General features: G+C 51.2%; 4 protein-coding genes across 5 annotated transcripts; 2 read left to right on the forward strand and 2 right to left on the reverse strand.

Moving 5' to 3' along the window:
* Positions 1-22988: 22988 nt before the first annotated feature.
* Positions 22989-31283, forward strand: PRSS36 (serine protease 36; the record flags this gene model as incomplete). The annotated part of the gene is made up of 15 exons (XM_084250188.1): positions 22989-23025; positions 23313-23348; positions 23567-23602; positions 23819-23981; positions 24394-24674; positions 26482-26648; positions 27774-28023; positions 28127-28256; positions 28608-28864; positions 28945-29105; positions 29527-29764; positions 29875-30016; positions 30282-30547; positions 30625-30746; positions 31002-31283. The coding sequence occupies 15 exons, from the start codon at positions 22989-22991 to the stop codon at positions 31281-31283; spliced, it is 2568 nt and encodes an 855-aa protein (XP_084106314.1).
* A 2976-nt stretch (positions 31284-34259) lies between these two features.
* On the forward strand, positions 34260-37998 carry PRSS8 (serine protease 8; the record flags this gene model as incomplete). The annotated part of the gene is made up of 6 exons (XM_084250189.1): positions 34260-34344; positions 34653-34670; positions 36576-36738; positions 37022-37293; positions 37377-37543; positions 37675-37998. The coding sequence occupies 6 exons, from the start codon at positions 34260-34262 to the stop codon at positions 37996-37998; spliced, it is 1029 nt and encodes a 342-aa protein (XP_084106315.1).
* Positions 37999-38662: 664 nt separating this feature from the next.
* Positions 38663-48322, reverse strand: KAT8 (lysine acetyltransferase 8; the record flags this gene model as incomplete). The annotated part of the gene is made up of 11 exons (XM_084251544.1): positions 38663-38824; positions 39088-39242; positions 39428-39578; positions 39675-39768; positions 39865-40005; positions 41620-41709; positions 42740-42904; positions 43005-43058; positions 46477-46652; positions 46733-46807; positions 48112-48322. 11 exons carry the CDS (start codon positions 48320-48322, stop codon positions 38760-38762), a joined length of 1377 nt encoding a protein of 458 aa, XP_084107670.1. The 3' UTR covers positions 38663-38759.
* A 3305-nt stretch (positions 48323-51627) lies between these two features.
* On the reverse strand, positions 51628-54935 carry BCKDK (branched chain keto acid dehydrogenase kinase; the record flags this gene model as incomplete). Of its 2 annotated transcripts, XM_084249141.1 has the most annotated exons (11): positions 51628-52026; positions 52118-52276; positions 52722-52811; positions 52902-53030; positions 53365-53438; positions 53629-53727; positions 53810-53929; positions 54008-54055; positions 54326-54436; positions 54533-54601; positions 54726-54935. In XM_084249141.1, 11 exons carry the CDS (start codon positions 54918-54920, stop codon positions 51882-51884), a joined length of 1239 nt encoding a protein of 412 aa, XP_084105267.1. The 2 variants fall into 2 exon arrangements, with proteins under 2 accessions (XP_084105267.1, XP_084105266.1); XM_084249140.1 differs by lacking the exons at positions 51628-52026; positions 52722-52811 and having other exon boundaries at positions 52114-52276; positions 54726-54920.
* Positions 54936-55636: the final 701 nt, after the last annotated feature.

Consider the following 55636-nt stretch of genomic DNA (forward strand, 5'->3'; position numbering starts at 1 on the left):
TCCTTTCGGTTCCCACCCCAGAAACAGTAACTTTAGGCGGGAAACACCTCGGGCTCGGTCTCCAAGTCCGTTGGATGACCCCCCCAAAACCCACTCGTAACCGTTGCAAGGGCGCGCGACCCCGACGCCGAGCCCCCGCCCCCGGCCGCGTGGCAACCGAGGCGGGAAGCCGGCGGTCCCGCCCCTTCCCGAGGGACCCAGGAGGCCAGGCCCACACCCGCCGCGCGCCGCGGAGCCTCCCGCGGAGGGTCTCGCGACAAAAAGCAGAGCCAACACGAGGCGGGAGGGGGGTACGAGCCGCGAGAAAGGGGGGAGGGGCCAGGAGAGCGCGTGCGCGTCCCGAGTGCCCGGATGCAGCACTGCGACAAAGCGGGCCCGAGAACGGACTGGAAACGCCAGCGGGGAGGCTCCGAGGACCGAGCATTTCCATCTGTGTCTCACGTTTCAAATCACCAAGAGGCGCCTCTCCCCAACCGCACCTCAAGGAGAGGGACTGTGAGGAGAAGACGTCCTGCCCCGCGCGAGGCGCCAGAGAAGCGAAACAAAATGGCGACATCGGCCTCCCCCTTCCACCCCTTTCGGTTGCTTCCCTCCACAGCGAGTAGGTCCTACACGCGATCGCTGCCCGAGTCCCACCGAAAAACAAAGGCCTAGCTGGGAGGGAACGAGGCCCCTAGCCGGCGCGCCACCACCGCCACGCGCCCTTACATACCGTTTGAGGCCATGTCCGCGCACGCGCGCACAGGCCAACAAGCAACAGGATTCCACCAACACAGAGCACCGACGCCGCGAGGACTGAGCGGCCCCGCCTCCTGCGTCGAGGTTTATGTACGCCTCCCGCCTACGTACCGCGGGGGGCTGCACCAAGTGCGGAAAGGAAAGGGGGGAGACGGCCCGACGCCTGTCACTCGCCCGGGAATATAGAAGTTTTGAGAAGACACGGGGATAAGATTAACGAAAAACCGTGGAGGTAATATATGGAATCAAATTTTTATGGCAAATAGCTCCGGTTCTCGCTGCAAGACTACCCCGCGATCTGCTCCCACCCCCATAGAGGTATAATGGTACGATCTGAATAGCCTCTGGGGGCGGGGCGAGGGGCCCAGGGCGTCTGCGGACGGAACTGTAGTCAAAACCGGGAGCCGCGGGGCGGGAACCGAAATTCCTAAGGCTGACCCCTTTCACTGGGCCCGCTTTCACTCGGGAGGGCGAGCGGCTGCCCTCCGGCGCCTTTCCACTGCACCAGATGATGAGTGGTCCCTTGGGCTGCCAACCCCCCTGGTCTGGCTCTAACATTCCTCTCCCGACAGTGCTCACCGGCCCTTCTCTGGCCTGCGGCTGGGTTTTCGCTCGCCTTAGTCCTTAACGGGATTTATAGCTTGTGACGTTTGACCTGAAAGCATGGAGCTCCTCCCGGCCCCTGTGCCCTGCTCTGGTCCAGTACTGATCCCTCACCCAAGCCCTCCGGGTTTTGCCCCCCGCTAGCCATAGGCCCGGAGAGCACAGGCCTTCTGAGGCTTGAGAGAGCCCCCAAACCTTTTACTGACGAGGGGCTAACTGTTCTTTTCCTGAAGTCCTACCAAGGAACTAATGCGGAGGTCCAATAATAAGTGATGTTTGTATAAGGACTTAAGTGGTTGGAGAAATGCGCAACTAATTGCTTTCCCCGTTTTGTGACGAAAGTTAAGATTCTCCATTTTACAGGTGAGACTCAGGCCAAGTGCAACGCAGGATTATAGAGCAACTAAGGGCCAGACCTCATTGGAAGCCAGGTCCGTGGCGGTAACACACTGAACACCGCAGTTTTCTGAAGTTGTTCACTCCATGTCGAGTGCGAGAATGAAAGGTGAAATCCAAATTAACTGTACCGGCATGCTAATCAGCCTCTCCAGGAGAAGGCGATTGGAAAGTATTGAATAAAACAAAGCAAAGGAGGTTGTTCCTGGTACTCATGCCTTGCAGTTTTTCTTCCCCATTTACCTTTCACCTGTGTTGCAGAAGTTCCTTCAGACATGCTTCCCTAGGGAAACAAATGAGGATTGCGTCCTAGCCCTACCCATGAACTGCTACTAAACCCCTGATTTAGGCCGATTTGGGGCAGTTGTGACTCTGGAGAGGGAGCAAAGGGAAGTCCATCACTCATTCGTTCATTCTGCAAATTTTTATTTTTTATTTATTTTTAATTTTTTTTTTTTTTGGTGGGACCCTCGCGGGTGGCTGGGGAGATTGAACTGGCGCTGCAGAGGCTGCGGGCAACCTCGCAACCCAGCGCTCAACCGCTGCGCCACCAGGGGAGGCCCCATTCTGCAAATGTTAAGTGCCCACAGACACGGTCCTGGGCACTGAGGATGCATTAGTGTACAAAACAGATGAAGGAGGGACTCCCTGGTGGCGCAGGGGTTAAAGTCTCAGCACTGTCAAGCTGATCAGCCACTGTGGCATGAGTTTTATCCCAATCCCAAATTCAATCCCCTGCTAGGGAGCTGACCCGAGTTTCTCGGCAGACCTCTCCTATTTTGCCCACTGCTCCCCTCAGCAGTGTATTTCAGTAGATCTGCCTGTTCTGCTCCCCACTCTGTCTCTGGTGAATCCTCTCACATACACCCCCACCCGCACCTCTGACCAATTTATGTAAGCCATAAAGAAATAAAATAATGCATAAATAAAATTTGTATGCACAAATACTTATATACATAGATAAATAAAATAAACCTTTTAAAAAAGATTTCTGTGTCAGCACTGCTAGCATTTGGGGCTAGATAATTCTTTCTTGTATCAACAAAGAAATAATCAGGGTGTGATAAAATCAGGAAAGCATTTCTTCGAGAATAGGAATCACAATTTGGGTCCACAACAAAGGGGTAATCTCAAAGTGTGTTCCATCAGAGTCAGGGTCTAGGAAAGTTTTAAAGGATCAGGTACAGAGACAGTCTGAGGTCAGGTCCTTTGTGATGAAATTTTCGGATTAGTTCTCAAATCCATTTCCCTGTCTTTGATGGGTAGGCAAAGACAGAAGACTGCAGTGTGGGGACCTGCAGTCACAAGGAACAGACGATCTCTTATTGTTTCACAGTTATTAAATGAATCAGTCAGGCTGTTAAATTTTCACCTAGAAATCTCAACATGGCAGTTTAGAGATGAGATGGAGTCTGCTTGATTCCAGTTTACCGTGGGGTACTATTCCTGGACATTGTGAGATATTAGCAGCATTCCTGGCCTCCATTCATTAGATATTAGAAACAACCTTCAGCTGTGATAACCAAAATTCTCTCCAGGCATTGCCAAATATCTTGGGAGGAGGGGCAAAATCTCCCTAAATTGAGAACCGCTGTGAATACAGCTATACCATGAGATTTCAAAAAAGAGGTGGAGCCATTTATCCTTAGATAAAGATTATCCAAGTTCTATTACTAATGGGAGGGAGAAGCAATGTGTGTAGTAAGCATTTTATTTGGATTTAAGAGGGGAGGAGAGGCTCTTAAGCATGAAAGATCTCTGGAAAAAAGAAAACTAGTAACTGATTATTTCAGAGGGAGACATCTGAGAACTTGGAATCAAGTGTATGAAGGAAACTCACTTTTTCCTGGGTCCTATTTTGTATATGTGTGTGTACATATATGCATGTGTGTGTGTGTGTGTATATATATATATATATATATATATATATATAGTAAAACCTGAATGTCTATCAACCAACTCAGAAAATAAACTGACTCTTCAAGAGCAGCTCAACAGTGGGTGGCAAGAGAATATTACTAGGTGGGACTAGACCTTGCAAGGGTAATTAGCTTTGCAGCCAGGGGGTGGGATGGGTCAGTCTTCCCTGAAGCGATGGGGTTTCAGCTGGCAGTTTACCAGGTGAGCAAGGTTTTGGTCTGGAAAGGGGAAGGAAGAAGGAGCCAGCTTGACAGAGGGCCTGTCCTTGGGCCTGGTTTCCCTGTCTACGGGGTGAGGGAGGAAGAACAGCATCCCTCCTCTGAGCAACAGTGTGGAAGGATGGAGAGGGTACAGGCTTTGGGCCAGACCCAGACCACCTCTAGCCTGAACGGCATCTTTGTGCAAATTAGAGAAAGGCTGCCCTTCTTCCAGGCTGACTTGGCTCATGCAGGACCCAAGAAGAAAAGAAAACAGGAGCTGGATCTCACCAGGCCCTTATTCTCCCCTCAGCAGCAGACTTTTCCACAGTACAAAACCTCCACTGCCCTAAGCAGAGGCCCTGAGGCCTAAGACAACTCTGCTACTTGGAGTCACTCAAAACTGGAATTAAAGCAAGTGGCCTCATAGGCCGATGGTGAAGAACAAGTGATATTTCCATCTATATGTCACCAGTAATGCCTGGAACTCAGCAGGCAAGAATAAATGTGCTTTTCTCTTGCACCCATCCTTCAAGATGTACCGCGTCAAGCAAGAAATAAGTTTTATTATTCCCTTGGGCAGCACCCAGGACAGGAAGTGCCACTGTGTAAGGCCCACTCAGGTTTTGTGTCTCTATGGAGACGATGTCGTGGTAAACAGTACTGGGTAAGTAAATACTGAGCAGGTAATTGGGCTGCATGAAGAAAAAACCTGCTTGAATCAGCTGGAAAAGGGTCACACAGGTCACTTGGGTCTGAGAGAGAGAGAGAATCCCAGGGGAGCAAGTTGGACAAAATACTGGTTCATAAAAACTACATAAAGACTCTAGTGGGGGCCTCCTTGATGGCTCAGGGGTTAAAGTGTCAGCACTATGAAGTTATTGCCAGCTGCTGCAGCACAAGTTCAATCCCCAACCCTGGCTGGCCGGGGAGCTACACACATGGCCCAGCAGACCTCTCCTGTCTCGCCCGCTGCTCCCCTCAGCAGTGTGTTTCAGTGGCTCTGCCTGTTCTGCTCCCCACTTTGTCTCTGGTGAATCCTCTCACCCCCAGCATCTCTAGCCAACACCCCAATTCTTCTATGCATAAATAAATAAAAATAAATTTTAAAAAAAGACTAATGGTATTTCTGCATCATTGCCTTTCTTAGGGGTCCACCCAGAGACAACAGTGAAGGGAGCAGGGCCCAGAAAGCCTAGCAGTACTGGGGGGAGGGAGACTCCTGACAAATATGCAAAAGAATCCGAAGGAACTTGATGCTTGACTGGTTTATGCAAAGAAAGATTTGAACACTAAGATGCCAAATACATGTATTTTTTTTCCAGATTCACTTTTGCATATTTGGACAGGAAGACTCAAGTAAAACCACTAAGAAGCATTCTGACTTTCTCTCTGAGGCAACTAAAATGAAAACCGCACATAGAAGAAGGAGCTTTAGTGGACGTCTAAGGGAACTCTCTTGAGCAATAAGAGTTACTTACGTTCTCTTAAATTTTCTTTTTTTTTAAAAAGGTTTATTTATGCATACTAGAATTGGGGTACAGGCCAGAGGTGTGGGGGGGTGAGAGGATTCACCAGAGACAAAGTGGGGAACGGAACAAGCAGATTGATCAAAATACACTGCTGAGGGGAGCAGCAGGCGAGCCAGGGCAGGTCTGCTGCACCATGTGGGCAGCTCCCTGGCTGGGGATCGAACTCCTGCTGCAGAGGCTGCAGATTGCTTCATAGGTTGTGTCTTAACCCCTTGGGCCACAGGGAGGCCCTGTTCTCTTAAATTTTCTAGGAGCAAAATCTTAAGAAGGATAAGGAATCAGTGAGATTTTTCACACTTTTTTTTTCCATTCTAAGTCTTCAAAATCTGGTGGGTCACCAAGATGAGCATGGCCAGGTTGTAACCCCAAGAGTGCACAGACACGTGCACACACACCCCTAGGTACCCGGAAGGGCGTATTTTGTTATTTCTATTAAAGGACTTTTCTGTTTCCAGCTAAACAGGGTTTTGGGTTGTTTGTTTCCTAAGAATTCTTTTAAAGATTTATTTATTTATACACACAAGAACTGGGGTACAGGCTAGATGTGCAGGGGATGAGAGGATTCACCAGAGACAGAGTGGGGAGCAGAACAGGCAGACTGACTGTGGCTGTGGATAGCTTACCTATTACTTTTTCTATAAAAATAGGTTACACCCTCTGGATAGCTTCATGGTGCTGAGACTTAACCCCTTGCTCCACCAGGGAGGCTCAGCCTCTGCAGCACAAGTTCGATCTCGGGCCGGCCAGGGAGCTACCCACATGGCACAGCAGACCTCTCCTGTCTCACCCGCTGCTGCCCTCAGCAGTGTATTTCAGTAGATTTGCTTGTTCTGCCCCCCACTCTGTCTCTGGTGAATCATCTTACCTCTCCCACCTCTGGCCTACACCTTAGCTCTTGTATGCATAAATAAATGAATCTTCAAAAAAAAAGAATTTTGTCCTGATTAACAAAATTTTGATTAGAAACCAGCGAGTTTAGCCACTCCTTTCTTTTTTTTTAAAGATTTATTTATTTGTGCATTGAAGAACTGTGAGGGGGTTGGTGAGAGGATTCACCAGAGACAGAGTGGGGAGCAGAACAGGCAGATCTACTGAAATACACTGCTGAGGGGAGCAACAGGTGAGACAGGAGAGGTCTGCTGTGCTATGTGTGACTGATAGCTTCATAGTGCTGAGACTTAACCTCCTGTGCCACCAGAGAGGCCCCAACTTTAATAATTTTTAGATTAAGATGTATTTCTTCTCTGTAGTAGAACCAAAAACCTCACCACCATCAAGTGCAGCACTGAAGGTGGCTCACTTTAGTCCATGGGGGGAAAACAGCGTGGTTCTGTGCAAAATAATTATTACCTGCTACTATGAAAATAGGGTACACCCTCTGGATCAGCACCGAAATTGCATGGAAATTTGCTGATAATCATATAATCTAAATTGGATTGTAACCCACCAGGGCTTGCCTGTTTTAGCACTCGTTTTCACTGGTCTTGGATAATGCATATTTACATTGAAACAGTTCAAATTAATCCCCTTCTGACAGTTTTCCTGTGTAATCATGAATTCATTTCTAGAACTATTTTTCGGTGGCATCATCTAAGAAACGTATTAAGCACTTGAATACACTCAAGTACCGTGAGTAATTGAAACTTATCAGGATCACCTGATAAGTTTGGTACCTTTGTCCCAGCTTTGGGCTAACCTATTCAGTTACTACCAAAAGCAAATAGATGTGCAGGACATGATTATCTAATAACTCAGACTTTTACCTTAGCCTTTAAAATTTCTGAGGAATTGGATCTTTACTGTTCAGTCTCTGTTTTCTGGAAACCCTAGAGGAGAGGGCAAAATGGGCACACACCTAAAGACAGAATGTGTTCTGATGTTGAAAATGGATGAAATCTGGAGAATTTCACAGAAGAAACAGAGATGGTAAAATGTACATTTTCCCTGTAAGATAGAGAAAGGAACAACAAAGAAGCTTCCTGTAACAGGGTGAATCTATGGTTTTATACGGGGGTGATATAAAAATAGATTCCAACAGCGGGGATTCCGGTTGCCTGCTGGGGACCTTCTGGCAGCAAGTGTCTGAAGTGCTGGCTGGGAATGCCACGCGGACAGCACAAGGCAGAGGCAGTTTCAGGATGCTAGGGCTGGGGGGTGGGTGAAGGGCCCAGCAAGAAGAGAACAGGGTAGAAACCCCTCCCCCACCCACTTCACCAGATTTGCAGGCTAATCCACTCTGTAAATTATCTTAGAACTCCCACAGCCCAAAATGAGATGAGCATGTTTCCTATGTATAAAATACAAAGTTCTGCAGTGGACTAAGATGTAGTATAGACCCACAATGGAATACTACTCAGCTGTAAAAAAAGATGAACTCTTGCCATTTCTAACAACATGGATGGAGCTGTATGGGGATTATGCCAAGTGAAATAAGTCAGAAGAAAGTCAAATACCAGATGATTTCACTTATATGTGGAAGATAGAGAAAAAACAACAACAAAGGAACTGATGAAATGAAACCAAAACAAATTCTAGAAATATGACTGCTGCTCTGAGGCTGCTAGAAGGGGGAGGGAGAGCTGGTGGGAACAAAGCAGTAGGAGGGGGCACAATGGCCTCTGGCAAAGGATCTGGGTGCTTTGATGGTGGGGGTTGTGTGCTAACACATCTGAGGAACATGTACCTACTCCCCTAAATCATGTACAGTGTTGTAAACCAATGTCACCTCAATGAAGAAGAGAAAATATAAAGCTCTACATAGCACTATAATTTAAGTTATAGTTTCATGTGACAATACATGTCAAAAAACAAATATTTGGGAAAAATGTATAAATATATGAAAAGAAAGAAAGGAAGGAGAAAGGCACTCAAAAAAATTTCTTTAGGTAGGTTACATCTATCTACAGTTACCATATTAGAAATTAAAACTGATCATTTTTTAAAGCACAAGAATACACAAGCACTCGTTTCATTGGTCATCAGAGCAATAATGTCATCACATATTATGTTGTCTCGGGAAAACACCAGACAATGAAAAAGGTAAATAGCCTTTTAATATTATTATGAAAATAGTTTTGATCTTGCAGACAACCCACTCTGAGAAATGCTAATCTAGATGATTATGCGTGGTAATAAACAACCCCAGAAGCTCGGAGGCTTAACACACGTAAGTTTCCATTTTGCCTATGCTCTGCTCTGCCTCACCCCCATTCCTGGACCAGGCTGGTATGTGCGAGTTGTTGGAGACCAAGGCAAGGGGCGGGGAGTTGAGGGTGTCTGACAGAATGAAGTGGAGAGAGGAGCAGTTGCCCTTCTTGCCACAAGGGGGCGCGCCAGGAAGGCACATCGGGGTCATAGCAACGTGAACAACTTGACTTCTGCTATTTTCTTCCTGGTTTCTCAACTATTCTGACTCAGAGGGTCGCTTCCTTGAGTAACATGGAGCGTACGTTTTAGACCCAAATTCAGGTTATTTTGGAACACGCTCTGAAAAGTCTCGTTCTTGCCAGCAGAGAAATAACAACACACTCATTTAGCAAGACTGTGTTTTGGCTAAGGGAATAGGGCTGCCAGATTGAACAAATAAAAACACAAGACATCCAATTAAATCTGAATCTCAGATTAACAAATAGTTTTTTTAAATAAGTATATCCCAAATGTTACACGGGCCATAGTTATACCAAAAAAAAATTCACCGTGGGCCTCCCTAGTTGTGCAGGGATTAACATCTCAGCGCCATCAAGCTATGGCCAGCCACTGTAGCATGAGTTTGATCCCCAGCCAGGGAGCTGACCCACATGGTGCAGAGACCTCTCCTGACTCCACTGCTGTTCCCCTCTGCAGTGTATTTCAGTAGATCTGCCTGTTCTGCTCCCCACTCTGTATCTGGTGAAGCCTCTCACCCCGGTACTTCTGACCTAAACCCCAGTCCTTGTATGCATAAATAAATCTTTTTAAAAATTAAATAAAAAATTATTCAACAGATTTCACCAGGCATCCTTTATTTAATCTGGCAAACTCACCAGGAGTTATATCTGCTTTAATTGTTGTTCCAAACCAAAATGTTTGCAGCCTTCCCTGTGATGCTCCCATGCTGGCATTTGTTAAAGCAGACACCCTGGATTCTTTTCTGAAGACACCTGTGGACACAAGAGCTTCACAAAACATCCCTGATCTGAGTGGAGTGACCTCCAATTTCTGTGCATATTCTGTTCACCAGAAGATGCAGCACGGTCTGGCTTAGCCAACCTCTAGCGATTCTGCCCTCAACCTACAAAACAGTCTCCTGTTTCCTCTGTACAGTACCTTTCAAAAGCTTGTCTGAAAGAAACAAATTTTTTTAAGGGTTATCTAAAGAATGTCTTTTTTTTTTTCTACAGCTCAGTAATAATCAACCTTTTGAGTGAGAAGGCCAATTCAGAAAAAAGTAATCTGTTACCAAAAATTTTAAAAGAAATTATCTTTTTTATCAGGAATGTACAAGCAACAACTTCTCTTAAACATGCTTTTATTGCTTCTCCATTCCCTAAAGGGTTTCAATATTTTGGCTAAACTTACAGAAACTACATACCATGCCTACCATGCTGTATCTGATGGAATGTGCCACTTTTTACCAAGGTCTGTGGTCTAGGAGAGCATTTTTGGAGCTGGTTCAGTTCACTTTCCCTTAAGTGACCCTGGGATTCAGTCAACTGAAGATTCATTTTTCTTTTCACTGCTGCAGACTATTCCCTTGCATGAATATCCCACAATTTACTTATCCATTTTCCTGTTGCTGGACATTTATTTTGTTTCTGGGTTTGGTGAATGAAGTAGCCATGGACACTATGCTAGGCCCATGTCTTTCCCTGCCCTTGTTTCTCTTGCATTTAATCATAGGAGTATGAGGGCCTCCCCGGTGGCGCAGCGGTTGGGCTCTGGGTTGTGAAGCTGCCCGCGGCCTCTGCAGCGCCGGTTCGATCCCCGGCTGCTCCCCGGCCACCAGAGGAGGGTCCCACATGGCGCGCAGACCTCTCCTGCCGCCCGCTGCTCCCCTCAGCAGTGTACTTCGGTCCTTCTGCCTGCTCTGCTCCCCGCTCTGGCTCTGGTGAATTCTCTCCCCCTCCCGCGCTTCTGACTGTACCCAGTGCTTGTATAAATAAATAAATAAATCTTTTAAAAAAAAAATCATCGGAGTATGATTCTTGGTTCTTTGTACAAGTGAATATTTATCTTTAGTCAGCACTGACAAATAGGAGAGAGGAAGGGAGCAGCAGGGAGACAGGAGAGGTCTCCTACATGCTGCACCATGTAGGTCACCTCCTTTGCTGGGGATCAAACTTATGCTGCAGTGGCTACAGATAGCTTGATAGTGCTGAGACTTTAACCCCTGCACCACCAGGAGGCCCTCAATGCACTCACTTTTAAATACAACATTTTCAGCAGCAACTTTTCCTTTTCTGACACTGGCATTGCTAATGTCAACTTCTCATAAAAGAAAATACTCATTCATGAGTATTTCCCTAAACCACCCTCCTGACCCCCACATGCTCACATCACGTCACTTTGCATTCACAGCCAGCAGGGCCAAGGAACCCCAGCGCAGAGTTAGGCCAATGCTGTTGACACTTTGAGCTTCCTCTTCCCCAACCTGAATGAGATGGTGGGGTCAGGGGAAGACTTCCTAAAATTCAATCTCAGGGCATCTTGGGGAAGACAGAAAACACAGTAGCCACTTCTCTGACTGTGGGAGTAGAGTAACAGCCCATTAAGTGGAGGGACCTTGAGACAAGGAGATTATCATGATTAGCCAGCTATCAAAGAAAACAGTGTCACAGAAACCGTGAAGATGCAGAAAGGCAGCAAGGAGCCAAGGACTGCACAGCCCCAGGGGGCCGGGCAAGGCAAGGACAGGGAAGCCGCCTCAGAGCCTCCAGGGAGAACTCAATCCCCCTGACACTGTCATTTCAGCCCAGTGAGAACCAGGTCAGACTTACAGCTCTCAGAATTGTAAAATAATAAATTTATGTTGTTTTAAGGCACTCAGTGGCTATAATTTGTTGTGTCTACCATGAAAGAAATACACCAGCTGATCTATAATTTCCCCTTCCACTAATCAGACCAGTCAAGAACGGTGTGTCTATGTCCTATCTCTCTCATCCAGCAGCACCTCCAATAAAATTATTTTATTGACTGTGGTTTGATTATAATGTTATTGGCTGACATTAAGCAGCTCTATAAAAACTAACCATATGAGGGGCCTCCCTGGTGGCAGAAGGGATGAAGCTAACCCCAGCCACTGCAGCATGAGTTCTAGCCTTGGCCAGGGAGCTGACCCACGTGGCGCAGCAGATCTCTCCTGCCTCACCCACTGTTCCCCTCAGCAGTGTATTTCAGTACATCTGCCTATTCTGCTCCCCACTCTGTCTCTGGTGAATCCTCTCACCCATTGCATCTCTGGCCTGTACCTCTGCTCTTGTATGTGTAAATAAATAAATCTTTAAAAAATAAATAGGGACTCCTGGGTGGCGCAGCAGTTGAGCACTGGTCTGCAAAACTGCCAGTAGCCTCTGCAGCACTAGTTTGATTCCCAACTGCCGGCAAGGGTCCCACATGGCGCGCAGACTTCTCCTGCCGCGCCCACTGCTCCTCTCAGCAGTGTACTTCATCAGTCTGCCTGTTCTACTCCCCGCTCTGGCTCTGGTGAATTCTCTCACCCTCCTGCACTTCTGACTGTACCCAGTGCTTGTATAAATAAATAAATAAATATTTAAATAAATATTTAAATAAATAAATAAATCCAGTCCATTACTGGGGCCCTGTATTTGCATTTCCTCCATCCCTGATCACTTCCCATGTTTTCCCCTTCCTGTGCTGCCCTGAGACTGTATGTATCAGTAAACCACCAAGCCTTCAGCTCTGCCTGGACCTCTATTTTCTAGGAAGACTGGAAAAATAGAGTAATATTACTATTAATTTTTAGCTTATGTTATTGGGAAGAAAACATACAAATGTGAGGCCTCCCCGGTGGCGCAGCGGTTGAGCGCTGGGTTGCGAAGCTTCCCGCGGCCTCTGCGGCGCCGGTTCGATCCCCGGCTGCTCCCCGGCCACCAGAGGAGGGTCCCACATGGTGCGCAGACCTCTCCTGCCGCCCGCTGCTCCCCTCAGCAGTGTACTTTGGTCCTTCTGCCTGCTCTGCTCCCCCCTCTGGCTCTGATGAATTCTCTCCCCCTCCCGCGCTTCTGACTGTACCCAGTGCTTGTATAAACAAAACAAACAAACAAACAAACAAATAAATTAAAAAAAAATGCCTCTATAAAAGAAAGAAAAAAAAACTTTAAAAAAGAAAACATACAAATGTGTGTGAATAATCTTTGTCTGATCTGCATTTCCACTGTCTACTCTTCTCCATCCTGAGATCCTCTTCCCAGAGAGTGGCTGTCATGGGTTACATCATGTCCCTTGTACTCTGGTTTCTAGTACCTTCGGACCGGGAGAGGAGCTGGCAGGGATCAGAGGGTGAGAAGAAAGTGAGACAGGTAAAGGTGGCTTCCTGCAATGAAGGCCTCTGCCCTACAGGCTGGCCCACCCCTGCAGCCATTGCTCCTTTCTGGGTTCCAGTATCCACTTCCCCTCTTTTCCTCTTCAGTCAGGAGTCCTCATGGTTGCTAGTGCCAGTGTCACTGGTCTCCCTCCACACTACACCACCTCTGTAAATAGTTCCTTCATTAACTCCTTTAATTCCTCTGTCAACAAATTGAGGCAAAACTGGGTCTTTTGTTTATTCAGGGTCTTGGGAATTGTAATTCAGGGGAATATAGAGTTGGTGTAAAATTAAAGTATGCTCTCCCAACAGCAACAGCACTGCAGTATTTATGGGTTTAACAGACAATCTTACACAATTGTTCTGAACACTTGTGAATGATGTGAGTCAAGAAAGAAGTAGGCAGCAGCCCTCCCGCCCACCTGTGACTATGCAGGTGTTTCTCTTCATGAAACTTCTCCCTTTGCAAAGCAGCCAAGGAAGCGCCTCCCAAGGCTGCCCGCCTGCGACTAGGCAGGCCTCTCTTGTAGCAAACCTGTCCCTTTCAGGGGTAGCTCATTCTGCCACTTGTGTCCGTACAAGTGTCCTTGACTGTCCTCTCCCTTTATAATAAATCTACCCTTTTGGATATTAAAAAAAAAAAAGAAAAAGAAAAAAGTAAGAAGTAATGTAGCTGGTCTCCTTAATAAATGGTGCTGGGAAAATTGGAAGTCACACGTGAAAGAATTAAGTTGAGTCACTCCCTAACCCCACACATAAAACTAAGCTTCAGATGGATTAAAGATTTAGATACAAGGCCCACAACAATAAGATACATAGAAGAAAACATTGGCAATATGTTCCATGACATCACTGATAAAGATATTTTTGGTGACTCAACCTGTATGGCAAGGAAACTAAAAACAAAAATAGATGGCTTTCCTGCTCACCTGTGACTATGCAGGTGCCTCTATTTTTCTTTCTCCTTTTCCTAATAAACCTGTCCTTTAAAAAATGTAAAAAAAATAATAAATAAATAAATAAATAAATAGTAAACAATTGGGATTATCTCAAGTTAAAAAGCAAAAGAAAATACAAGATGATTAAAAAGACAACCTATTGGCCTCCCTGGTGGCGCAAGGGGTTAAGACACAGCGCTATGAAGCTATTGGCAGCCACTGCAGCACTAGTCGATCCCCAGCCAGGGAGCCACCCACATGGCTCAATAGACCTCTCCCCTCTCACCCCTTGCTCCCTTCAGCAGTGTATTTCAGTACATCTGCCTGTTCTGCTCCCCACTCTGCTTCTGGTGAATCCTCTCACCCCCCACCCCAACACCTCTGGCCTATACCCTAGTTCTCATATGCATAAATAAATAAAATAAATCTTAAAATAAATAAATAACATTAATAAATGAGAAGCAGACATGAACCAACAATTCACCAAAGAGACTATTTGGTAGGCCAATAAACATTTAAAAAATGCTCATCATTAAACAGCTGGGACTACATCAAATTAAAGAGCTTCTGCACAGCAAAAGAGACAATAACAAAAACAAAGAGAAACCCCACCAACTGGGAGAACATTTTTGCACCCAAAACTAATGATAAAGGACTGATCACAAAAATCTGCAAAGAGCTGATGAGACTCAACAACAACAAAGAAAATAACCCAGTCAAAAAATGGGCAGAAGAGCTAAAAAGAAACTTCTCTGAAGAGGAAATGCAAATGGCCAACAGGCATATGAAAAAATGTTCAACATCACTTGTAATCAGGGAAATGCAAATCAAAACTACCATGAGATACCATCTTACACCAGTGAGAATGGCACATATTAAAAAAACTAGCAACAACAAATGTTGGCGAGGTTGTGGAGAAAAAGGAACTCTCCTGCACTGCTGGTGGGAGTGCAAACTGGTCCAACCACTATGGAGAGCTGTGTGGAGATTTCTGGACCTACTAAACATAGAGCTTCCATATGATCCAGCAATTCCACTCCTAGGTATTTACCCAAAGGACACAGAAACATCAATTCCAAAGAACACCTGCACCCCTATGTTTATAGCAGCACTGTTTACAATAGCTAAGCTTTGGAAACAGCCCAAATGCCCAAAAATAGATGACTGGATCAAGAAGATGTGGTACATATATACCATGGAATATTACTCAGCATTCAAAAAAGATAAACACATGCAATTTGCAGCAACATGGATGGCGCTGGAAGGGATCATGCTCAGCGAAATAAGCCAAAAAGAAAAAGAAAAATACTGGATGGTCTCACTCATAGCAGGAATCTAGAAAACTTAAATAAGGGATCAGGAAAAAGAATAACTATAAGAAAGTGAAAATCAAAATCAACAAAAAACTATGAACCAGAGACACTTTTTGGGGGGTGGGGGCCGGGAGGGGAGGGATTGGGGTCAGAATGGGGCATGTGCAGTTGTATGGGGGAATATAAAAATAAAATTTATTATTTAATAAAAAAAATTTAAAAAAAAGAATGATAACGTAAAAAAAAAAAAATGCTCATCATTGATTCCAATAAGAGAAATGCAGGTTAAAGCCACAATGAGATACCATCTTGTGCCAGTGAAAATGGCACATATTAAAAAGTCCTCCAACAACCAATGGAGAGGATGTGGAGGAAAAGGAAACCTATTAGACTATTGGAGATAATGTGAACTGTTGCAACTATTATGCAAAGTTATCTCAATTTACCTTAAAAAACTAAAAATGGAAATATCATATGACCCCACAATTCCACTCTCAGGCATCTATCCAAAGAACATGAAACCATGGGCCTCCCTGGTGGCGCAAGGGGTTAAGCACCTCATTATGAAGCAATCCACAGCCTCTGCAGCACGAGTTCAATCCCCAGCTGGCCAGAGAGCAACCCACATGGCACAGCAGACCTCCCCTGTCTTGCCCGCTGCTCCTCTCAGCAGTGTATTTCAGTCAGTCTGCTGTTTTGTTCCCCACTCTGTCTCTGATGAATCCTCTCACCCTCTGCATCTCTGGCCCATACCCCAGCTCTCATATGCATAAATAAATCTTTTTTTAAAAAAGAACATAAAACCATCAACACAAAAACCCATATGTTCCACAATGTTCACAGCAGTGTTGTTATAACAGGCAGGACATAAAAGCAGCCTAAGAGAACTGGACAAGAAGATGTGGTATATACACACCATGGAATACTATGCAGCCATAAAAAGAATGAAACACAGCCATATTCAACAAATAAAAGGGAGTTCGAGAGAATTATGTGTAATAAATGTGGACATTTATATAGCAGAAAATTTGAAAATGTAAAACACTTCAAAAAACCAGTGGACATCAGTAAATACCCTGAGGGCTCTGAGGCTAAGGGAAGAGGAGGGAAAGGGACAAGAGGACATAAAGGGGCCTCCATGGTGGTGCAAGGTGTTAAGACGCAACCTATGAAGCTGTCCACAGCCACTGGAGCATGAGTTTGATCCCTAGCTAGGGAGCTACCCACATGGCGCAGCAGACTTCTCCTGTCTCACCTGCTGCTCCCTATTCTGCCTGTTGTGTTCCCAACTCTGTCTCTGGTGAATCCTCTCACCCTCCACACCTCTGGCCTGTACCCCAGTTCTTGTATGCATAAATAAATAAATCTTTTTTTTTTTTAAAGAGGACATAAGGGATAGTGGTGGTGGAGACAAGTGATAAGAAAGTAGTAGTGGTCTCTGTGTAACTGGTCCAACAACCACTGCTGCAGTCACATTTGGATGCCATGTTCCCAGATGTTGTTTGTAGTCATATTTTCTTTTCCTTTCCTTTCTTTTTATTTTAGTCATGTTTTATATTTGACCTATACCTGGATACAGATGTGTGTAAGTTGTATTTCCTTTATGGCCTCCATGGCCACATTTTAGATTATTTTTATAACTCCATTTTTCTCACTTCCACATTTTCCTTTTTAAATCAAGAGCGCTCTATTGGAAAACATCAGTGAGAAACATTAGGTTATTTGGTTTAGTTCTCTTGGTGCTGGGAAGAACCATTCCCAGGTAGCCATGTCCCATGTATGGTGGGCGTTTAATGAAGGAAGAAAAGTTATGTCAACTAAGAAAGGCCTTAGGCAGCTGCAGCATCCCATAGGGTCATGATGTTGTAAGTTTCTCAGTGGTCTTTAGCTGCTGAACCATCATGACCTAGGTGGAGATTTTCATGGGGAGGCATCATCCCAACAGGATAAGGGATACTTTAAACAATAGAAGGACAACACCATGGAAAATAACTATTAACAGTAAAATTTGTAGACATGAACAGAAGATGGCTTCCAAATCAGACAGAAGTCAATGAAGTATTTGAGCATTTAGGCCTCCCAGGTGGCCTAGGGGTTAGGTCTTAGAGCTATCACCACTGCAACCTGAGTTTGATCCCCTACCAGGGAGCTAAACACATGGCCAGCAGACCTCTCCTGTGTCACCCACTGCTCCCATAGTAGTGTATTTCATCTTTGAAGATAAAAGCAAGGCTTGTTAGGGCCTCCCCAGGTGGCGCAGGCAGTTGAGTGCTGTGCTGTGAAGCTGCCCGCAGCATCTGCAGCACTGGTTTGATCCCGGCCACCCGGCGAGGGTCCCAAATGGTGCAGCAGACCTCTCCTGTCTCACCCACTGCTTCCCTCAGCAGTATATTTCATCAGTCTGCCTGTTCTGCTCCCCGCTCTGTCTCTGGTGAATCCTCTCACCCTCCCGCGCATCTGGCCTGCACTCTGGTTCCTGTATAAATAAACAAACAAACAAACAAACAAATAAATAAATCTTTGGGCCTCCCCTGGTGGCGCAGCGGTTGAGTGCTGGGCTGCGAAGCTACCCACAGCTTCTGCAATGCTGGTTCTATCCCCGGCTGCCGGCGAGGGTCCCACATGGATGGTGCGCAGACCTCTCCTGCCGCCCGCTGCGCCCCTCAGCAGTGCATTTCATCAGTCTGTCTGTTCTGTTCCCCGCTCTGGCTCTGGTGAGTTCTCTCACCCTCCCACGCTTCTGACTGTACCCAGTGCTTGTATAAATAAATAAATAAATAAATCTTATAAATAAATAAATAAATAAATCTTTTTAAAAAAAAGCAAGGCTTGTTAAATGATATGAGGGTAAGATTTTAATATACCAAATGTAACATTCTTAGTTGCCTTTAGTTTCAGAGGCCTGTAAGATTTCCTCATAACCATGAAAACATGTCTTGATTTTGTTGTGTTTTGTGGCTGAAAAAGCAGTCTTGCTTCTTCAGATATTGTAGGTACTTGGATATATAATAGTTTAGCAAGATGTTACTTTTGAAAGATATCAGATGTTAAAAAAAAAGTGCATCCAAATTTGTACTAAATACTGCAGTGTCCCTTTACAAAAAATCAGACTAAAACTGACAATTGTACAGCAAAGCCTGACATTTAGATATTTTGAAGTTTTTCCATAAATCATGGAAATTAGTATATGGCTGTAGTTTAGCTTTTTAGGTAAAAGGTATATTTCATTAGTGCTTTTTTACTGCTGATCACTGCAAAAATGTGAGTCAGCTTTCCGTTTCTTATGCAGGTCATGATAATTTGTAGAATAGAGTACAATCATTTGTGCTGTTTTTAATTTTCTAAAGCACCTTGATGACAGTGAGTGTTCAGTGGTGAAGCATCCTCAAAAAACTTGAATCACCCTCAAAAAATTTTTTGCCTAGTCCTAAATAGATAGCTTAAAGTCAAAAGTGAAATTATAGTTTAATTAGGACTTGGTATAAGGAAATCCCTTCCCCCTTCCCCAAAGGGATACTGCAGTTATATCACAATACCCAATAGACACCACAATGAAGATCAGAGCTTATTATATTTAATTAAGGTTTTATACACACCAGTTCCCCCAGTAAACGCAAATTTAACAAGAAAATTAGACATGTCATATGGTCAAAATGCTCATGGCAAACAATCATTTGCATTCCTGCAAATAAAACTGTTTTATACTGTAAGCTGGAGGCGAGTGTAACTTATTTTTGTAATAAAGTTTTTATTTTTTTATGTGTCATGAATATAAATGTGTTTAGTGTAGAAATATTCTGGTTTAAAAACTTAGAAATGCACTCATTTTAGTATGTTTATTTGTACCCACATAATTTTATTTTATTTTATTTTTTTTAAGATTTATTTATTTATTTATTTATATAAGCATTGGGTACAGTCAGAAGCTGGGAGGGTGAGAGAATTCACCAGAGCCAGAGCAGGGAGCAGAGCAGGCAGAAGGACCGAAGTACACTGCAAAGGGGAGCAGAGGGCGGCAGGAGAGGTCTGTGCGCCATGTGGGACCCTCCTCCTGTGGCCGGGGAGCAGCCGGGGATCGAACCAGAGCTGCAGAGGCTGCGAGGAGCTTCACAACCCAGCGCTCAACCGCTGCGCCACCGGGGAGGCCCCCCACATAATTTTAGAATAGTGGTTGCCAATAGCCTGTATGTTTCACATTAATTTTTTTTTTGTTATCTTAATAAACCATTTTAGTATGGAAAAAAAAAGCAGTGTATTTTAGTAGATCTACCCGTTCTGCTCCCCACTCTCTCTGGTGGGAAGACCCCTGCACCTCTGCCCTACACCCCAGTTCTTCTACACAAAAATAAATTTAAAAAATTTTTGAAAATTTAACCCATACTATGAAGTGGCTCACCTGGTCTACTGCATGAGCTATTCACTCTCAACAGGGGTTCCCTGACTCGCTAACTCATCTTGTTCTACATTGTAAATTGCCTTAGACCACCTCCTTGCAGCACCAGGAGGAATCTGCACCATCACAGATACTTCACATATGTGGATAAGTGTTCCTGTAATGTGGAGACAGAATCATCTACACTTTTCACAATTAGCTAAGTCATCAAAGGACACTCCTTTTCCATTCTTGGTTGACTCAACTTTAAATTCTCTCCAGGTCTTTGGGTGTCTTGTTGAATATTTTCCAATGTGTAAATTTTTTTATAAGATTTATTTATTTATGCAGACAAGAGCTGGGGTACAGGCCAGAGTTGCAGGGGGTGAGAGGATTCACCAGAGACAGAGTGGGGAACAGAACAGGCAGACTGACTGAAATACACTGCTGAGGGGAGCAGTGGGGGAGTCAGGAGAGGTCTGCTGCACCATATGGGTTGCCATTCTGCAGAGGTTGTGGACAGCTTCATAGGTTGTGGCTTAACCCCTTGAGCCACCAGGGAGGCCCTCCAATGTGTAATTTTGGGGAAGACCTCAGGGATGACTGTCGGGAGGTCCTTTCCTAATTTAAGAGCCTTTGTCTGATCAGTTCCTTTTTTTTTCCCAAAAAAATCTTGTAAGGGATTTTCTTTTTTTTTTTTTGTAAGATTTATTTATTTATTTATACAAGCACTGGGTACAGTCAGGAGCGCGGGAGGGCAAGAGAATTCACCAGAGCCAGAGCGGGGAGCAGAGCAGGCAGAAGGACCAAAGTACACTGCTGAGGGGAGCAGCGGGCGGCAGGAGAGGTCTTCGCACCATGCAGGACCCTCCTCCAGTGGCCGGGGAGCAGCCGGGGATCGAACCAGCGCTGCAGAGGCTGCGGGCAGCTTCGCAACCCAGCGCTCAACCGCTGCACCACCAGGGAGGCCCAATCTTGTAAGGGATTTTTTCAGTTTACTTTAGTCATTCATTTCTAATATCTACAAGCATATGAATAAGTGGATATAAGTCAGCAAAACCTGGTGCGTAAGTTTGGAAGACCAACAAACTCTTTGGCAAAGGCTGTAAGAACATCAGGGGATTCTTTTGTAATCATCCAAAGTTTAGCTAACCAAAGGGGTGCCTGATCAGCCCTCACTTGGCTGTACTTTAAAAGGGGCAACAAGGGAAAATAAATAAATAAAAATAAAATAAAAGGGGCAACAAGGAACTGGGTGTCTAAGGAACCTTCAGTTTCATCTTTATAGAAAGTAAGTTCAGCCAGAGAGGAGCATTTAGGACCGGGACAGCTGGAAGAAGGACATGGGAGAATGGGAGAGGCAGAGGAATGAGCAGTGGAAGAAGAGTCAGAGAACCCTTTAATCTTGGCAAGTCTTTTTGAGAAGTCAAATTTTTCTTCTTTAAGTTTTCTATCAGGGCCTCCCCGGTGGCGCAGCGGTTGAGCGCTGGCTTGCGAAGCTGCCCGCAGCCTCTGCAGCGCTGGTTCCATCCCCAGCCGCTGGGCGAGGGTCCTGAATGGCGCGCAGACCTCTCCTGCCGCCCGCTGCTCCCCTCAGCAGTGTCCTTCGGTCCTTCTGCCTGCTCTGCTCCCCGCTCTGGCTCTGGTGAATTCTCTCACCCTCCCGCGCTTCTGACTGTACCCAGTGCTTGTATAAATAAATAAATCTTTAAAAAAAAAAAAGTTTTCTATCAGCTGCCTGCAAAGAGGCCAATTTATAGGTATTGTTTTTAGAAGCCTGGAGGCACCAATTAAAATCAGCTTCTCATTCAATTTGTCTACAATTCTTTTCTAATTAAGCCTGGGAACCAACTAAGTTAGGAATCCAAAAGGAGCCCCATTTGGTCAATGAAGGCTGAGATCATCCCAGGTAACATGTGTCCCATGGACAAAGAATTCACAGAATGAAGGACCATTTTCCTTAAATGTAAAACCAACAGGGATCCAAGAGGGAGGCCGCCCCCAGCACTTCCTTTACAACATTCATCATGGAGTACTCAGCAGAAGAGAACAAAGTCTCCCTCCAGACCAGTGACAGAAGACACCCAAATAAAGTGTGACCCTCAACCAAAGCCCTAGGACCCAGGAGGATTAGCACCAGGGCCAGAGAAGGAGGGTTTTGGGTGGGGGAGAGGGCGCTGGGGGAGGGGAGGGGTAAGTGATGGAGCACAATGGGCTCTGGCGGTACCTCGTTTTCCTCTGCCCCCGGCGACATGGGATTCCCAGGGTGGTTGCTCTGGATCCCACTTCTCTGACATCATGAAATGTCAACAAATTGAGGCAAAACTGTAGAGAAAAACAAGAGTTTATCTGGGGTCTTAGGAATTGCAATTCAGGGGAACACAGAGTCAGTATAAAACAAAATTATGCTCCCTGAAAGGAGCTGGGCGCTTACAAGCAACTTACAGAACTGTCTTTGAACACTTAGGAATAATGGTGAGTCAAGACAGACATAGCTGTCGCTGTGGAACTAGACCATTGCTTGGTCTCTCTCTCAACTGCTACTGAAATTGCAGTTGTGAACAAGGTTCTGGGATGTTTGTTTATGGGATTTTCCATTAGACCATATCCAAGTAGAGACATGAGTAAGTTAAACTTCCTTCATGGCTTCTAAAGCTCCTTTTAGATTACCCTGTAACTCCATATTGCCTCCTTATTTCCACACCTGGTTGAGCTATCTGTTCTTCAATGGCCTAAGGAGTTGAGTGACTTTGCCAAGGTCACACGCAGTGACAGAACACCTGAGAGCACTTACTGGAACACAGAGAAGGGTGGAAGCTTCTCAGGCCTTGCCAGACTGCCCAGCACCCTCCGGGGATCCGGCCCTGCCCAGCCTGCGGGAACCTGTGATCTTTTTGCTAGGATGGGATTGAATTCCCTGGGGCTCCAGTTCTGGACCTGGCCAGCAGCTCTAGTAACCAGAGCTGTGTGAGAAGAAAAGGCCAAGCCATTGGGGTAGCCGCACCCCAGAGGTGAGGTCTCAGATGAGTTACACCAGTGAGGGGCCACCTCCCCTGTCCCAAGGGCCACTGTTTACCCACAGTCCTGCCTCACAAGGACCCAGAACACTCGCTTCCCGGCCCCTTTATGTTCTCACCGTCCACCTGTGCCCACAGGGTTCTCTGCTCTGCCCTCCCCTAACCAACAGGTGTCCAGGAGTTAGGACATCTGCCTCTCATCCCCTCCCCTGGGCCTCCAGAGATATGAGATGCACACAGGGCTCTGGGTGGGGCCTTCAGACTCCCTACTTCCCCCTTCCAGGCCCAGATCCTCTCAAATTCCCGGATGGGCTCCAGCCAGGAAGGGTGGGGCTGCTCCTGGGACCATCAAGAGTCCCTAGCTGCCCAGGCAAGTGACAGAACTGTGGCGGAAGCTGACTTTCACCCATCTCTGAGCCACCAGCTGACTCAAATGTGCCATGTCCAGGCACCTGGTCCTCCCACTTGTGATGCTCGGTAACCTAAGGGGACAAGGGATGGCTCCTAGGGGGCTGGGCCTGGCATCTGGGAAGCCAGAACCAAGGATTTTTGGCTCTGCAAAGGGAGTGGGGTATCAGAGGAGGAAGGGGAGCAGTGTATCAGAAGGAGAGTGAGGTGTCAGGAGGGAGAGGATACTGTTATCCAGGGAGGGGGGAAAGGGTGACCTCCTTTTGGGGAGGAGTTTCTGAAAAGCTGGGAAAGGGGCCAGGGAGGGCTCGGCCTAAGTGGAGGTCTCCAGTCTCTTCCTGCCTCCCTCTTTCCAGCCCTCAGTCCCATCCCAGGAGACTTCCAGGACTCAGGTAAGGCAGGTGGGCTGGGAGAAAGTCACCTGCTGAGGTGGAAAAGATAAGGAGGGTTAGCATGAGTGCTGGCAGGGGGCTGAGGGGCCAGGGTTGGGGAAGAGTAAAGTGCAGGGTTGGGATTGGGGGGTGGGTGGCGGGATTAGGGGGAGGGCAGGGCTGGCAATGCCGGGTCAGGACGTCAGCAGCATCTTCCTCTTTCACCCTCTGCCTCCCAGCTCTCATTCCAATCCAAGAAGTACCTGAAGATCTGGGTAAGGAAGGGGTTGGGGGTCTTCAGACCTCAAAGGATTAAGGAACTAGGTGAAGAAGGTGGTGAAAACGACTGGAACTTAGAAGAATTCCTTTGTTCTTTGTTGGGGGCGGGGACAAACTGAAGTAGGTGGGGGGGGGGGGGCTTGTCTTGAGTTACCTACACCTCTGCGTGGGGGATTGGAGCAAGCTCTGACCTCCATGATACCCTGCTGCAGACTGCGGACAGCCCGGGCCCTCTACCCGGATCATGGGTGGCTCAGACGCGCAGCCCGGCACCTGGCCGTGGCAAGTGAGTCTGCATTACAGGGGGAGCCACATATGCGGGGGCTCCCTCATCGCCCCCTCCTGGGTCCTCTCGGCTGCACACTGCTTCGTAGAGTGAGTATCCGCCCTTGTTCACCCCTGTCCTTCAAAGCCAAGCCCCCCAGGCAGCCTGAACCCCAAGTACTCAAGGGTAACTGGGAACCTAGTGCCCGCGATCTCTTGCCCTTCCCCCAAGTTAGGTGCTCAGAGGAGCTTCTGGTTCCGACGGTAGTGAGGCGCCAGCCAACCCATCCCACCGCTCCATCAAGCATCCGAGTCAGGATTTCATCTTTCCCAATTCAGCCACCTCCGAAACGGCTCCTGTGCCCCCCTTTTAGGAGTCTAGCTCTACCTCTCCACCCTGCCCTGAATCAGGATCCGACTCCCCGCTGACCCCACCTTCTCCTCTGGCTTTGAGCCCCCACCCCCACCGGGGTGGGCGCTCCTAGGGCCATCCTGACCCCGTCCCGCCTCGGCCTCGGCGCAGGAACGGGACCATGGAGCCCTCGGCCGAATGGTCGGTGCTGCTGGGCCTGCATTCCCGGAACGGGCCCCTGGAGCGCATGCAAGTCCGCGCGGTGGCGGCCATCCTGGTGCCGGACAACTACAGCGACGTGGTGCTGGGCGCCGACCTGGCCCTGGTGCGCCTGGCCTCGCCCGCCAGCCTGGGCCTCGCCGTGCGGCCCGTCTGCCTGCCCCGCGCTTCGCACAGATTCGCTCACGGCAGGAGCTGCTGGGCCACCGGCTGGGGCTACGTGCAGGAGCAGGGTGAGCGCGGGGTGACCGCGCGGGGGACGCCTGCTGGAGGGCCTCGGGGCGGGACCCGCGGGCGCGTCCTACCCGCGCGGCTCCGCCGACTGGCTGGGCCCCGGGGCGGGGCTTTGGGGTGGCGCCCCGGGGCGGGGCCTGGAGGGCGGGTTTCTGCTCCGGCCCTGGGTCCTCATCGCCTTCCCATCCACCCCCCCATTGCTCCTTTCCTCCAGATTGTTCTTTCCTGAATTTAGAACCGACTCGCGTTCCCATCCCAGCTGTGCTATTGAAACGCGGCACTTCTCTCAGTCTGTTCCTCTTCTAAAAATTGAGGAATATAACGCCTCCTCCACAGGGTGCATTAAATGAGAAAAATCCATGTGGAGTTGAGGACACAGCGCCTAACTTAGCAGAAGCTATTGCATTCTGGGTCCTCCGGCCCTAGGCGCTCCTGCCGTCAGCACAGCACCTGGCTTACGTGGGCATTCTGCATCTCTGCCCTCTTTCCTCCAGCCCCTCTTCCTCCCATCCTATCTCCCCCTCCGCCTCCCAGCTCTACTCCCCCAACTCCTGTCTTCTACTACTTGCCTTCATTCATTCAGTCTGTCTTTCATTCACTCATTCAACAAATATTTCTGAGCACCGCCTTGTGCCAGCACTGTTAGGCATTAGAGATGCTAACGAACATAACAATCAAAACCTGCTGCCTTCTCAGAGCTTACATTCTAGTGGGTAGACTGACAAGTTTAATAAATAAACAAAACCTTATGTTAGAAGGTGTGGGGGGAAATAAGCCACTTTTCATTGTCCCTCACCCTCATTATCCTATGCTACATTTCCACATTAGCAAGGTCACAGCAGATTTCTAATCTGCTGTGATCAGAGCTGTGCAGTGCCAAGGGCTTTGGGAGGGTGCTCTAGAAGATGCCACAGCCTCCACCTCCAGGAGTACTGTCAGGGCAGGAGGTGACAAGGAAGGGTCATCCTGAGCAACTAGGAAGTCTGTGTGGATAGGGTCAGGCCATACTGATAATGGGCACTCAGAGCAAGAAATTTCTGGGGAGGTTTTAGGAATTTTGGCACTACAGGAAGGCAGGGGAAGAAGGAGACAGAGGCCATCCTGGGGACCCAGATGAGGCACAGTAGATGGAGCAGGGTGAGGCAGTCAGGCTGGAGAGGCAACAGAGGTTGCAAGGGCTGCTGGGGCTGAACCATGAAGGCATTAAGGTCACACAGAGGCTTGGAGCACACTACCAGCTCCAGGGATCCTCAAAACAATCTCCAAACTTCCCCTATTGACCCTAAAGTACAGCCTGTGAGGTCACCTGACCTCTCAGGAGTCGGGCTGGGGAAGGAACATGATTACACTGCCCCCAGCCTACATACCTTCCTTTCTGCATCCTGACTGTGTTCCCATCAAAAGCAAGTTCACCCTAGGAAACAGCTGAGGTCCCAGGTTTAGACAGTGGAATCCATTGATTGTTCTTAGATTAGAAAGAGCTGAGCTTTAAAAACATTCCCCTGGCAGCATCCAGTGGAGACTGGGTTGGGAAACAGACCAGCGAGGAGGCTGGGCCAATCTTCCAGGCCCAAGTTTATGGCTCCTGACCTGGAATAGTGGCAATGAAAAAGCCAAGAAGTCACAAATGAGAAGCTTCCTTCCCTAAGCTTTTTCCAAGGAGTTGCTGAACATAAAATTCTATATACAAAGTGGCCTGGACCTGCTGCCTCAAAACATTATCTTTTCTTTCCAGTGTTTTGAGAAGGCATCCCTGGGGAACAGTGGGCTCCAGACCGGCTTCAGAGCATTTGCTGTCTTCCACAGATCCCCTGCCCCTCCCCTGGGTGCTACAGGAAGTGGAGCTAAAGCTGCTGGGAAAGGCCGCCTGTCAGTGTCTCTATAGCCGGCCTGGCCCCTTCAACCTCACTTTCCAGCTATTTCCAGGGATGTTGTGTGCTGGCTACCCCAAGGGTCGCAAGGACACTTGCCAGGTGAGAGAAGAGGCTCCTCCACCTGCCTGACAGGACCAGACAGAGTGCTGAGCTATAGGAAACAATGTGAAGAATAGACAGATCCCATGTCTCCTATATGTCTGAACCTCATCTGCAAAGAGAAGGCAAGATTGCAAATGGATAGGATTGGTATGAAGATTATAAATGAACAGAACTTGGGGCTCAACAGATTCTGGAGTGAGTCAGCAAGGTTAGAAGCCCAGTACTGGCGCCTCCCTGGTGGGGCAGGGGTTAAAGACACAGCGCTATCAAGCTAGCTCCAGCCACTGCAGCATGAGTTCGATCCTCAGCCAGGGAGCTACCCACATGGTGCAGCAGACCTGCCCTGGCTCGCCTGCTGCTCCCTCAGTAATGTATTTCAGTCAGTCTGCCTGTTCTATTCCCCACTCTGTCTCTGGTGAATCCTCTCACCCCCTGCACTCGGCCTACACCCCAGTTCTTGTATGCATAAATAAAAATAAATCTTAAAAAAATGAATTAGTGTAACAGAGTTCCTATGATATGAGACATCAAGAGGCCATTTTGTGCTCTGTCACTGTGATGTCATCAGATTCTGAATCAGAGTGTTCCTCAGGAAATTCAGTGGGGTCTGAAGTTAGCTTAGCTGCTTGATGAGCTAGAGCAGGTGTAGTCCCACATGCTCTCTGACAGGGTCCCCAGAAGCCTAAATTAAGTCCTTGTCACTTTGTGCACAGGACTCCAACAATGGATGAATTCTTCATTGGGTCTTCCAAGTGCTGCTCCAAGGTCACCTCCACACCATCAATCACCTGCCCCTGCTCAGGACCCCACAGCATGCCCCATCCTTCCTTACCACCTAGGTTGTCCATTTCTAACAGCCTCTTCCTCCTGAATGCTGACCTTTCATGAAAAACCTGCATGATGTGTACAGCTTGGCACTCTTGGCTTTAGCTGCTGATCAGCCTTTGTACTGTATAAGACTTTCTTCTATTTAGAGTTGCAGGGAATACAGAGGATGAGGCAGGGTTCTTGGAAAAGAACCCTGTTGGGCCAAGAAGAGAAGTTGTAGAATCTGTGAAGTGGCTAAGTAAAACTTGGTGGGTCCCCAGGTTGACCTCTTGACACTGAGTTATCTCTCACCAGGGAGACTCTGGGGGGCCCCTGGTCTGTAAGGAAGATGGCCGATGGTACCAGGCAGGAATCACCAGCTTTGGCTTCGGCTGTGGACGGAGGAACCGACCTGGAATCTTCACTGCGGTGGCTTCCTATGAGGCATGGATCCGAGAACAGGTGATGGGTTCAAAGCCTGGGCCTGCCTTTCCCATCCAGTCCCCTGAGGCCCAGTCAGGCCCCCAGGAGCATGAGGATGAGAACTGCACCTTCGCCCTGCCAGGTGAGGGGCGGGGCGCCTGAACAAGAGCTAAACATGGGTGATTTGAGTTGGAATGGAAACTACCAGGGTTCAGGTGCCCTGACCCAAACCTCTCATCCCTCAGAGTGTGGGAAGGCCCCACAGCCAGGGCTCTGGCCCTGGGAAGCCCGGGTGATGGTGCCAGGATCTAGAACCTGCTATGGGGCCCTGGTGTCTGAAAGCTGGGTCTTGGCGCCGGCCAGCTGCTTTCCTGAGTGAGTGAAAACCTGTCTCAGGCACTCCCTGAGACACTACCTGGCTGAGCAGTTCCCTTGGTGGGGTAGTGGGCAGGGAAGGGGTTGTGGTGGGAGGGATGACAACTCAGGCTGGAACACTGGATCCCACTGGGAGGTGTAGGATTCAGCTCACAAAGTGGGGTCCTAGTTTACGGGAGCCAGTAACCGGGTAGTATACATTCCATCCCGAATGCAGGGATCTGGGCGCACAGTTCGCAGACGGGGGACTCAGGATCCTAGCCTAGAGATCGGGAATCTAAGCCGGGGGTGTGAGGTTTCCAGTCGAGGGTGTGGGATCCAGCCCACGTGCCCAGCCTCCACCTCCCGCAGCCCGGTCAGCGCGGACGGCCGGCCCCGAGACCTGGACGAGTGGCGCGTGCTGCTGCCTTCGCGCCCGCGCGCGGAGCAGGTGGCGCGCTTGGTGCGGCACAAGAACTCCTCGTGGGACGACGCCTCGGACCTGGCGCTGCTGCAGCTGCGCGCGCCCGTGGACCTGAGCGCGGCCCCGCGACCAGTGTGCCTGCCCTACCAGGAACACTATTTCCTGCCCGGGAGCCGCTGCCGCCTGGCTCGCTGGGGCCGCGGAGGTGAGCGGGGCCCGGGGGCGGCGCGGCGCGGCGTGGGGCTGATCGCGCCACAGCGCTGGCTCGCGCCTTTTCCGGCTCAGGACCGGCGCCCGGCCCCAACACGATGCTCGAGGCGGAGCTGTTGGACGGCTGGTGGTGTCACTGCCTGCACGGCGACCAGGGCGCGCTGGTGCCGCGGCCGGGAGACCCTCCGCGGGCGCTCTGCCCCGCCTACCAGGAGGAGGAGGCGGGCGGCTGCTGGGTGAGCGGGGGGGCGGGGCTGAGCGGCGGGGCGGGGCTGAGCGGCGGGGGCGGGGGCGGGGCGGGGCTGAGCGGCGGGGGCGGGGCTGAGCGGCGGGGGCGGGGCGGGGCGGGGCCCGAGAGGCTGGGCACTGAGTGGGCGCTCCGGGGCGCTGCTCTGGGTAGGAGGGGTGGAGGAGGGGCCCTGGCCCAGGGGGAACTCTTGGGAGGTACTGAGGTGGTCCCTGCGCGATGTTGGGCCTCCGCGCTACCCCTAGATTTAAAAAAATCCTAGGCCTGATTTCTTAAACAGATTAGGACTGGAGTCTGGCTTGGAGGAGGTGGGGCCTGTTTTGTCCCCGGACTGGAGCGGGTGGAGTCCGGGAAAGCCCAGGTCCATTGTTGTACTCTCACCAACTGGTACACACACTCTCTTGCTGCAGAACGACTCGCGCTGGAGCCTTCTGTGCCGGGAGGAGGGGACCTGGTTCCTAGCTGGAATCAGCGGTTCTTCCAGTGGCTGCCTACGCCCCAGGGCCTTCTCCCCCCTGCAAACCCACGGCCTGTGGATCAGCCATGTGACTCGGGGAGCATACCTAGAGGACCAGCTGGCCTGGGACTGGGGTCCTGAGTGGGAGAAGATTGAAACACAGACTTGTCCCCCACACACAGAGCAGGGTGGTGAGGAGGGGGCTCTTGGAACTTAGTTCCTGGGAGTGTTTAGATCCATGATAGGGGCTTCAGGGGCCAGCTGTGGGGCCCCCACTGAGGTGGTCACCTGCTCTCCCTAGCCTGTGGCCTGAGGCCAGAGCCTGCTCCCGTGGGGGTCCTGTGGCCCTGGCTGGCAGAGGTGCATGTGGCTGGTGATCGAGTCTGCACCGGGATCCTCGTGGCCCCAGCCTGGGTCCTGGCAGCCACTCACTGTGTCCTCAGGTGGGTCTCACCCATCTCCTGGGCAAGAAAGAACTGAGAGATGGGTCAAAGGACTCTTAACAATAGTAGGACACTCTTCCTTTAGGCATTTACAGCACAGGGAAACCACTAGGCAGTGTTTTGAGGAAGTGAGATTTGGAAGAGGGAATAATGAAGGGGTTAGTGGAATGACCCTGGAGATTCATTACACCTTTGCCCCTGGGTTGGGAAGGACATTACCAGCCACGGGCTCACAGGAACATGACCTTGGGCCTTGTTCCCACAGGCTGGGCTCTACAGCAATACCTTATATTGAAGTGTACCTGGGCCGGGCAGGGGCCAGCCCCCTCCCACAGGGCCACCAGGTATCACGGTCAGTCGTCAACATTCGCCTGCCCCGACACCGGGGATTTCAGCCCCCCCTGGTTCTCCTGGAGCTTAGCTCTCGGGTGGAGCCCTCCCCATCAGCCTTGCCAATCTGTCTTCACCCAGGGGGTATCCCCCCGGAGACCAGCTGCTGGGTGCTGAGCTGGAAGAACCCCCATGACCGAGGTGAGAGCCCTGCATCCTGGGCATGAGACATGTCTGAAGGTCAGAATCCCTGGGATAATCATCTTTCCTCTCTCTAGTCCCGGTGGCTGCTGCTGTCTCCATATTGACACCACAACTCTGTCACTGCCTCTATCAGGGCATTACACCCCCTGGGACTCTCTGTGTCCTGTATGCAGAGGGGCAGGAGGACAGATGTGAGGTACAAGTGCCTGGGCATCCTGGTTCAGGGAGGGGAGAGGCAGTGCTAGGTAGATGGACCCTAGAGAGAGCAGGGTTGGAATTCTTGGATGCTAGACCCCAAATGGGAAGAAGGTCCTGGCCAGACCTTGGAGTGAGACCAAGGGGCCGGGATGCTACAGATATAGTAGTGCTTTGTGGTTGGATCCTAGGAGAAGGTGCAGGGGACAAGAAGAGGGGTAACAGACCCTTTTGGCCTTGGCTCTTGACTCTGCAGGTGACCTCAGCACCTCCCCTCCTGTGCCAGACTAGTGGGGGCTCCTGGGCCCTCATGGGCATGGCTGTTCGAGGGAGCCAAGAGCTGTTTGCCGCCATTGGCCCTGAAGAGGCCTGGATCTCCCAGACAGTGGGGGAGGCCCATTTCCTGCCCCACAGTGACTTCTCCCACTGGTCCCCTGAAGGCAGCGACCTCTGCCCCCCGGACCTGGCAAGAGCCTCCTCAGGCTCCCCACAGGTTGCTCTGTTCCTGCTGCTTCTGACTCCCCTGATCCTGTACTGAGGATTTACCCTCTTCTCCTCCTCCAGTCCTCCACTTCCCGCCCAGTGGAGTTGGAATGTGGCCCAACCGGCTCTCTCCTTCCTTGCTGGAACCTGGAGAGCACTCCACCCACTTAGAAGGCAGCTGCTTTGGGTAATTGGGCCTCTGGGCCCTACTATTCTGGGCCCTGGAATCCTTGGGGGCAGCGAGAGGAACAGACAATAAATGGTAAACACAGACACGTGGCCTTGTGGCAATGCTGGGGGCAGGCTGTGGGGCTGAGGGGAAGTCCAAGGGGCAGGGCTCCTCCCCCTTAGGCCTGGTGAGTCAGGCCTCGGACTCCCAGGAAATGTGTCCCTGATAACGTGGCAGTTGTCCCTCATACCTGCCCCAGGGCGGGGGAGGCTGGGCAGCCAGCTGGGTGTGTGTCACCTCCCCCGTGCATCAGCACCCCGGTACCTGCTCTCACCTCAGGCCTAGTGTGGACCCTGCTGCCCTTCCCCAGGAGCAGAAAGGACTGAGGGTGAGGGTACGAGGAAAGGTCCCAGAGGCTTTGGGAGTCTAGGGTCTGTCTACTATGTCCTGAACCCACAGAGAACCGCCCCTCGTCTGCAGACCCTGATGAACAATGCCCCAAAGTGTATATAGCTCCTGCACCCCCAGCAGATGCACGACCTTGTGTCCTTCAAGGGTCTACCACTTTCGGATTCTGCCTGGGTATCCCAGGGTTTAGGCCCATCATGTGTTCCCATCACACATCCCTCATTTGTACATCCCACTACCTCCCCCAGCACCCACAAGCATACCTCCCTGCATTAATGGAAGCACTCCTCCTGCTGCCTACTAAGTCACTAAGTCACACTCGGCGGGGATCAGATAGATAAGCCGGAGAGACGCTCCCAACTTAGGGGGAACACCTAAGGATACCTCTGGCTGGGGGTCAGGAAAGGGTCATGGAGGAAGTGATAAGTTTGAGTACATAAAAAGGGCAAATGGGGTGCTTGAAGCAGAAGCCTACTGATGAGGGGTGGCAGAGAGGTCACCTTTGGGGGTGGAGTCAGCATTCTGGGTTGACTAGGTGGAAAATGGGGAAGGGGAGTGCCGGGGGAAGCTGGACGTTCACTTTGGGAGATTATAGAGATGGACAGAGGCCCTGACGGGGCCAGACTTTGTTATAGGACAGGGAGAGGGGCAGCTTCATCAGTCACACAAACGCCATCTCCCACATGAATTTAATATTAACCTATCCACCTGAACCCACCCACACTGTCCTGTCTTGCCCCCTTCTCCCCAGCCTAGACCCCTCCTGAGGCAGCTTCCAGACCCTCATGCACTCCAGGAATTCCCTGTCCTCCAGCTGGCGTGGTGGAATCCTGCCTCAGAGGTCCAGACACCTGATCTTTTTTTTTCTTTTAAAGATTTATGTATTTTTGTACAAGAGCTGGGGTATAGGCCAGAGGCGCGGGAGGGTGAGAGGATTCACCAGAGTCAGAACAGGGAGCAGAATGGGTAGAAGGACCGAAGACACTGCTGAGGGGAGCAGTGGGTGGCAGGAGAGGTCTGTGCGCCATGTGGGTTGCTCCCTGGCTGGCCAAGAATGGAACCCACGCTGCAAAGGCTGTGGACAGCTTCACAGCGCTGTGCTCAATCCGCTGCACCACCAGGGAGGTCCCAGACACCTAATCTTAAGCAGATAAGCGGGGAAGTGGGGCTCTGTAGTTCTGAATCTTGAAGTCAACATGAATTCCAGTTGCCCACAGATTCACACAGAGAATGCACCTGACCCCCAGCTGCAACATGGGCCTCTTTCCCCAACCTGAGAACCTTGTGCCTAGACCACTCTTTCCCTGTGTTCACCCCTTTCAAAACTCCTTTGGGTCTCATTTCTAAAGGCACTTCCTTGGGGCCTCCCTGGTGGCGCAAGGGGTTAAACACAGCACTATGAAGCTATCCTCAGCCACTGCAACGGGAGTTCTATCCCTGGCCAGGGAGTTAACCCACATGGCCCACATGGCACAGCAGACCTCTCCTGTCTCGCCCACTGCTCTCCTCAGCAATGTATTTCAGTACATCTGCCTGTTCTGTTCCCCGCTCTGTCTCTGGTGAATCCTCCCACATCCTGCATCTCTGACCTGCACCCCAGCTCTTGTATGCATAAATAAATACATCTTTTTAAAAAATAATAAAATAAAATAAAGGCACTTCCTTGAGGAGCCCTCATGATGCCAGCCTACGTCAAGTTCCTGTGAACAGGCTCCCATTCTTGCCATCGTGGTCACTCAGGGAAGGCGGGGCCAGTGTCTATTTTGTGTCGGTGCCTGGAACACAGTAGGCACTCAGTAAATATTTGTGGCATGATTGACACTGCTACTCATCAAAACTCATGCAGATGAGGCAGCAGGCTCTACAGAGGGGCCTGAAACGGGGAGGACCCCAGTTTTGGGGATCAGATACAGCCTGTCCTTAGGCGGAGGGAGGAGCAAAGGTGGCCTGTGATCTTAAGACTCGGCTAGGCCCGGGGGCATAACTGGCCTGGGAGACCTGGTAAACCTGGTCAAAGGCAGCTGGGTGGCCCTTCTGGGAGTTGTTTTCCCAGCCCTGCCTGGGGCTGCTGGGGGTGGGGGCTCCTTCCCCACTCCCCACTCATCACCTGGGGCTTGGGGAGGACTCAGGACTTCAGTGGCTGCCTGAGAAGCTAGCCGAGCTGAGCAGTCTGGGGCGGGGCCAGGGAAGGGGCGGGCAGGTAGGTAGGTTTCCTGCCCGGGAAGCTCTCGTCTAGCCAGCCGGCTGTGCTGGAGAAGAGACCGCGCTGCAGTGGCTCCCCTGGTGCCCACCCCCTGCCTTCGAAAGCAGCCTTGGACATCTGCTCCCTGTTTCAGCAAGGACTCCAGGATCCCTTTCCTCTGGCCCCGACACCTGGATCTCAACTTTGAAACCAGCCCTAGGTCCCTTCCTTTGGGTGCCTGATATCGCCCATAGGGACCCTCGTCCTGGGCCATGGCCCAGAGAGTGGGTCTGAGGCTTGGGCGACAGGAGGCCATGGCTATTCTGCTTTTGCTTGGATTATTCCAGTCCTGCATGGGTGAGTTGTGCTGGCCAGGTGTGCCATGTGGGGGGAGGGGGAGGAGGCGAGAAGAAAGGCGCGGTAGGGGGTGGGGAAAGGGCGGTAGATGCACAGGGGGCCAGGGTGTAACCCTGTTCTGGGAAACATCTCTCTTATCCTGGGGTCCAGAACCCCCAGCTTCAGCCTTCTAGCTCTGGGCCGCTCCCTGTTTCGTCAGGGTTGGCCTCCAAGGGAGGGGACAGTCCTCCAAGAAAGGACAGGTGCTGAGGAGTCTGGGAACTTTGGTTTTCCCAGCTTACCCCTCCCTTTCTCTTTTTTTTTTCCAGGAGCTGATGGGGCCGAAGGTGAGGCTGATCAGAAGAAAATGAGGGAGGGAAGGAGAAAGACTTAGATTCAGATTCCTGTGGTGCTTACGGAGCCTGCTGGTCTCCCATGTTGTCTAAGTAGCTCTCTGACAGGAATATTAGAGCACTTGTTTCATGCATAAAGAAGCTGAGATGCGGAGAAGTGACTTGCCACACAGCCAGTAAGTGGGAAAGCTATGATTGAAACCCAGGACTGACCTCAAAGGTGAGTCATTTAGAGGGACACAAACCTGAGGGGTCCTTTCTAAGGCACACACCGACTCTGAGAGGTTTTCTCTCAGTCCTCGCTTCCCCACTTACCGGCTGTGTGTCAGATGCTAAAATGAAGTTGATTATGTCTCTCCTGGCGCAGTGTGAGGATCCCAGGAGATAATGAGAAAGCCCCTTCAGGGCCTGGCACTGCCTAACACTCACAGAATAGTAGCATTGTCATTATTATAAGCAGGGCATGAGGGCCTGGCTGGGCAGTTTTCTCTGCTCCCGAGGAGACTTTGTGAAGGGCAGCTGTGTCTGGCTCTTAACTGAGGCACCTCAATGTGGGTGGGACATCCTGGAAACTAGATTGTCATACTGTTCACACAGCAAAACTGTTCTGCCCATTTGTTCCACACACATCCATGACTTCATCTGTGTGCCCACTCCGGTGCTGGGCACTAAGGAAAGAACTCCCAGGTGGTTGCTGTTGAAGCAGCCAGTCATAGACACAAGAACAATTGTGTGACTGGACAGTTTTGGGGAGGGAGGGGTAGAGGGGTAGGGGGAAGCCTGCGAGCTCCAAGCTGTTCCTAACTCAGCCAGCAGGGTCAGCAGGCTCAGTAAGGAGGGGCTGACTTTGGATAGTCTCCGTAGGCAAACAGAAGTCCGCTGAGACAGACCTGAATAAAGGTCTAGATGCGGACAAGTATGTTGTGGCAGAAAGTTCCAGAGGGAAGACAGGACTAGATGGCACTGTCATGGGAGGTTCTGGAATGTGTCTTAAGACAGCATGGAGGGGGCCTCCCTGGTGGTGCAGCAGTTGAGCGGTGGGATGGCCGCAGCCTCTGGCAGCGCCAGTTCAATCCCCGACTGCGACTGCCGGGCGAGGGTCCCACATGGCGCGCAGACATCTCCTGCCGCCCGCTGCTCCCCTCAGCAGTGTACTTCGGTCCTTCTGCCTGCTCTGCTCCCCGCTCTGCCTCTGGTGAATTCTCTCACCCTCCCGCACTTCTGACTGTACCCAGGGCTTGTATAAATAAATAAATAAATCTTTAAAAAAAGAAAAAAAAAAAAAGACAGCATGGAGGGCCTCCCTGGTGGCGCAGTGGTTGAACGCTGGGTTGGGAAGCTGCCCGCAGCCTCTGCAGCGCCGCCGGTTCAATATCCGGCCACCAGGTGAGGGTCCCACATGGCGCACAAACCTCTCCTGCCGCCCACTGCTCCCCTCAGCAGTGTACTTCGTCAGTCTGCCTGTTCTGCTCCCTGCTCTGACTCTGGTGAATTCTCTCACCCTCCCACTCTTCTGACTGTACCCAGTGCTTGTATAAATAAATAAATCTTAAAAAAAAAAAAAAAAAAAGACAGCATGGAGCCAGGGAAGAATTTTAGCTGGGGTACGACGTAGCCAGATTTGTGGTTTATAAAGAACTTTACACTTGTAAGGAATGGGTTGGATGGGAGGCAGAATTCCTGAGAAAAAGGAAGCTGGATGGGACCGGAAGTAGGTCGAGGATGACAAGGGGCAGAACTGACCACTGGTGAACAGTGGAATGGAGGGGTGGCCGGCTCTGTGAACTCACTTCCCGAGTTCCAAACCTGACCACCTGGCCTATATCGGGAGTGGCAGGGCTAGGGAACTGGGGTGGGGGCCCTAGAAGTGCCTGACCCCACGCCTTCCTTCTCCAGCAGCCATCTGCGGCGTGGTCTCGCAAGCCCGAATCACAGGTGGCAGCAGCGCAGTCCCCGGCCAGTGGCCCTGGCAGGTCAGCATCACCTACGACGGCACCCATGTGTGCGGCGGCTCTCTCGCGTCTGAGCAGTGGGTGCTGTCAGCAGCTCACTGCTTCCCCAGGTACTAGCTGGGGGGGGGGGGGAGTCAAAAGTGGGCTGGATGTCTAAGTTCAATGTTGTCAGAGGTTAGGGTATTTGGGTGCTCTAGGGGTACTGATAGTCCAAAAGGATCAGTCAAGAGTGTGGGTCAGAGGTCACAGGTCACAATGTAAAACTAGGGCTACAGTTTGGGGCCTAAATGGCCCTCTACATGGGACCAGAATCAGGTTGAATGCCACAAAGCAACAGGCATCCAGGAACTAGGAAAGGACTCCTGGTCCCAGACTTTGTTCCTCTGCCTGCAGGGAGCACTACAGGGATGGCTATGAGGTCAAACTGGGGGCCCACCAGCTGAGTTCCCACAGCTTTGACGCCGAGGTCCGCACCGTGGATCGTGTCATCCTGCACCACAGCTACCAAGAGGAGGGCTCCCAGGGTGATATCGCGCTCCTCCATCTCAGCAAGCCCGTCACCTTCTCCCGCTACATCCGGCCCATCTGCCTCCCTGCCGCCAATGCCTCCTTCCCCAACGGCCTCATGTGTACTGTCACTGGATGGGGCCACGTGGCCCCCTCAGGTGAGGTGGGCTCTAGTCTAGAGGTGCAGAGGGGAGCTATCTTCGGGGAGGATGCCCTGGATAAGCATCTTTTGCCCCCACAGTGAGCCTCGAGCCTCCCAAGCCACTACAGCAACTCCAGGTACCGTTGATCAGCCGGGAGACGTGTAACTGTCTGTACAACATCAACGCAAAGCCCGAGGAGCCCCACACTATCCAGCAGGACATGGTGTGTGCTGGCTATGTGAAGGGGGGCAAGGATGCCTGCCAGGTAAATGCGGGGGCTCCAGGGTGAACAGATGAGGCAAGTGTATTTTGAGGGAGGGGGGCTGGGTGGGGCCAGTGTGAACAACTCAAGGCCTGGGGTCTGGTTTTAACCGCTGTTGTGTCTTTTCTCCTCAGGGGGATTCTGGGGGCCCACTCTCCTGTTTTGTGGAGGGCCACTGGTACCTAGCAGGCATTGTGAGCTGGGGTGATGCTTGTGGGGCCCCCAACAGGCCAGGTGTATACACTATGACCTCTAGCTATGCCTCCTGGATTCACCATCATGCAGCAGAGCTCCAGCCTCGTGTGGTGCCCCAAATCCAGCCGTCCCAGCCTGATGACCACCTCTGCAAGAGCTCTCCACCCTTCAACTCTGCCCCAGGCCAGCGCCTGGGAGGGCCCATTATTCTGCTGCCATTAGTTCTGAGCCTGGGCCTCCTCCCGCTGTGGCACAGGCACTGAGCAACTGCCCCTGGGAGATGACCCTGCTGCCGGGACTTCCACTTACACTCAAGGACAGGCCACCATCCCCAGGAACAGATCTGGTACTCTTTGGGCCTTCCTCCCAGGGCCCTGTGGGAGTCCAGCGTGCCACCCTGACCCACTCTTTGGACGACAACCCATCCAGGAGTCTGTCTGCCTGTGGTATCGGTGAGGACTTCTGCCGCCCCCACCTGCTGGCCATGAGCCTATTGGTTGGGCTCCTATGGAGCCCCTGAAGGATCCTTAGCTATGAAATTGGGCGCGGCTCCCAGCCTGTTTCTAGAAGACTGGGCTGCTGATTGCTGCTTGAAAGGCTGGCTCCAGCACCCCCGCCTGCAGTGCCCAATGAGCCCCCTTACTTTACCTTCTTGACTTCTGGCCTTGGGCTGCCTCTGGGCAGCTGTCTTCAGGCACAGGAGGCCCCAGTCTTGCCCCCTGGGCTGCCAGGCCCCCTTGAGCCCTGACTCCCAGACTCCGGAGGACTGAGCCCCCACCGGAACTGGGCTTGGACTTGGATCTGGGGTGGGGGCAGAAGGAGCAAGGAGTAAAATGTTTTGAGCACCACTGGCTCTGTGTGTGACGTGAGATGAAGAACATCAGCTGTCGGCGCCTCCCTCCCACCTCCAAAGTCCAGAGCCACCGACAGAACTGACTTTATTAAAAAAACGACGGAACACGTCTGTACATATTTACAGGCGGGGGCAAGGAGGCGCGGGTCCAGCGGCAGGCGCACAGGCCACTCACTTCTTGGAGAGTTTGGCTTGCTTGTGCTTGGGGGGTGCCCACTTGAGGCAGACAGAGTCCACTGTGGAAAGAAGAGGCATGATAGGCTGGGCTGGGCCCAGGCCAGGTTTCACCTCTAGGTGAGAACAAGGGCAGACTGAGTGTGGGGAGGGGGCAGGGAAGCCCAGGAATGAGTAGCCTGCCCCAGGCTTCAGTCCTGGGAGCTGGAAGCTGGTCAGACTGGTTTGGGATCATGTGACAGAAACAGGTGGACTTGGCTCCCAGTGTCCTTACACCTACCCCCCACCACCACCACACAAATTCCCTGGGCAGCCCCCCACCCACCTGTTATGGGTGGTTTCTTATACTGGGCACTTTTGAGGTGCTCCTCTACCAGCTTGGGTGTGACACAGATCACGTGCTGGCCTTTCCAGTACTTGACCATGTTGAGGGACTGTAGGGTGCTGATGATGTCATTCTGGGTGATGCTGGTCATCTGGCTGCAGAAAGGGATTTAGAGCAGATGCTGGAGAGTTTCCTTGTGGGCTTTGGCTGGGGCAGCAAAAGGGGACAAGGAGGCAGGGTAATGGCCAAGCTGAGAAGAGGCCTTTCCTCTGAGGGTTCCAGGAAGCCTCCCCAACATGGACAGCATGCTTGGGACAGGGGTGGGGACCAGGGCCCTCACCTGAGGTCCTTGATGGACAGCGTGCCCCGGAAGTCTCGCAGGATCTCCAGCAAGACCCAAGACCAGTAGCTACGGTAGCTGAGTTTGCCCAGGTCAGACAACGGCTTCTCTGGGGAGCCCACTGTGCTCTCAAGCTTGGACAGCTCATAACCTGGCAGCGTGAGAAATGAGAATCCTTGGGACGCAGCTCCCTAACACAGTCACCCAACTCAGGTGTCCCATCCTGGACAGGCCAGGAGTCACTCACTGAAAGCAATGAGGAACTTTCCATAGCCACGGCGCTGGTAGGGGGGCAGGGTCAGAATGCAGGCCACATTGTTCCCATCTGGAGATTCCTTCTCCTGGAGGGGTGGATGGTCAGGACCTCTGGGGAGACTCGGCCCCTACCCAGTTCATACTCCCCGCCCTCCCTCAACCTGAGTGTCCTGACCCGGCACCTTGGAGAAGTAGCCGACGATGTGGGCCCCCTGCCTGTCCACCTCTGTCAAGATGTAAAAGACGAAGGGCTCCACGTCAAAGTACAATGTCTTGTGGTCCAGGAAAAGCTTGGCCAGCAGGCACAGGTTCTGACAGTAAATCTGAGGGGTGGGGAGGTGGAGGGAGACTCAGAAACAGGTACAACTCCCCCTTTTAGCCCCAAGGGGGCCTGGGCAGGAGCTGCCATCCTGCTCTGCAAGGGCCAGGCTCTAGAGAGCAGCCAGTGCCAGGCGGTGAGGAACAGGCTCCTTGCCAGAGAATGGTGTTTAAAACCAGGGAGAGTCTTAGAGTCATTTTCTGGCGGATAAGGAAATGAGCAAGAAGCAGAGGGGGGCTCATCATGGCACCCACATCCTGGTGCTGAATGTGAGTTCGGCCTTCACAGACATTAACTCATGTTTCAGGTCAGGAAAGTGAGGCTCAGAGACAAGTCTCTAGCCAGTTGGCGAGTGCCAGGGAGGGTGCATACCACTAAGTGCACGCAGCCTTGTGAAGAGCCGTGTCCCCTGCGCCCAGCACAAGCTGAGCACAATGCAGGGGCTGGGAAATGTTTGCTGAGAGCGTGAGCCTCCAGTCTGACTCCAAAGCCTGAGCTGTCTGTCCGCTCAGCCTCACTCCTCTGTGGTGCTGGCCTCTGACACCCATGCAGGCCAGAGACCAAAGTCAGGAGGGATGAGGGTACCTTGAAGTCAGCTCCCTGGCACAAATCAGGGAGTCCGGAAGTTTCCACACCTTTTACACCCTCTCACTTGACCCAGCAACTGTGAGAGCCCAACATTGCTAGTCCCATCTTCAGGGGAGACCAAGCCTCGAGAGGGGAGGTACTGGCCTGGGGCCTCAGAGCCGGAGAGCAGGAAAGAATACCGGTCTCCTGCTGGAGCCTTTTTGCCACTCCCTGTCTGTGCTCAGGAAGGCAAAGCAGAGGACTTGCACCAGGCTAAGAGCCCCAGTCCCCCACAAGACTGACAGTCCCAATAATGACAAAAGCCTATGTTTACTAAGCACCTAGTCAATGCCAGGCACTGTGTTAACCGCGCAGCACTGCGTCTTACTGACAACTGTGTTGGATAAACATCATCATGTCCTCTCATCATGACTCCTGTCTCAGAGATAAGGAACCAGGAACAGTGTTAAGTAACTTGTCCAAGGACAATGAGAAAATGGTGGGTGATTGAAGCAAGGAGCCACAGGGGAGCCTGCCCTATTCATCTTCCACTCGGCTGCTCTTCCATGGGAAAGGGTGAGACCCTTCCAGACTGACCAGGGAAAGGCAGCTTCTCAATGACAGCAAAGCAGGTCCCCGAGCCCCACCCTGCCCCACTGAAGTCTTCCTGCAGAACAAGGAACTCGGCCACGCTCTCCCCAGGAGTCTTACACAAAGCGGTTAGTTCCCTCCCAGGCACACACACCTCCAGGCAGAAAGAGAAAGGGCTTCCAGAGCAACCTGAGGCATGACAATCTCCACACTCTGGGCTCCAGAACTCCCCAAACCTAAGCTATCCTATGGGAGGGAAGTCCTCAAGGACAGAACAGAAATGGGCGAGGCTGGCAAGACAGGACAGTGTGTTTACTATGCACCGACCCTGAGCCAACTGCCAGCTGAACACCATCCTCAGGCCTTTTCCAGGGAGACAGTCATCCCACCCTTGGTGATGGTGAGGACGTCCAGGAGGTACCCAAAGCTCCCCCCCACTCTCCACAGTGCCTTAGCTCACCTTGTGGTCCTTGCCATCTACCTCGTACACAGAGATATTGCTTTTTCGATAGATCTCCTTCCCTGGGGGCTGCCGCCACTGGCACTGGCCCTGGGAGAAGGGGAGACACAGGCTTGAGACCCAGGGTTCTCTGTGCAGTGCCTCCCTCCCACCCTGTGTGGTCTGCACCACGTCTCTGCTCTCAGTTTCCCCATTTGCAGACTCTGAGCTCAACACATCACTGACATGGAGCCATTCTCCCAACAACCTGAGGAGACGGATGTCATTCACAGATGAAGAAGGCGGACAGAGGCTAAGCAACTGGCTTCAACATCACACAGTTGGGGCCTCCCTGGTCACGAAGGGGTTAAAGACAGCTACCAAGCTAATGTCAGCCACTGCAGCATGAGTTTAATCCCTGGCCAGGGAGCTACCCACATGGTGCAGCAGACCTCTCCTTGTCTCACCCGCTGCTCTCCTCAGCAGTGTATTTCAGTCAATCTGCCTGTTCTGTTCCCCACTGTCTCTGGTGAATCCTCCCATGCCCCACACCTCTGCCTGTACTCCAGTTCTCATATGCATAAATAAATAAATCTTAAAAAAAAAAAAAAATCACACAGTTAAGTCAAGTCCAGGTCAGCCTGGCTCTAGAGGCCTCTGGAGGCCTCATCCGGGACAAGGGCATCTCCCACATGCACACCAGTTCCCCACAGCCCACCTCTGGGAAACACCGTGCTGCACTAGTGATGAGAGCCCCCACCGGACAGCGCCCGGGTACTGTTCTTCCATCTGTCTCCACCTATGGCCCTACCGCTCAGGGCTGTGCTTACTCCCTCCTTTGCACCAAGAAGCCAGCACCAAGCTGCCCTAACACATGGTAAAGGGCAAGGGACTCAAAAAGGGGTAAGGGCTGGGATGACTGGCCCCATTCCACAGAAAAGGAAAATGAAGTCCAGGGCAGAGCTGGCCCAGGTGGCTGCAGCAAAGGCCAAGCCAGGCCCAGAATCCAAGTTTCTGGAGCCCAGGGCAGCTTTTCTGTGTCCTCAATTCCTCTGGTCTTTTCCCTTAGCTGCTGCCTCCGCTGGGTACCCCCAGCCTTGATGGCCGCCCCTCCCACCCAGCCGGCCAGGCCCAGCCTCACCAAATGGAAGCGGTAGCTCTTCTCGTATTTCATGTACTTGAGGCAGTACTCGCAGAGCCAGAGCTTGGGCTGTTTTCCATAGTCTTCGGGGAACGGGGAGAAGTACCAGGCATCGATTTCATAGTTCCCGATGTGGATCTTGTCCACATACTTCACCTTGGTGATCTGCAGACAAGGTCGGGGTGGAGAGCAGTGGATAGTCCAGCTGGGGCAGGAAAGCAGGGGCAAGAGGGTTTCCGCAGTTAGGACCCCTGTCCCCACTTACCGCCTCATGCTCCTTCTCCAGGGCTGCTGTCGTGGGGTCCATCTCTGCATAGGTCTGGGCAGGGGAGAAATGGATAAAGGTGAATAGAAGTGGCTGTCAGGCTGTCCCTCCCCGGTCCCTGAGCCCAGTACTCCCTCCTGTCTTCCAGACCTCATCCCCTGAATGACAATCATAACCACACAAAGAGATCATTTGCTTTACCTGGTTCAGAAGCCCGCTGGTCCAAGCTCCTCTCCCGTCTGACCCCTATCCACACATCCCAGCAGCCCCCAATGCCTGAGTTTGGATCTTATACAGGATAAATCGGGCTAGGATCAGGAGGCCTGGCTCCAGTCCTTGGTTGACAAAAGCTTCAGCTGTACCAGGGGATTGACCCAGGTCTGCCAAAACTGTTGTGAGATGGATGTCTTCCATACCCAAAGCAGGAAGAGTTGCCAACTCCCACATGTGCCTGTACCTGTTTCCTGAGCATCAGTGCTGGGAGCTGCCTGCCGTGGAGACTGCTGAGTCCCCTCCACAGGCACATCAGACTCTAGGTACCCAGAAGGAACTCAACTTTTCCTTCCTGCAATCCTCTTCTTCCTCCTGGGTACCCCCACCTCACTGGGAGCATCATCCTCAGTTCCCCTGCCCAAGGTCAGTAACAGGCCTGCTCTCAAGACTCCTCCCTCTCAGCCTGGCATTCAGACAGCCAAGTCCTAGCCACTCTATCTCCTGCATGTCTCTGGAATCTGTTCCTTCTGGAATTCTCTCTGTCCCCCTCCAAATGATGGCCACTGCCACCACCTGAGTCTAGATAAATGACTAGGTCCCCAGATTCCCCATCTCCAGTCTCAGTCTCTTCAAATCGACAGTGCTACCGACGCCCCTCTTTTCCCCGCCTTCCTGCCTATATACATGCAGTCCCCTCCCCCTGGAATGTCTGTCCCTGTGACTGCTGCTAGGAAAAGCTTACTCAGGCTATACAGAGCATGAGCCAAATGAGTGCATGGTGGGGATGAGGCAGCGCTTCGTGAGTGATGCGTGGAATTGTTTTTATTGTGCACTTTCCTGACCTTCAAGGCCCACCCACCCCCTGGGGGGGGGACTGTCTCCCATGCAGACCACACCTCCCCTCCCCAAGTCAGGAAAGCGGTCAACAACACCCTCTGACTGCTCCCACCTGGTTTCCCTCATTGCCTCAGTCCTCTGAAAGCAGAGATTAAAAGCCGTGTCACACTCATAGCACAACCTGCTCCTAGGCCAGACTCTAGAGGGAACCAAGCGCAGCCTGACAGTGGGGGAAGAGAGGCCCGAGAAGGCCCGGGACCTCTGCCGGACTGCCCGGCAGTCGTGCGCTGTAGTTGAGGAGAAAGGAGTCAGTGTTTTTACCCAGAACCTCCTTCCACAAGGCACTCTGTTTGCAAGGCCCTTTTCAGCAACCCTGAGAAACAGAGTTCATATTTCTATTTTAGAGAGAAGTGGACAGGCAAGGAGAGGTGAGGTTACTTTCCCCTGGGCATTAGCTAGCTGCCATTCATTCCAAGTCCAAGCACTTCACAGGCATCATTTCATCGAGTCCTCACAATGAGCCTGAGACAAGAGTGCTGTCATGCGCACTGTACACGAGGAAAATGGGCACAAAGATGTGAGATCACAGGACTGGGATCAGCACCGCCAGGGATGGGCCCCAGGTCTGTCCAGCTCTGAGCCTAAGCCCTGCAGAGGAGGCAAGAAGGATTGTCTGCCTCAGACACCTCTGAAAACGCATTTCCCAACTCTCGCGAAACACAACCCTCCTCTGCAAATGCATTAAAGAACTACAGAAACACTACTTTTCTTAAATGCTGCAATTTATTTAGAATTAAACATTAATTAGGCTCTAAAGAACCTTGCTGATGGTTAACTCGCTCCTTCCGTTACTTTTTCTTTACTTTTGTCACCACTGGCCATTGTCCTCCACCCGGACGGCCAGCTCTGGAGGTATATCTTTGAGACTTAAATTTGCAGTGCAAACTGGCTGTGGAACTAAGAGAACTGCCAACCTGTGCTGACCAACAGAGCAGCCATGAACCACATGTGGCTATTTGAATACATTAGATTTAAATAAACTTTACGTCTTTGTCACACTAAACACATTTCCAGTGTTTCCAGAGCCACAGGGGACTAGTGGCTGCTGGACTGAACAGTATAGACCTAGAACATTTCCTTTCACCACAGGAAGTTCAATTGAACAGGTCTGCCTGAGGCCTTAAAAGGTCTTTCTAGCTCAAGGTATTTCCAATATATTTTTTAATCACAACAGCAAAAAGTGCAGTCAGCGCTGTAAACCGGTTGATATGTTTGCATTTAGACAAATGTGTATATGTATGTAAATAAAAGGTTCTCAAAACAATACTTACCTTTAATAAGGTGTTTTCTGATATTTTCTATCTCATTCAACCTCTTTCTTCCACTTTAAAAACCTAAATGCTGGTCGCAAGCCACTGAACTTATTTGGCAATATACTAACAGCTGTGCCTCAGTTTGAAAAACGTTACTGTTAAGTCCTCAGTGACCACTCGGAAGAAAGAGATCACTCTGGTTGAAACTGAAAGATGTCTGAACACTTTGAAAAAAGCTCAATAAAACGCTTTCTCTTTTTTATCTCCCATGTTACAAATCAAGAAACTGAGGCTCAGGGTGGGTGGGAAGTAAATCCCCAAGGGCAGGTTAGCCAGTGACAGGTCAGGATTTAGAAACAAATGGCCTGATATTTAGGATGTGTCAAAATCATGGTTAAGGGCTTGTACCCTGAAGTAGAATAATTTAGCTGGCAAATCTAATTTCTGACTGGGTTCCTTAACCTATCTATTCCTTCCCTGTGAGCTGGGAATAATAATGCTTACCTCACAGGCTTGCTGTGAAACTTCAGTGAGATCATGTATTAAAATACTTTGCCTAATACTTTGACTCACAAGCCAATAAATGTTTGGCATTATTATTCTAATTCCAACCCACCATTTTACTAGCTGTGTCACCTTGGGCATGTTACTTAACGTCTCTGAGCCTGCTTCCTCCTCTACCAAAAAAATAATTATCCCTGTGGTGTTGAATTGTTAGGGAGGATTTGATGAGCTTAAACATGTACAGGACTCGTATGGTGCGTGGCAACAGCAAGTGCACAGTATCATTCATTCACTTCCATCCCTTTGGACTTTGAGCCTCTGTACACGATGGCACAGTGAACAGGAGACAAAAGAGGCTGTCAGAACAGAAGGCCCGTGTTTAAGTCCCAGATAGGCAATTTCCTTGCTGTGAGATTACAGCCAAGTCCCTGCCCTCTTTGAGCCTCAGTTTTCTGATCTGTGAAGAATACATGAGGAGAGAGGTAAAGTCCCTGACACACTGCAGGAGTTTTAGAAATGGAAGCATCTGTGGTTTTGACACTGGGACCCAAGAGATTGGCAGAGGCAGCTGAGCCTTCTGGGAAGGGGGGGGGGGGGGCCCGGACCTTCTGCACATGGTTGATCTCATCATGCTTGCGCTTTTGGTTGCGAGTGATCTTGCGCTCAGGCTGCTCAGCCAGCTCACTCAGGTACTTCTCTGAGTTCTTCTGCACAGCATCCTTCACTGTCTTGGTCAGTGCCAGTCGGTTTTTGTCTACCCATTCATCCAGCCGCCGATTAACTGTAAGGATGGACCACCATGAGGGTGTTGCCCTTCCACTCCCTCCCCTCACCCAGGCCTGGATATGCCAAGTGACTCACAGCCCACATAATGTACATAGAATTCCTCTCGGCCCTCCTGATCATTTACTCGAGACTGGATCACTTCAGCAGAATCTGTAAAGGAAAAAGGCTAAGATCATCTAGAAGGATGCTGGCACAAGAGGGTTCCTTCACACTGGGGGGCAATTTCCAGATTACCGGACCAAATGAAAGCTAATCTCACCTGTCCACATATGCCATTCCATTTCACCACTGTACAGTGGACCAAATAGGGGCTGTTATATTTATTTTACAGGAGAAAAGTGAGGCTTACCCAGGCTCACAGATTTGAAGTGATAAGAGCTGAAACTTAAACTGAGTTTAAGTCTGGTCCCAGATCTGTGGTGTTACTATATTCAGTCATTCATCTGTTCAGGGCTAGTGAGGGTTGACTCTGGATTCAGACAACCCGAGTGTGTATGATCTGAGCTCCCCCTTCCTATCTGTACTTAATTGAGCAAGTTATTTGGGCTTTCTGAGACTCAATTTCTTCATCTATAAAACAAGGATAATAGTGCCCATCTCAGAAGGTGAGCTAACGCCTCTAAAGCTTTTAGTGTAGCGCCTGACAACTAGCAGACCATTCAATAAATGAGTAATGCCAAGTCTTAAGGTATGCTGTGTTGTTGCTGGGTACAGAGGGCACGGCAATGAGTCACACGCCATCCTGCCCTCCAGAAGTTCCCACTTAGATGGGGGAAGACACAATTACAACATAATGTTACATATACCATGGCTAGGTATGAAGAAAATGTTGCAGGAACATACAGAAGGGAACTACTCATTTTGCCTGAAGGGAGTCAAGAATGGCATCACAGGGAATATGATGTTAAAAGGATGAGTAGGAGCTGGTCAGGTTAACAAGGACAAAGGGAAAGACATTCCAAGCAGAGGGCACGGATAGTAAGATGCATATGGCCTTCAGAGTGTAGCGTGGTCTGGAATGACCTTTGCTAGGGTGCCCAGAAGCCAGAGAGATCATAAAGATGCACTCCATTCCATTTTGAAGATGAGGAAAGACAAGGAAAGGGCAGAGAAGCTCGCTTTTTGTGTGTTCAGGAAGGTCTCTGCTGGCGACTGTAAGGGAAGGACGCAAGGGGGAGTGGCAGAGACAACGCGGACAGAGATCTGTGCGGACGCAGGGCCAACCAAGGGAATGAGCCATAGGTTGGGCAAACAAGTGGAATGGGAGGTCTATAAGCGCTAAGGTGAATTTGGAGCTGCCTCACTCGTGGGGTTTCTAGGCGGCGCCCCGGAGAGTCCTAAACTCCGCGTTCTCTTTCCTCAAGCACCGCCCCGACGATGCCCAGCCCCTCCGAGATCCCGTTCCCAGACCCCGCCCCCGCCCCTTGAACCCCGCCCCTGGGCCCCGCCCTCACGCCAGGTGCTATCCGGTCGTCGACACAGGTACGTTTCTCCGATCTCCACGGTGACTTCCGGTTCGCCGCGCGCCGGGGTTGGAGGAGAGACGCGGCCCGGGGATGGGGCCGTCCCCTCGACCGCTGCATTCTCCCCAGGCCCAGGCTCGCTCTCCCCCGCGACCCCTGAAGCCGCCGCCGCAACCGCCGCCGCAGCCCCCTGTGCCGCCATTGCTGTAGTGGAAGTGACGCCAGAATCAGGCGCCGCGCAGCTCTTTTAGCTCCGGGTCAGCCCTGCGCGGCGGAGGGGGCGGGCTCTGTGACGTAGTACTTGTTCATTGGTTAGGACCGCCGTCTTCGCGACGCCGGGACTAGCGGGTGTCTACTGTGCAGCTGACCTGGAGTGTTTTTTTTTTCCGTATGGAAGCATGGCTGCATCCTAGGGTTGGAGAGAGGAGAAAGAGCCTGCTGACGTGATGACTCAGCTCTATTTTTAAATTTATTTTTATTTTTTAAAAGATTCATTTATTTATACAAGCACTGGGTACAGTCAGAAGCGCGGGAGGGTGAGAGAATTCACCAGAGCCGGAGCGGGGAGCAGAGCAGGCAGAAGGACCGAAGTACACTGCTGAGGGGAGCAGCGGGCGGCAGGAGAGGTCTGCGCGCCATGCGGGACCCTCCTCCGGTGGCCGGGGAGCAGCCGGGGATCGAACCGGCGCTACAGAGGCTGCGGGCAGCTTCGCAAGCCAGCGCTCAACCGCTGCGCCACCAGGGAGGCCCTCAGCTCTATTTTTTTAAAAAGGCCCTCGTGCTCGAGAAAGACGCCCCCACTTTAATTCGAGGGAGCTAGAATAGCCTCCCCGGCTGCCAGGCTGGCTTTAGGTTTGTGACCCTGAAATTACCCTCCCCCGCGCCGCTCACTTCCGCCAGGCTGATACCCATTACTCCTTTAAGATTGAGGAAGCTTGTCTTCTGCTTGTTCAGGGTGGGGAACGGATGCAGTTGGGATAGAAGGACAGGTGTGGTCAGGGATAGCCAATAAATCCTCTCACCCAGTCAAGCCTTTCTATAGAAAGAAACTAGATGTCCTCTGGACAGAAGGCAATGGACTTGATAGAGAGCGTCTTAGTGAGTGAGAAGTTTTGGATTTCTGACCCTACTCCGGGTAAGTTGTACCAATGAATTCATTCTCAGAACGTAGATCAAGGTTACGCCATAAAACTGTATAACCCGTGTGACTAGATAAAAGTTAATGCATATATCTACCCCCTTTGCATAGATGAAACAAGTGTATAGCAAGATGTTCAATAAACATCCCCTTTGGCCACTCTGAATCTTATTTAACTTGTTTGATTATTGGGCTTGAAAGCAAGCGGGGTGGAATGCTCAAGGCCTGAGGATGGGACCCAGGTTACCATCAAAAAATAGAATCCAGGGCCTCCCTGGTGGCGCAAAGGGTTAAGCACGACGCTATGAAGCAATTCGCAGTATTCTCCAGTCTACTGGCCACCAATCTTCTAATGTTTGATCCCAGCCAGCCAGAGAGCTACCCACATGGTGCAGCAGACCTATCCTGTCTTGCCCACTGCTCCCTTCAGCAGTGTATTTCAGTCTGCCTTTTCTGTTCCCCAGTCTGTCTCTGGTGAATCTTCTCACCTCACGTATCTCTGGCCTGTATCCCGGCTCTTGTATGCATAAATAAATCAATCTTTAAAAAAAAAAGTAGAATCCAGGGCCTCCCTAGCGCCTAGTGTTTTAAGTCTCAGCGCTATCACCACAATGGCCTGAGTTCGATCCCCTGCCAGGGAGGTGACCCACATATTGCGCAGCAGACCTCTCCTGTCTCGCCTGCTGCTCCCCTTAGTAGTTGTATTTCGGTATATCCACCCGCTCTGCTCCCCACTTTGTCTCTGATGAGTCCTCTCACTCCCTGCATCTCTGACCTACACCCCAGTTCCTCTATGCAAAAATAAATAAAAATTAAAATAATGGGGTAGGGTACAGTGAATGCCAAGTGCCTGGAAGCATTAGAAACAGAAGAAATAAAAGTCAAGCCAAAAAAATTAAAATTGTAATGCCTGCTCCCACTCTCCAACCCCATCTCCCACATTTTCAAGGTTAATATTCTACCCACAAGTTTGTGGTGTCTCACTTCTGACCTCACCCAACATCTTAGATAGATGCTGTCCTTTCTAGTTTAGGATTAAGCTGGGCTTTATAAATCCCTGATCAGGGTCACTACACTATCCTCACTATTCTCCGGTCTACTGGCCACCAATCTTCTAATGTGCAAATCACTAGTTCCTCCTAGAACTATGTAATGCTGCACCCAGACCCCTGCCCAGATTACCTTTGATGTGCTTTCAAAGGTCAGTACCAAAGGTGGTTCTTTGGCAAATTGCCTCTCAGAGCTCTTTTGCTTCAAAGAGCTGAAGACTGGTTTTCAATCTGGGAGTTAGGTACTTCCCCACCCCCACCTCCTAACTTAACCAGTGATGGTCAGGTGCAGGACTTCATCAATAACTGGAGCTTAGCTCTCTTGATTCCAGCTCTGACTTTTCTGGATTTCTGCCCAAGATCACATCCTTGCCCGACCTGCCCTTCCCTTTCCTGCTTCCACCGCTCCCTTCTGGGGTATTTTTTCAACAAATCCCTTCTATTTGTATCTTCCTCTCAGTATCTGCTTCTAGGGAATCTAATCTAAAACATTCCTTCCTAGCTTAAAACCTATCCATGCCTCCAGGATAAAGCCCATACTTCACGGCTGCACATTCAATGCCCTTCACCCTGACTGCCTCTGACCTCTCCAGCCCCACCCCTCAGCCTGACAAGTTACTGTGGCTTTCCCACCTCCTTCCATTCAACCTCCAGATACAATTCCCATTTCCCATCAATCTCCTCCCACTTCTACTATCAAGCCCTTGGGTTTTTCCTCTTCCCTGGCAAGATGGGCGCCTGTTCTTTGCTTTTGCCCAAGTCCCTAGCAGAACCCTACTCCTCTCTATGGTGGAACACGCAGTCCTTGCTGAGGCCTGCCAGGGCACAATCTTGTGTTCCTTTCCTTGGCAGCAGCAGGTACACAGCTGGCGAGCAGTATTTTTAACTTGACTCAGGCTCAGGAATCAGGTGGCTCAGGAGGTTGCCCAGTCTGGTGACCTTCACCTCCAGAATCTAAGACTGCCAGGAAGGGAAGAGTCAGAACTAAGGCCTGAAGCTAGGCCAACCTGCACCTTCCAATATTGTTTGGGAGTCAGAAACATTTGTTAAATTAAATGGTCTTTGCAAAAACCACCAGAGACACCCCTGTTCCTTTCAAATCAATTGTGCAAGTGACTTAGGGCCAGTTTTACTCCCAGGCTGCCCGGCTGTCAGAACAGCTACAGACAGAAACACGAATAGTGACACCCAAGGTGCCAGAGAACCTGAATGGGACAGAAACAAAAGCTCACCTGCCCTCCCTACACAAGGGGCCCAAGAGGGCATTCAAAACGTGAACTTTAATAACAAACAGCAGGTCAAAGTTGGGATTCCCCAGGATCTAGAATGATGGAGCTGGTACTGGAGGCCTGCAGAATCCCCACTTTCTCTCCTCCTCCAAGGCCTGGAGACAAGGAAACAGTGGACCCCGTAGAGGAGGAGTGGCACCTGGCTCCATCTAAGTCCATCTGTTTGGGGCCCTAAGACCCAAGATGCAGCAGCGTGTGGAGCAGGGAGCACCCCGCCTGGCCCACAAGGTTCTGGCAGGGTGTGTGGCCCAGGCTGGGCTGGCAAGCGGGCCAAGGACCATGGAGTCAGATGCGGAAGCTTTCCTCCCGGCCATCGATGTGACGGAGCCGTAGGTAGACATCCGTGCCAATGCCCTGCAGAGACTGTAGCCGAAGGGAACCACCGAGATACTCCGCATAGGCCCGTGATGTGGGAAGCCCAAAGCCAAACCTGAGGGTGGATGGGGGAACACAACAGGTGCTTTAGAGGCTTGGGTCTCCTGGTGCCCCCTACCCCTCCACCCTGTGAGATAAGGACTTACCCGTGCATGGGTCCTGACTGGGCACCACTGTGCATGTCCAGGTGACCAAAGAGGGGGCTGATCCGTGGGTCCTGGGTGCTGGCCTCCGCTGTAGTGAAGTGGTAGTCCATAACCCGATCCAGGTCTGTGTGAGCGATTCCCCCGCCCCGGTCTGAAATCCTGGCAGGACGGCAATAACATGAGCTTGAGGGGAGCGCACTACCTCCCAAAGAGTACTAAGTCTGCCTTCCTGTCTCTTCCCCGCAAGGTAGAATGTGGTCCACCTTGACCCTTGGACCTTGTTTTCTATAAGCTCCATTTCCCCATCCTCACCTCTGCCTGGGCCCCTGACTATTTACACCTTCTCATAGAATGACATTTATTCTTAGCCCAGCATCAGACTGGTTTCTCCTGATTCTCCCCCCATTCAGGCTGCTCAGGGCCCCGGGTCCTGTAGCTGGTTCCAGATACATTCATATCCAGCTCATAGCAGCCTCAAGACCACAAAGTATCTTGTCTGACCAAGTCTCAGCATGGAGCAGGTACTGGCTCGAGGTTATCCTTTAAGTCAGAAACAGTGCCCAGAAGCCCCTGTCACCCCAACCCACTTTTATGCAGGGCAGACCTGATGACAAGATCGATATCATTGTTGGCGATGGTGATAACCACATCTGGGACATTGTAGGGAGTGTCCAGGTGACTCTCCATCGTGGCTCTATGCAGGGGAGAAAGACCAATAGGTGGTGGCACCCCAGCCTCACCCCAGTTCCCGTCTGCCCCTCTGAAACCTATCCAGCCAGCCTACCTCATGGCATTCTTGAGCAGTTCCGGCAGGATGTAGTCCAGCGGCATGGGGATGAAGGGGAAACGGGCGGCCACGTGTCCATTGATGCGGACACGGGGGGCGTTGCCGTACTTGTGCTCACACAGGCGTCTGTGGAGACGAGCAAGAGCAAGGGTTCAGACCTAGAGCACCAGTGGTTCTCCACTGGAGATAATTCTGCTTCCCCCTGAAAGAGTGAAATTTCTGGAGGACTCATTGCTTGTCACAACTAGGGAGTACTATTGGCATCAAGTGAGTGGAGGCCAGGGCTTCTTCTACACATCCCAAAATGCACAGGACAGCCCCGCACAAAAAAGAATTATCTGACCCAAAAGGTTGACAGTGCCAAAGGTGAGAAACCCTGCTCCAGACCGCTCTGGGTCCGGGCTCAGACCTCAGCCCTCCCTCCGGACATCATCCACATCCTTAGCCATTCTAGCCTCACCTGGCAAAGTCCACCCACTTTTCAATAATCTTCTTTGGTGAGAGACGAGTGCAGATGATACCAACAAAATCGGGCTGGCAGGAGAAAGAGGGTCAGAACTAGACAGAACCTCCACCCACATCTCAGCCACCAACTTCTGATGACCTCTGCTCTGCTGAAGCAGTCCCAGGCTTCCCTCCAGTTCTCCACCCAGGGCCCCTCCCCAAGGTCAGTTCCCTCTACCCCCTTGACATTCTCGGATAGGTCTCAGGTCCCAGTGCCTACCTTGTCCTCATGCAGTGCCAGATGATGCGTGGCCAACATGCGGATCCCAAGCCGGGAAGTCAGTGTCTTGTCCAGGAAGAAGCGGACGAGCTTCTCATCCTGTAAATTGTGGGGCCTCAGAAACCCTGTGCCCCTGCCAGGCTTCCCAGCAGGACTGGGCCCCCACGGTGCTGCCCCTGACCTCTATGTGTTTCCGGCTCTCACGAAGGCCCTCAGCTAAGAGGGTCACCACATCCTTGTGGTCATCCAGCAGCTGTCGCACCAGCTGGCAGTATTGGGCTTCGTCTGCCTGGTCCTTGATCTGCAGGCCACAGAATCATAAGTATGGATGGTCCCACCCTTACCCTGTGCCCTCACCCAGCCCTCACCCAGGCCTCACCGGAGGAAAGTCTGTCAGCTTCTGGAAGGCACGGATGTACAGTTCATGCTGCAAAGAAGAGGTTTGGGAATTCATAGGGAGGCTGGGGCACTGGGTAGACAACAGCCACCCACCCCAATTCATGGCCTTTCAAGCCTTGTGTATTTGCTGCCTTGGTAGCTGAAGGCTCAGGTCTGAGTCATCTATGGTCCTAAAACTGCTTGGCAGGCGTCTCTGCAATTCTGGTCCCCCACCTCATCTGCCCTATGAGCAGTGGTGGACACATTTATGTAAGGTCCTCTTTACTAGGGAAACCCATATCCCTCGAGGCCACCTTACCACGTGCAGTATGGTAGGGTTACAGCCAATGATGAAAGGAAGGCTGCGGAAGCCCTTGATGCGGTGAGCAATCCTCACTGGCAACTCTTGCTGCAAGTACCGGGCACTTTTCTAGACGAAAAAGAGATGGGAAGGCAGGGGTGGGGTCTGGGTGTGGCTGGACCAGAGCTCCACAGTCCAAGAAAACATAAGCGGCAGGACTCTTACCAGAAGGTGGCTGCCGTCCTGAGAGCGGCCAGAATAGAGCATCATGGTGGGAGTGAGTCGGACGGAGGGCTGCAGGGGCAGACAGGTTCTGAGCACTGGAGCTCTAACACCCCGCCCCGCCACATTAGCTCCACCCCTTTCCTGGACACCCACTCCAGCTCAGGGCCCAGCCTGACTGCCCCCAGCAGTGCACCTTCTCCGCTGCCACGTCGATGGCTGACTGGTTGTAAAAGGAGGTGACGGTCTTGGAGCGTTCCCGTGCCATCTCCACGTGGTGTGTATCGGTGGCTGATGTGGAGCGGGCCCGGAGCGAGAGTGCAGGTCCCAGGAGGGGCAGGAGTGGATGCCCACTCCGGGGACCACTCCCCAACACCGACGCCAGTATCATCGTCTTGATCCTTTATCGGAATGGACCGGTCGCTAAGGCTGAATACCGGACAAACCGAAGCAACCCCCAAAAGGGGCAAGGATGTAAGTAGAGATGGGCTCTTCTCCGACTTCAGGGGCGCAGGGCAGTGGAAGATGCGGGCAAGCTCAGCCCCCAGGGAGCAGCTCCCATCTACCAGAGCAGGGGAAGAGGGAGCTTTCAGGGAGTGCACCATCCAACTCATCTCTACACGTGGGCACAGGTATCCTCAGACCTGGACAATCTCTCTGTCCACCCCTTCAACCACCTCCGCAAATACACACAGGGCAAGCCTGGACAACCTCGCTTTCCAGGGATCCTATTCTTAAGCACGAGGCTTTATCTGGTGCTCTGGAGAGGGGATGCCAGTCCAGCACGGAAGTATCGGCCCAGCTCCCTCGGGTCCTAGGCACCCTCCTTCAGGGGGTGGGGCTGACCCCTACCCAGAGCTACCCCACCCTGGCCCGCATACGAGCGATCTACAACGCCGTGTGCCCGAGGGCCCGCTGTGCATGGAAGCCGCGGCCTGGGAGTCCCATCTGGGTACCCCCTCCACTGGGTCACTTGGTTCGGCCCGAACCCCCCCACCCCATATGGTAGATGCCAACCCCGGGTCCCAAGCGCAGTTCCTGGCCCAGCACAATGGCCGAGTGTGGGTATGTGCAGCGAAGGCAGAGTGGGCGCCCGTTGCTCCACTT

This window comes from Talpa europaea (genome assembly GCF_964194135.1).
Source record: "Talpa europaea genome assembly, chromosome: 12".
Classification (NCBI taxonomy): Eukaryota; Metazoa; Chordata; class Mammalia; order Eulipotyphla; family Talpidae; genus Talpa; species Talpa europaea.